Source organism: Dioscorea cayenensis, chromosome 7 (genome assembly GCF_009730915.1).
Source record: "Dioscorea cayenensis subsp. rotundata cultivar TDr96_F1 chromosome 7, TDr96_F1_v2_PseudoChromosome.rev07_lg8_w22 25.fasta, whole genome shotgun sequence".
Lineage (NCBI taxonomy): Eukaryota > Viridiplantae > Streptophyta > Magnoliopsida > Dioscoreales > Dioscoreaceae > Dioscorea > Dioscorea cayenensis.
The window spans coordinates 3,526,807-3,595,759 of record NC_052477.1 but is presented as its reverse complement, the minus strand read 5'-3'; the positions used below and the strand labels follow the sequence as shown (position 1 = coordinate 3,595,759).

General features: G+C 33.0%; 4 protein-coding genes across 5 annotated transcripts; 3 read left to right on the top strand and 1 right to left on the bottom strand.

The window, feature by feature from the left end:
- The first annotated feature begins 30,788 nt into the window (after positions 1 to 30,788).
- Positions 30,789 to 36,153, top strand: LOC120264429 (sugar transporter ERD6-like 16). Of its 2 annotated transcripts, XM_039272242.1 has the most exons (19): positions 30,789 to 30,844; positions 30,918 to 31,112; positions 32,466 to 32,528; positions 33,406 to 33,495; positions 33,580 to 33,639; positions 33,742 to 33,807; positions 33,918 to 33,983; positions 34,087 to 34,162; positions 34,241 to 34,305; positions 34,386 to 34,478; positions 34,571 to 34,651; positions 34,730 to 34,814; positions 34,901 to 34,947; positions 35,028 to 35,090; positions 35,170 to 35,229; positions 35,318 to 35,371; positions 35,454 to 35,513; positions 35,622 to 35,736; positions 35,844 to 36,153. In XM_039272242.1, exons 2-19 carry the CDS (start codon positions 30,936 to 30,938, stop codon positions 35,963 to 35,965), a joined length of 1,443 nt encoding a protein of 480 aa, XP_039128176.1. In that variant the 5' UTR covers positions 30,789 to 30,844; positions 30,918 to 30,935; the 3' UTR covers positions 35,966 to 36,153. The 2 variants fall into 2 exon arrangements, with proteins under 2 accessions (XP_039128176.1, XP_039128175.1); XM_039272241.1 differs by having other exon boundaries at positions 35,454 to 35,736.
- An 8,348-nt stretch (positions 36,154 to 44,501) lies between these two features.
- LOC120265844 lies at positions 44,502 to 45,099 on the bottom strand. The gene has a single exon (XM_039273818.1). The coding sequence runs from the start codon at positions 44,905 to 44,907 to the stop codon at positions 44,578 to 44,580; it is 330 nt and encodes a 109-aa protein (XP_039129752.1). The 5' UTR covers positions 44,908 to 45,099; the 3' UTR covers positions 44,502 to 44,577.
- A 3,405-nt stretch (positions 45,100 to 48,504) lies between these two features.
- Positions 48,505 to 59,521, top strand: LOC120265005 (cytochrome P450 734A1-like). Its single transcript, XM_039272941.1, has 5 exons — positions 48,505 to 48,773; positions 55,785 to 56,418; positions 56,766 to 57,010; positions 58,171 to 58,528; positions 58,954 to 59,521. The coding sequence occupies exons 1-5, from the start codon at positions 48,505 to 48,507 to the stop codon at positions 59,368 to 59,370; spliced, it is 1,923 nt and encodes a 640-aa protein (XP_039128875.1). The 3' UTR covers positions 59,371 to 59,521.
- A 474-nt stretch (positions 59,522 to 59,995) lies between these two features.
- On the top strand, positions 59,996 to 61,542 carry LOC120265626 (protein DMP2-like). Its single transcript, XM_039273575.1, has 2 exons — positions 59,996 to 60,289; positions 61,060 to 61,542. Exons 1-2 carry the CDS (start codon positions 60,070 to 60,072, stop codon positions 61,389 to 61,391), a joined length of 552 nt encoding a protein of 183 aa, XP_039129509.1. The 5' UTR covers positions 59,996 to 60,069; the 3' UTR covers positions 61,392 to 61,542.
- The last annotated feature ends 7,411 nt before the right edge of the window (positions 61,543 to 68,953 follow it).

The window sequence follows — 68,953 nt, the reverse complement described above, 5'->3', positions numbered from 1 at the left end:
GGAAGTTACAAAATATTGCTAATTTAATTATTTCGCTTGTTCAATAAAGTTATAATCACGGCCTCATTTCACTATATGGATCAAAGGAAGAAAGAAATACATACCTTAACAATCCAAAAAATCATCACACCTAGTCCAATAAATTACATTGGATTTAATACAAAACTTTAATGGCTGGATGATAATTAAATCCCAATAACATATAGTAAAATCTAACACGTTATGGATTTTACAATAGTAAAACCAAACCTCTCGGCCTTTGTTACTCGTAGCACAACTCTAACATGTAGGTGTGGAGCTAGAAATTATATAAAAGGGGACAAGTTTTAAAATAATTAATTAACAAAAATTTTAAATTATAAAATACATTTAATTTTTTTTATAACAATAAGTAAAATTTAAGAGAAATAATTAAAATTAATTAATATATCAAAAATATATTTTTTTATCAAAAATTTAGATATGATTCAGTGGCTGCTTAAGATAACTAGAGGTTTTGAGATGTTTGTTTATCTTTTCATATACTACTAAACTCATAATAAAATGATATATTTAAAATTTGTGAATAAAACTCAACAAAGTAAAAATCTAACAAGAAAATTATGACAATATAAAAACTATAAAAGTTTTTATTTATAATTAAAAGAAATAAATATTATATTAATTTTGGAGAAATAAATGCATGAAAAGCCATTACAAAGATCATAATTGGATTTTGAAAAGTTAGTTAGAGAAAATATGACTAATTAAGCATTAAAATAATATTTTTAATATTTTTAAAATATAAAAATTAACTCAGATTAAATTACATTGATTAAATATTAAATTAAAATATATTTTATTATAGTAATTATTGATAGTCTTTCAATTTTTTTTAATTATTATTAAAAATATCTAAAGATGTGGATTTTAAAAAATAAAGGGCCTAAAGTAATTCTTTCATTAGCCATACCTTTGAGTTGATATTGTTCTAATTTATAATTATAAAAATATAGATAATATTTAAAATTTTAAAAAACTCTCATTTGCAGGACGTTTATTTGAATTCATTTAAATAACTTTTAAAATTTTAATTTTTATAAATTATTTACATTTAAGATCTTAGAAATTACAAAATAAACTAATATTTAAATATTTTTGAAAAATAATAACTTTCATTTAAACTTCTATATAAATTAATCATAATTTAAAATAAAATAATTTATTTACTAAATCAAAGCTTTAATATTTCTCAAATCCCTAAATCAATGCACATTAATTAATCATACATATTTTTATAAATTTTCTCAAAATATTTGAAAATATCAAACTCAACAAAAACATCTAATAAATGAGAAATAAAAAAATAAAAAATCAAATCATTCAACTGAAAAAAATAAAAAATAATGAAAATATAAAAATATATAAATATAAAAAATTATAAATTATAAAAAAATATTTATATATATCTAAAAAATAAAAAATAAATAAAAACAAAAACTTTGATATGTGTGTGTATATATATATATAATGAAAAAATGGAATAAATTGAAGTAGGATCTAGGGAAGACTAGGTAATACAAGGGTGGCGGCTTGAGTGTCTGATTTAAGAGGCATGCATGAAGCTATTTAAAAAGTTCTTGTGTGCCGGACCATGAAAAAACACTATATCATGTCCATGCACTAAATATTTAAGTAGAAGATGACCATTCATCTTCCTCCTTTCTGTCCTCCATTCCACATTAATCCTTAATCCTTGTACAACTTTGGATTGCCTGTTCATTAATTTTTCAGCAATTTTTATTTGTAATATATATATATATATATATATATATATATATATATATATATATATATATTATTGCTTTTCTATGTTCTCTATACTTAATTTCAAATTTAAATGGCATTGCTTTTATTATTTATTTTTTGCCTTATATGTCTTTTCTAGCACAGATCATTGAGAAATTGTGTCAAATTCTCATTAAATTAACTAAAAAATCAGTATCAAATTGATATTATTGTTTATATAAACCGTGCTTTGTATAAGAGTTTATTAATATATAATGCTTGGAATTTTGAGTATCTAATAAAGCATATTTATTTTTTATAAAAAGATAGAAATAAAAAATTTGGAAAATTATAAGGCACTTTGAAAATTCCATTCATATATATATATCACTGTTAATGTTTCTAATCTCCTATCTTGTCCCCTAAATTCTCTTTAATTAACCATCTCCCTCTACCTACTCCCTTCAAATAATATTTCTAAACATTAAAACACTTATTCAACCAATCACCAAAAGACACAAATACATACAAAATAATAATAATAATAATAATCAAACCTTGCCATGAAAACTAAAAGAAATACACAATGCAAGTAGCTAACCAACTTTTAATTTGTTTGTTAACTTAATTGCAAGTAATTCCCAATTAAAAAAAAAATCTCTTAAATAAATTTTAAAAAACAAAAAAACAAAAGAGAAAAGTTCACATGCAAGTTTATGATGCACTTGCAAACTTAGTCATAGATGAACGCCAATATTTATTACATACTTACCGACACAATCTTTGCCTTTATTATGGTAGACAAGCACATCAACGCTTAACTCCTTCCTTTGATTCTCTCTCAAACACATCAACACTTAACGCCCTCCTTTGATGATCTCTCTCTTTCTCTCATACTATACAATTAGTATATATGTATGTATGTACGTGTACATATAGATGGTGTTGAGGAACACCACAACATTAATTCACTACAAAAAAAATTGTCATATACTGACACTTCTCAATAGTAACAGTTAAATTCTGTAGCTATAGACTGGTTTTTACTGATGATACTTTAAAACTGTCACTATATATAAGATATTTACTGACGAATTTTATTCTGTTGGTATAGGTAGACTTTTATCTATAGTAACAGTCAAATTTGTAGCTATAGTTATCTATACCAACGGAACATTCAATTTGTCAGAATAAATATGACATTTACTTACAGATATTGTTCCATTGGTATAACTACTACTCTATACTTATACTTATCTATAGCAAAGGTTAAATGTAGTAGCTATATATTATTTATACCAATGAATCTTTAAAAGTGTTAGAATAGATCAGACATTTAGTGACGGAAATCATTCTGTTGGTAGAGCTATATGTTTTCAATTTTATTTAATTTTTATATTTATGTTTAGTAGAGCATGGCTTAATAATAATATTATCAAAATTAACATTGAGATTTATATTGAGAATAATAATGAAATTAAAAAAATTAATCATTATAAAATAAATATAAAAATAATGTCATGATAATTTACTCTATAAAATATAAGCACATTCAGTAAAAATAACAATCTAATGAATATCGATTGGATATATAAATTAATCAATTAATTTACAAATTTATGAAAATTAATTAACTTATTATTTTATATAAATTAATTTTTTATATATTTTTTTATTTGATTAATATAAATAATTATTGAAATAAATATTTAAAAGATTAGCATTCATTACTGCAACTACTAAAAAAATATTTTATTTTTTGGTAAATAAATATTTGATTTTATTTATTTTTAAAATTACTTTTAACATTGGATTATGATATTATATATATATATATATATATATTGAAAAAACGCACGTTACTAAAAGATAACGTTTATTATATAAATTAATGGAATTATAATTATTTCATATAAAAATATAAAATTAATTATTATGTTAAATTAAATTGGTTTATTGGTAGTTGTTTAATATTTAAACTTAAATAATAAATATTTAATGAATAATTATTTTACTTGTTGTTGTATAATAACAAATAATGTTCATTATATAAATTAATGAAATTGTAAGTATTTCATACAAAAATAAAAAATTAATCTTTATGTTAAATTGAATTAGTTTATTGTTAATTTTATAATATTTAAATTTAAATAGTTAATACTTAATGAATACGAGAGCTTTATAAAAACTTAAAACTTTATAAAATATAAATAATAAATATTTTTTTCATAAATTTTAGGGAAAATTACTGTTCACCCCTCGTGATTTTCAAAACTTCCCAAAAACCCCCTCCAACTTTTGCACAGACCCTGACAATCTCCGTTATATTTTACATTCCTTTTAACCCCCACCAGTAAGTTGAAGTGGGTCCACGATATGAAATTCCTTTTGCCCTCAAAAAAGGTGGAAAAATAGGCGCCAATCATAACTTTTCTTTATGCATAGTTTTTTTCAATCGCCTCCCGCTTGCTTTTTCTCAAACAAAGTTTAGAAGACTCATATGTTGTTCTTCTTGTTCTTGTTCTTGTTCTTCTTCTTCTTCTTCTTCTTTTTCTTCTTCTCATTTGGTGTATTCAATTTTAGCTCTTCCGATTAAATTATGGAGAGTTTTTGTGCTATTGCTAGATACAACGGGGAGGGGACGAGATGCTAATGTTCACTGCAACGACTTCTTGGGAATCAGTGTTAGTGAAATATGTGAGCGATGGGGTCCTCGATATTTCCCGTGTCGATGCTAATGTTCACGCTTTAAGATTTATGTTTATCGCTTTAAATATTTTGTGTCTCCTGTTTAAATATTGATCGTGTTCGTTTAAACCAAAGTGTTGGCGAGAATCTGAATCCGGCGCTTACTGTCCACATCATGGCGAGCCTCGAGGGTGTGGCATGCCTTCCTTCCTCATCCGATCAGTCGAAGTGTTGTCGTTGGATATCGACAATGTTTTTGAAGGCGTTGAACATTTCGTAGACGCACTTAGAATTTTTGCAATCAAAAGGAATTTTGACTTCAAATTATCGAAGAACAGAAACACCGGAGTGATCGTGGAAGGAAGCTCGACTTCAAAAATGGCGTATAAGGAAGCTATATTCCCATCTACGACGATAACGACAGTCGATGGATGAAAATCGCGAATCGCGCTTACGACCGCCTGCGACGAAAAGGCAACCTCAGGGTGTCCTAGACGAAAGAGGATCGAGTCGTAGCGTCCCGAGGTCCGCAGAGTTGCGTTGTAGCCATCGCCATCGCTTTCGGTCACACATCGCGATCGTGGAATGAATCTGCTGCCGATTAGGCATTGTGTATATACTTCTTATTTTTGTTTAAATATTGAACTTTATATTTAAATATATCTCTTACGTTTTTAAAATATTTTATTCTCTGTTTAATCATATTTTTTTATCGTTTAAAAATAAATTTGTATCCGCTTAAAATGTACTAACGGGATGGTGCTAGCGGTTCCCCAGCTGTAATTAATACACGCTCGGTTCCCCAAGCGTTTCCACTCCCGTCGCACATAAAAAAATCGGAACATTACATTACACTCTATAAGAGATTATTAAGTAATAAGGATATTTTTAAAGCAGAAAATATTAAGTATATTTTTTTGTTGTAATTACATTGATATTATTAAATAATAAGGATATTTTAAGCAGTGAAAATATTAAATTTAAGCAGAGAAACCTAAACTTAAACGAGAAAAACGAAAGTTAAAGGGCAAAAAGTTATCATTATACTGATTAAAATGAATGTTGATATTAGCCGATAATGAAAAATGAAAAATGAAACATGAACCCTACCCGATAATGTACCTACTGGGACTACAATATCATCCAACAAGAACGAGAACCTCAAAAGCGAAGCAGAATGAATTTAATTGAATTTAGATACATGTACATTTACATTGACGAAAAATTTGTCATGTTTTTTTACGAAAAATGAATTGAATTTAAAAGCTGGTTTACATTTTGAAACTATTACACCTATACTGATGACTATGACCCCAGCTTGCGTACACTCCCCTCTAGTTCGTTTTACAGCAAGTAAAAGCGGAGTTTAAACTAATTACATTGATATTTACACAATGAACTATATACTTAAACACCGAAAGTGTATGTTAAACAATGAACTCGGATTATTAAAGAAAGAATCGTGTATACAAATATAGAAAGAATGACTAAGAACCCGCTTGCGAAGACTCCCCTCTGGGTGCTGATGCCGGTGCCCTCCCTCCCTAAGTATGCGGGAAACATACCTTAATCGCGAGATAAGGGACGTCAGTCTGCGGTACCCGTAGCTTCTCACCGGTGAGTAACTGCTCGATAAACCGCATGAGCATAGGCAGCTGCGATCGACACTTCCTTTTTTACGTCGTGGGGCTTCGATGTCGTGAACAAGCGGGTACTTTCTGGTCGCCGACTCGCCCAACTCCATGTCGATACAGATGTCGAATAGGTTCCGCTGTTGAGATATACAAGTTCATATTAGAATGCCGATTATTTACCGAACACTATTACACAAACACAAATTATTAAAACACTTACCATTTCTAGCGCGTTTTTATCGTATTCTTCGCTTTGGCATGAAGAATAATGCCTGTATTCTTGTTTTTCATTGTCAAGGACGACGACATGGAAGTGGCCACTCATAATTATCGGGAGGATGACGATGTCCACTTCATGCAAGTTGCGCGCAGCATCTCCAATCATAGCCATCGTGGATTCATGTGCGTCGTCGCCTCGCTTTGACACTGAACAAGGCCGCTGGTCGTGTGATGGAGCGCGCCTCTTATAACGATATGGCACTACGCTCATCGCTCTTTTGCAAGATACATCTGAACGCGTCCCATCACATCGCTCGTGACCATCTCCTTCCCTCGAGCGGTCGAATAGATTGGCCCGTGTAGTGCCGGCAGAGTCATTCTTCCACACGATGCTGTCGTGGTTGAACGGAACAAAGACATGTAAACAATGTTGTAAGTATAAAATTAAAGCGTTAAAGTATAAACTTTAAATTCTATATTGAATGGTTAAGCAGTAGCAGTAATATTTAAAGGTTATCACTTATAAGTTAAATGTTATCTGTAAATTTTAAACGTTAACGCTCCTACTTAAATGGTAACTAAAACAGTTTAAACAATATCATAAAAACTTCAAACTTACTTGTCCATAGGGGCGATTGAGGAAGATCCTTATCAACTCCCTCGCTCGTGCCCTATTGAGGCGGGATTGGCCAGCGTATTTTTTTTCTTCGAATGAAGACTTTCCGAGTTCTTCTACTTTTTATTGGCTTCCTTTAATGGGGGCACGACGGCGAGCATCAACGGGAGACACTTCTTTACTACTTCTTGTTCTTGTGGGATTGTATGCGCCTTGATGCGGCACGGTCGACCGTTGGTTCCACCGTGAATTCCACCGTTGAGGATAGACTCAGCGACCTTCTCAACCGTGAGTTCCACTGCGGCAGCATCAATGGGAGACACTGACGTTGTCCGGTTGTTCTTCTTCATGGATTGTGTCCATCTTTGATGCCGCGATCTGTCACGGCACGGTTCCAGCGTATGCATGATGTCGTCAACAACGAGTCGACGATCTTTTCCACCGCGGCAAACTCAGGCGCCATCTTCGATCTCCTCCAGCGTGATGGGCATGTCATCAGCGTTAACAACATCGACCGCCCGATGGTGCTGCTGCCGATGAGTCGTTTGCTATTATTTCATCGTCACCCGGTACGCGGGTGGAGACGGAGGCATTATTGTTTTCCTCTTTTTGCAAGCTTCTTGAATGAGGCCGTCTTTGAAGGGCCACCCCGATGATGTCCTCGTCGTCGAACTCCGACGGCGTATCCGTCCCGGGTGCTTCATTTGTTTGAAGGGAAGGCGCAGTCGATTGTGACTGTGACCGGCCTTCCAATGCCTCCACCCGAGCGACAAGTCGAGGAACTCGGTCATCAAAAATCGGCAAGCTGCGATGAGAGTTGCGATGACATCCTCGCCTAGTGCCGCAGTGAGGCGCCACGTTGAGGCCGACACGGTCGGGAAGCCGCGGTCGGGCGGGGTGGGGAGGGCTTCTCCGGCCTCGGCGAATGCGTTTTGACACGAGAGCGGAGAAGCAGGCGTCCAGTACGCGCAAGGAAGAGGTTGCCCTCTCATCTGCCTTTCGAGCAAGCGGTTCGGAGCAATAGCATCCGACTCGACGGTTGGCCGAACAAATACTTCTTCGAAGACGATTCGCGGAACCGATCTAGGAAACTAGCATGTGTAAAAGCAAACAATCTTAGCGAAATTATTTAGTTTAAACAATTAAAACTATATTTACATATGTAACTTCGTATATTTAAACGTTATAACCTATTGTGTTAAACGATGAAACAAACAAATTAAACATTAAACTAAAAAGTTTAAGCGGTAGTTGAACAAAGTTAAAGCGGTAAGTTATAATTTTAAAGCGATAGATGAATAAAAGTTAAAGCGGTAAATGATATGGTTAAACGTTAACGCTCTGATTAAACAAAATATTTTTGAATTATTACCTCTTTTTCCTTCAGAGATGACAAACTGCGTCTCTATCGTCAGCTTGCTTCCGTAAAAGTATTTTCACCGTAGCACAGCATCCTTGGGATCTTGCAAAAACGGACTTTCTTTCCGGTTCCGGTCAGCTCGTAAAACCAGATGTTAAGCGCTACCGTGCAACCCTTAACATACCCGGTGTTGGTCTTCTTCCCAGCAGCATCTAGATTGCACTCGGGTAGCGGCTTCTGGTATGTCCTCCATAAGCCACTAGTGCGTCGCTTGCGCCCATGCGTAGCGCCCCATTCCAGGTAGATCATCGACATAATCAACGATCCAGTTAGGAACCGAGCAGGAGGTATTTGGGAAGAGGATTGTACCCGGGGAGAGTACACCATCGATGGTTTGGCAAAATTCTCCTCTTCTCCCTCTCGTCCAGCGAGTTCTTTGAAGAGTGCTCCGATGGAGTCTACGTGTCTCTCGTCGTCTTCGATAAATATCTCTCTTGAAAGCTCGACCGTGTTTTCTTCTTCCCGAAACACGATCGCCTCCCCATCGCAACGCGAGCGAGAACGATTGCCACATCTTCGGTCCGAAAGTCGACATGCTTTCCCGATCCCTGAATTTATTAGTGCGGTTATCGTATCTCTGCAATGAGAGTCAAGAAGGGCCCGCTCTTGGTATACGACTTCCAACTCAATGAATCGTCTGTGAGCGGTGTCCCTCGGATGATCTCCCGATGTCGAGGGATCATGTGAACTTTCAGATTCGACCCACGTGTCTCCACTACGGTGTCAAGTAGCATCGCCCATTAACTAGATTGACCGCCGTAATCACAAAGCCTGCTGACGATAATAGCACATTGTTAGCGGAAATGTAATTTGTTAAGCGGTAAACACTCGGGTTCTTAAACAGCGATATCATTTTTAAGCGATGGCGTATACTATTAAGCAGAGATACAAATAATTAAGCGGAGGCGAACTAACTTAAAGCGGTAAAGCTCATTGTTTTAAGCGGAGACCTCATTTTTACAGCTGCAACCATATCAGGCTGAGCAGATGGCGTAGATTATAAACATTACACAAAAGCACAACAATCGGAAAAACCATTTCGATCGTATACATAGAGCGAAAATGTAAAAACAAAACAAAAACCCTAGCCGAGACATCTCCTGCGAGACTAACAAAACCCCAGCCGATTAATCCCCCACGAAAGCTTGATGTCTTCCAACAAAAAAACAAAATCACAAACCAAAACCGAAAAAAATGTCTCTTCATAGCAGAATAGTTAACAAAAAAACCATAATGAATACCTTAGGCTGCAAAGTGGCGAAATGCTCAGAATACTTGCTGGGACTTCTTCTTCGAGGCAGCGGTGGAAAGAGAAGAGTGCGGTGGGAAGAAGAAGAGCTCGAGGCGCGAGTTGAGTGAGTCGCGAGTTGAGAGAAGACAAGCATTTGTAATGCCTAAGAAAAAAACCCACCCACTTCCTCTCACACTCATGAAATGGAGTGCGAGCCCACGACTTCCGTACAAGGGCATTTTTCGATCCATAAAATTTTAAATACACTCCGTTTAATGCCGTTCACGTACTTTGGGGTTTCAAAATCATGGAGTTGAAAAGGAAGGGGTTTTTGGGTATTCCGAAACTATGGGGGTTTGTTTGGCAATTTGGCAAAGTTGTAGGGTTTTTTTGGCAATTTCCACTAAATTTTATTATATAACAAAAACAAAAGTTATTAAAACATCAACAAACCCATCTTCATCCCTTCTCCTTGTTGCCCATCTTCATCCCTTCTCATTGTTGCCGGAGGATCGAGGTTTTTTCCCCGCGGATGCTCCTCGAAACCCTAAACCTTCTTGCAGGTATTCATCCACTTCTTTTTCCTCTTTTTGAAGAATTGGTTTCAAATCCTCTTTGTTGTGCCCTAGATCTTGGTGGGGGAGAAGCACACTCGAATTAGATGGCAGGATCTCCATGAAACCTGTCAATTAATCCTCTCTATAAACATCCTAAATCCCTAATTTAATCCAGTTTCATTTGGTCTTTCTACCTAATTTTCATCGTTACTGTGTTTCTCCTGTTGTAGTTGCCATCTATTTCCTAATTTCCGTTAAATCGTTGAATTTCTTGGTATAATCTGTTTGAGAATGAGAAAATCTGTTAAATTTCACATTCCCATGATGTTTAGAGTCGTGGATCCGATCCCGAAAACCCTAGTTATGAATCCATCTCCAGTTCATCCAAATGCCTTTCCATTTCTAAAAGAATTAGTTGAAATGATTCTAAATGGCTCCTTTTTTTCCTTTTGGATTTCAGTGTTTTGTTTGGTACTATGTAACATCACATACTTGGGTATGAAATTACCGATATCCTATGAGAAAGAGTGAAAGTAATGAACCATATTGTCTCCTTGAAATATGAAATATATATATATATATATATATATATATATATATATATATATATATATATATATATATATATATATATATGAAAAGATGAAAGAAAGAAGAGGCATCAAGACACTACGACTATTACTTTCTCATTCCAGCTTCGATTGTAATGATTCAAGTGGCATTGAAAAATAGACCTTAAGATTTGTATGTTTTATGAGTGTTATTGTTTGAGATTTAGATCGAATGATTTATAAAATGACCAGTATTTCTATAGCATGTTCACTTCTTATGGCTACAACTAAGTTTGCTTGGGCAGCTACATAGAATCAGTCATAACTTTCTCGTTCCAGCTCCAATTGAAATGATTTAGCTAGCGTTGGAAAATAGACCTCAAGATCTATATGTTCTATGAGCATTATTGTTTAAGATTCAGAGTGAATTGTTTTGAAAATGACTGATATTTCTATAGTTTGTTTACTTCTTATGCCTGTAGCTAAGTTTATTGCCGTAATTGCACAGAATCAGCCATAACTTTCTCGTCCTAGCTCCAATTGCAATGATTCACACTGTGTTGAAAAATAAACCTCAAGATCAAATATGTTCTTTGAACATTATTGTTTGAGATTCAAATCAAATAGTTTATAAAATGACCAACTCAAAGAGCGAGTGAGTGTTAGCAACTTGATATGCTCATCAAGGTATGAATGTATGAATCCATCCTTAGATTTCATTATATTAGTGCAACTGCACTATAATTGGCATAATTTCACACATAGTCAAGGTGACGTGGCAACCTGTATGAAGTGGCAAAATTGCTGACATGAGTAAGCATGGTAACATGGCAACGAGTCTTGACTTGGAGGTAATAATCTTGAAGATCTTGGTGGAGCTATTCTTGGCAAGGTGTTACAATTTGAAGACAAGATCATATCAAGACCATATTTAGGTGATTTGATTGAAGACTAAATATGGATTGAGCTTAATTGAAAAAATACCTATCAATGGTATGATTGAAGAACTATTGATTGAATGATTTGAAGAGACCTTAATGAGGATGATTGAAGACTATTAAGGGCAAGATTTGAAGACATGCCTATTGTTGGCATGATTGAGATGATTGCTTGAAGATTTTTATAGAGAATCTTTGAAGACCAAATCTGCAAAGTTGAAGACTAAGTTTGGTAAGTTTCGTGGAAGACGCACAAGAACGTGTGCACCCCTTGCGAGGGGACTGCGTGATGAGGAACTGAGGAGGTAGGCTAGTTGCCGGCAGTCGGGATCAGGAGATTTGGCTGCACCGACTAGGACTAATCATGACAAGGAGGTTGATGGGTCTTGAGGTCGTCTGCAACGTAACCGGAACTCAGTCAAGTCAGCAGTCAGGGCCATGTTGCAACTCATGTTACAACAGAAGTTGCAATAGCTAATTTCGAAAGGTTTTTAAATTAGTAGCCGCGGATATTCTAAAAGAGGTATGCACTATATTTGGGACGTTGATGTGTCTATATAAGCTACCTTGCTCGTAGATTGTAAGTGTGACTCGGGAAGAAGAGTGTGTGAGCACTAGACAATCTAGAGAGGGTAGTGATCTTTATTGTTGAGAGAGTGAGTGACAAGTGTTTGTACTCATGTATTTTCATTTCTTTTAGTTGATTGGTTTATCTCCGGGCTTGGCCCCCAAACGTAGGTGAGTGGACGCCGAACTGGATTACCAATCTTGTGTGTCTCCTTCTTGCTTAGTTTGTGTGAGTGTTTTTTGAGTGTTTTGAGTGTTCTTTAAACCACAAACCACATCTGTGGAACTAACACATTACCTATACTTCACTCTTTGTCATACTTGCAGCAAAACTACTAATCACATTGACATAAGATTTTATCATACGCTGCTTACTAGACACCGTCAAGGACTTATACCAATCCTCACTAACAGCATTTTTGACACCAGTTTCCATTGACCTTTACACATGCACTATATAAACTTGCAATTTGTTATCAAAAGCCTTGATGTAAATACTAGGGAAGAGAAGGATGAAAGCAAGAAGAAAGAAGCTAGCCATGAATGTATTAGAGTTATAAAAACCTTCTCTTCAAAAACACAAAAAAGTTTGGTTTTGTCCAATATTTGTATTTTTCATGCTTGAAACGACTAGAAAATACGAATACTTATAAAATATTTGGTCATACTTACGTGTCCCCACCAACTTGCACAAAGCTATGGTTGTTGGAGCATTTTTGTAGTGCCTTTTAGGCAAGAACCCTCCACTATACTAGTGGAGGACCAACCATGCATTGACACCATGTGCCAATAAATCTCATCCAGTTTAAAATAATTGGTATTGTAGCTAATAAAAGATATCGGATCACTACTAGGAGATCTCGAACAAGGCTTATGCTATATATCAAGGATTGTTTCAAGCTAAAAAATCATAAAATAAATTTCAATATATATATATATATATATATATATATATATATTGCATGTTCTATAGTTAAACATATCTTATCGTTTGTAAACCTTAATTATCTGATTAGGAAACCAAAGAAGTAATATTTGGTAAGTAAAATGATGTTATGGTTATTTATCATTGCCATAAAATATTTATGTTGATTTGATATTTGTTTTTGTAAAATGTAACCATTGTCATTGTTATTGCCTTTTTCTTCTTCTTCTTTTAGTAGTAGAATAAAAAGGGGATTAAGCTCTAGGATTGCATGCAAAGGTCTCAGAACCCTAATCCGTGTCCTCGTTTGCTTCTCAAGCAACGTAAAATGCCCAATTACAACCACCAATTGATTTAAAATATATTTAAAAAATGAAACAATCTAAATTACTTGAAAAGGAGGAGATAAAAAATATTTAGAAAATACATCGTGCATTTTACTGATTAAATTATCTAACTGCACAAAGATATAATTTTTAAAATAAATAAAGTATATAAGAGCATATAAAAATGTCTAACTCTATAATTGTGCATATTTTCCATTAAATTAGGTATTCTCATGTTGTTCTAGAATCTATGAAACAACATACTTCAATAATATTATGACATACTCGCTTAATATTGTAGGGCTCTTTAATTAAGGATTCCATACCATGACATTTTCAAAGGATGACTCGTGGCTTTTCCCCTAATTATGCTAGTATTCTAATACAATGTATTATAAGTTTATAACCTTGCCCAGCTCATGTAAAGGATTTGTAGATTTTATATAACTTTTTCCCATTTTCCATTTCTTGTATATGATTGGCTTAAGAGATTTTTGTATCACGACAAAAGTATAATTGATTTTTTAACGTAAATAGGGAAGATTAAGTGTAAACTAAAGCCTACTCTAGTAAATCCATACAATAAGTCACGATAAACTAAAGAAAAACTAGCTAGAGATAAAAAGAATGTAAAAATTCTTTCTTATAAATTTATGCACTCTAAATCAATTTCCAATGTCTGCACTTCAAATAGGCTTCTTTAAAATAAAAAATGCACTCTTATTGAATTGGTTCCTAGAGATTCCAAAAAAGGTTGTACTTGACGCCGAAGCAACACTGCGCAAAGGACATGACAGTACCACTGGCAAGAAATCAGACACAACGGTATGTATGTGCAATCGAGATCAAACCATTGAATCCATTGCTTCCAACTCCGAGTTCTAGTGAAGCATTGATGTTGGTATGAGCGTTTGTATGATGATTTGACTGAAGACTAGGCACTGGTCTGCCAAGATACTTGCTAGCAAGTGCACAAACTCGATCCAGCTCATCTTTGAGCCAGGCATTCTCAATCCTTAAATGCTGCTCTTCGAGTGAGACTTCACCGAACATCGGCAGGCCACCACAGTTGTTGTAAATCAGATTCCACATAGCGTCTTTGATTGACATGTTTTTAGCTCGGAGCTTGTCATTCTCTTGTCTCAATATCGAGTTCTCATGCCTCTCAATCTGAGTCTGTCAAATTCCAAACAAATATAAAATATTGAAGTGCAAACATTGGATATTAATTTAGAGTGCATTTTTTATTTTAAATTTATAAAAATTAGTTTTTTTTATAAGAAAGAGTTTTACATTCTTTTATCGATAGCTAGTTTTTTTTTAGTTTTTAATGGCTTATTGTTTGGATATACTAGAGTAGGCTTTAGTTTACACTTAATCTTCCCTATTTATGTTAATAAATCAATTATACTTTTGTTGTGATATAAAGATCTCTTAAGCCAATCCTATATAAGAAATGGAAAATGGGAAGAAGTTATATAAAATCTACAGATCCTTTACATGAGCCGGGCAAGGTTATAAACTTCTAATACATGGTATTAGAATACTAGCATAATTAGGGGAAAAGCCACAAGTCATTCTTTGAAAATGTCATGGTATGGAATCCTTAATCAGAGAGCCCTATAATATCTTGCGAGTATGTCATTGTATGATTGAAGTATGTTGTTTCAGAGATTCTAGAACAACATGAGAATACCTAATTTAATGAAAATATGCACAATTATAGAGTTAGACATTTTTATAAGCTCTTATATACTTTTTTTTTTTTTGAAAAATTATATCTTTGTGTAGTTAGATAATTTAATCAATAAAATGCAGGATGTATGTTCTAAATATTTTTTACCTCCTCTTTTTCAAGTAATTTTCATTGTTGTATTTTCTAAATATATTTTAAATCAATTGGTGGTTTTAATTGGGCCTTTTACGTTGCTTGAGAAGCAAGCGAGGACAAGGATTAAGGTTTTGAGACCTTTGCATGCAATCCTAGAGCTTAATTTCCTTTTTATTCTACTGCTAAAAGAAGAAGAAGAAGAAGACAATAATAACGACAATGGTTACATTTCACAAAAACAAATATCAAATCAACATGAATATTTTATGGCAATGATAACAACCATAACATCATTTTACAATACCAAATATCACTTCTTTGGTTCCCTAATCAGATAATTAGGGTTTACAAATGATAAGATATGTTTAACTATAGAACATGCAATATATATATATATATATATATATATATATATATATATATATATATATATATATATATATATATATATATATATTTGACATTTATTTCATGATTTTTGAGCTTGAAACAATCCTTGATATATAGCATAAGCCTTGTTCGAGATTTCCTAGTAGTGATCCGATATCTTTTGTTAGCTACGATACCAATTATTAGAAAAATTGAGAAGAATAACTTTAAATGACAAATAATGTAAGGTCGGTTTTTTTCGAGTGATAACATGGATCAACATTTGAAATAGCTCCATTAAAGAAAAAGTCACACACACAAACACAAACCAATAAAGAAAAAGCACACAAACAAACACAAGGAGACACACAACGTTGGTAACCCAGTTCGGCGTCCACTCGCCTACGTCTGGGGGGCCAAGCCCGGAGATAAACAATCCACTAAAAGAGGTAAAAATACATGAGTACAAACACTTGTCACTCACTCACTCAACAATGAAGATCACTACCCTCTCTAAATTGTCTGGTGCTCACACACTCTTCTCCAAGAGTCACTCAAGAGTCACACTTACAATCTATGAGCAAGGTAGCTTATATAGATGCCTCAACGTCCCAAATATAGCACATACCTCTTTTAGAATCTCCGCGGCTACTAATTTAAAAACCTGCCGAAATTAGCTGTTGCAACTCCTGTTGTAACATGAATTGCAACATGGCCCTGACTGCTAACTTGACTGAGTTCTGGTTACGTTGCGGACGACCTCAAGACCCATCAACCTCCCGGTCATGCTTAGTCCGAGTCGATGCAGCCAAATCTCCCGATCCCGACTGCCGGCAACTAGCCTACCTCCTCAGTTTCTCATCACGCAGTCCCCTCGCAAGGGGCGCACGTCCTTGTGCGTCTTCACGAAACTTTCCAAACTTAGTCTTCAATCTTCCAAATTTGGTCTTCAAAGATTCTCCAAACTTGATCTTCAATTCACCCAAGTTTGGTCTTCAAATCTTGCCTTCAATAGATCTTCAATCAATCAATTCAATCATCAAGGATTCTTCAAATCATATCTTCATTCACACCATGAATAGATCTTTCTTTAATTAAGCTCCACCATATTTAGTCTTCAATCATATCTCTCTAAATATGGTCTTGATATGATCTTGTCTTCAAGTTGTAATGCATTGCCAAAAATAACTCCACCAAGATCTTTAAGATAGCTTCACCATGATCTTCAAGATATTTGGCTTGCACTCCAAGTCTCCATGCCATGTCACCATGCTTGCCACGTCATCAATTATGCCTTGTCACCATGGTTGCCACGTCATCTGCCTTGGTGTCAAATCATGCCAATTTAAATAGTGCGGTTGCACTAACAACATCAATAACCATTAATGGCTACATGAGATTATACTGATAAAATATTATGTGATACAAAATAAAATGCATACGACTAATAAAAAATTATTTTTTTAATTTATAATAAAAATTATTCGGCAGTTCTATTAGCTTAATATCCATAAGGTTTTTTGCTTAAAATTCACCTAGATTCTCAAAAGGGCAATATTTACTACTAACTATATGTCAAATTTAACTCAACTACCCACTAGTCGTGCTTTGTATATTTTCAAATGTTTAATTAAATTTTTATAATGTGCAATGGATGATTTTGTTCAGTTAGTTCAAATAGATATATTTTAATTTGTTTTATCATCTTAATGTTTGACAAATTTTGATCCAGAATTCATATTTCAACAAATCTTCTATGCAATAGCTTTTTATTGGTGAACCTTAGCAAATACATTATAGTGGGTCAACTATGTATGTTCCGGAGGGGTATGAGTGTGATAGATATTCACTCAAAGTCTCAATTAATGGAATATCACACACAATTAAACATGCAAAATAAAGAAGGCACACAATATAGTTACTCAGTTCGGTATAATCTTGCCTATATTTGGGGGGCCAAGTCCGGAGAAAAAAATCCACTAAAAGAAGTAAAAGAATGAAGAGTACAACACACTCTCTCACTCACACAATGACAAAAAAGACCCTCTTAAGATTATCTAATATCCACTCTCCTTAACCCCACTTTGGGGTCTCTCACGTGTGGCTCATGCTAAATCTCCAAGCAAAATATCTTATATAGACGCACCTACGTCCCAATAGATCTTCCTCTTTTAGACTTCTCGGCGGCTTCCTAACTTGGACACCTTCCAAAGTTAGATGTTGCAACACCAGTTGCAACCGGACTTACAACACTGTCCACCTTACTGAAACTGACTAAGTTCTAGTAGAGTTGCAACCTAACTTGCGACATCTTCAACCCTCTAGGTTCCTTCAGTTTGCTTCATAGCTCTTGACTCGTCCCAAGCTCCTTCTGCCTACAACTGCTTCCTTCCTTACGTCATCTCAGCAAACCCCTCTCCCGAGGGTTACACCCACTAAGGTGCGAAAACTATCTCACCAAAGATGGTCATAAAAGATCTCCCGATCTTCTTTCCAAACTTGGTCCAAATTTTGTCTTCAATTATGATCTTCGTTTGATTCATTAATCATTTGTTACTAAACTTAATCTCTTCTCATCCAAGTTTAGCTTTCAATATTTTCCAAGTATGATCTTCAATCATCCATGCTTGGGTCTTCAAATCTTCAATTAAATCTCACCATATATGACTTGTATCCTTGAATAGCTCCGCCCATAATTAGCTTTCATACCAACTTATGCTCCATGCAATCTTTATGATGATCTTCTAATCTTCCCAATTAATAATTTAATCCTCTCTTTTAAAAATAGTCCTCTCATGAAAAGAGTTTACCAAAGATATAATTCATTATCCTTGATCTTACCAAAGATAGATAAAATTATACTTAAAATAGACTTGCTCTTCAAGAGAGATCCGCTTACCTTGATGCTCTTTCCAAAAATCATTATTCTTCATATGAACTAATGAGAGGAATAAACATAATCTCCCATTATGATCTTCTAGCTCTCATGCCTTCATGTGCCATGTCACCATGCATTAGCCACATCATCAACCTTGTCACCTCTTCTTTTGCCAAGTCACTATTGCTACGTCATCTCCTTTTGCCATGACATCTCTTGGCTTGTCACATAATGTCAATCTTAGGCTTCTATACCTAACAAAATCAAAACCAACTTAATTCATCAAGATTAATAGGACAAAAAATTTTTGTTGATGGTGATTAGTACTTTAGTAAAAACCTGATTATAAGACTTTTAATGTCACACATTTTACCCCAAATTTATCTTCTCATTAAATGGTCCTTTTGGACTCATCCCATAATGAGGCTTTTTTTTTTTATAAGATGGACAAGTCACTGCCAAAGACATCCATGTGAGGGAGCTTTCCTGGGGAGTTACATTCTACCAATGAAGAGCACACTCAATCACCACACAATCTCACTTTTTACGTTATAGAGGAGTTAAACTCATGTCTCACCTTGAGTGAAAGGAAGCGTGTACCATTGGGATAAAAAAAAACTTTTGGTATAATTAGAAAATTAAAAATGAGTGATTAAAAAAATGCAATATATATATATATATATATATATACATTGAATACATTTGAAATAAATGTGGGAAGGGGCAGAGGAAGGTCTTATAAATATTTGGGCCGGGCCTATTTAAAGTGGCTTAAAACATTATGGACCTGGTTTTAAAATATAATTAAGGCATTCATACGTAAAAAAATTATTGAAATTTAAATAGCTAAGTAGAGACAAATGAGTAAAAATTACCTAAATGGTAAATAGGTAAATGAGTTCAATTTATTCTTATGGCACAGGGATGAGGGAGCTGTAAATTCCCATCAAGCATGCGGCATGTCCCACTCTTTTTATTTAATTTTTTAAGAAAAAATTATCAAACTTAATAAAATAAATAGTATAATTAATTCTTTTCCGGTGACAAAAAAATCATTTTACACTAATATTAATAAAAAAAAATCTGTATCCTATTTCTTCATTTATGTCAATCGAACACTAAAAAAATAAAATAAAATAAAATATATCTTTAACCAAACACATCCTATAACATATATAATACGTCATGTGCGGACATTCATTCATAGAGATAAAAAGTAACTGAGAGAATTAGTGGGGGTAAATTTTTCCAATGAGTATTTAAGTTTGACTTTATATCAATTTGAGCACTAACTTTCAATTTGTATCAAAATGAACATCAATTTTTAATTTTATTTCTTCGGCAGGATAATTGAGAATTTTTGATGGATTTTTGGTGACATGGACGTCGGAAAGCTTTCATGGATGCCCTGGGTCCACGTCACTAGAGCCACAATATTCTGGAGAGAGAGGAAAAGAAAAGAATGATGGTAGAAAAGATGACGTGTACGTCTTACGTGGACCAAAAAAAGCCACATTGGTTAAGTGGCTGAGTTGGTGAGTTGGTGGCGTGGACCTAGGACATCAACGCAAGCTTTTCGGCGTCTACATCACCAAAAATCCACCGGAAATCCCCAATTACCCAGCTGGAGAAATAAAATTAAAACTTGATGCTCATTTTGATACAAATTGAAAGTTAGTGCTTAAACTGATATAAGGTCAAACTTAGGTACTCACTAGAAAAATTTACCCGAATTAGTGGAGTTGGGGTTTAGAGAGAGGGAGCGTTAAATACTAATACAATAATCTTTATGTGTTAGTAAATTTTGAATCCGTGAATATCCCAAAAAACATGGATTCTATATTATATGTATATATAATATTTATATTTTAAATGATAAATTGTTATATTTTTAATGATAAATTGGGCCGATGTCGTTCATTGCCACATCATTTAAAACAAATAATATATTATTTAAATTTTTTATAATGGCATGACAATCGGACATCCCATGTCACAAATTTTAAACATAGTTTAAAAAATATATATAAAGTCTGATCGTTATGTTGATATTTACTTTTTATTCATGTCATAATTGGACTCAAAATATTTTTTTTATTAGATGTTTAATACAATTTTTTTTACTTTTTCTTGCCAAATTTAGAATCTAGCTTAAATCACTTATTATAATACCCCAATAAAAAACTTCACTTCAAACTAAACTAAAAAATTATTATTTTATTATTAAATTTATTGTCAAGCACATATGCAATATATATATATATATATATATATATATATATATATATATATATTCACATGATTTTATTTAATCCTTATATTTAAAATAAATAAATAATCCAATGAGAATCTTCAAAAACAAGGACAAATACATTGGTTTGAGATGGCAACTGGGCCGTGCAACTTGCGGGCCCGCATTGCCCATAAGGCCATAACCTCTCTCTCTCTCTCTCTCTCTCTCTCTCTCTCTCTCTCTCTCATATATATATATATATGAAGAAATAATGTTATTAATGGATGCCCTCTTTGTCTTTATTTTAGTCATTTCTATCTACATCCAAAGCTTTGTGACAGGTATATAATAGGGAAAAATACCCACTCCTATGGTTTCGGAGTTTTACTAAAATAAGAAATGATGTTTTTTTCGATTCTATAACGTGTTATTTTTTTCGAGTTTGCAAAAAGAAAAACGTTAACGAGGCGTTAACGATGTTAACTCGTATAGAGCAAAATCGTAATTTCGATTTTAAAAACTTAACTTACATGAAATAAATATATATATATATATATATTCTAAGTTTTATTAATCTCTTCCAAAATTATACTAAGCAAAAAAACTTAAATTCATAAATCAAACAAAATTATGTTTGAAAAATCGTTTTTATGCCTATATGGTATTTTTTTACATGAATGGATGATAAATGATGTTTTTTTTTTCAATTCTATGACATGTTATTTTTCAGATTTGCAAAAAGAGTAAAAACGTTAACAAGGCATTAACGATGTTAACTCATATAGACAAATTCATAATTTCATTTAAAACTTAACTTACATGAAATAAATATATATATATATATATATATATATATATATATATATATATATTCTAAGTTTATTAATCTCTTCCAAAATTATACTAAACAAAAAAAACTTAAATTCCATAAATCAAACAAAATTATGTTTGAAAATCATTTTTTTATGCCATGTGGCAATTTTTACATGAATGGATGATTTTGCCCTGCCAAAAATGAAAAAGTGAATACCATTAACAGTTTTTTTTTTTATATTTGCAAATCTGTAAAATCACATGTCATAGCATTGAAAAAAAACCTCATTATTCATTTTGCAAATCTAGAAAACCACATGTTTTTTTTTACTTTTCCCTATATAATATTACATCTTAAAATTGAATAATTTTATAAATATAAATAAAGTATAAATATGTTTTAAGCTAATTTTATAAAATAAATTTTAAATATAAAATCTAAAAAAATTGATAATACATATATTTTAAATTTTAAATTATATTTTATATAAAAATGAACATAAATGGTTTAAATTGTTTTTTTATTTTTTTTAAATATTGACAAATCATGTTAGGAATTGTGTATGTGTGGTAGGGGTGGACATGGGCTAGGGCGGCCGATGGTGGCCCGAGCCAGTCTAAAAAAATCTGAGCTGGGTTTTAGAAAGTTAGTGCGCAGGTTGGGGCTCAAATGTTTTAGCTGATTAATTTGAGTGGGTTTGGGTCGGATGAATTTTGACCCGAGCAGGCTCGATCCAACGAATAAATAAATAATATATATATCATATATTATTTATAATATATATAATTATATATATATATATATATATAATAGTAATAGGCTGAAAATAGTAAAGCGTTTATAATACTTGTGTTGTATAAATGTTTGAAAAATTTTTAGGGGTTGTAGTAGTAGTTTTATTTAGTTATTTCGATTATTTCAGTAAAAAAATTATTTATTTTTAGATTCGGGATTAAAGTGGGCGCAGGCGTAATGACAATCAGATGGGACGAGGTTTGGATCAACAATTTGGCGACATTGGCTGACAGTAACCCGAATATATGGATTGTATATTTGAGTCTGGCCCAGGGTCGAGACCAAACTGGCCCATGCCACTTTGCCTAATGTGTGGAATTACTTATTTTAACATATTTTTGTCGTTTATCGTTGTCGTGAGCAAAGCTAGATTTGAACTTAATAAAGACATAAACACTTTACACATAAGATTTCGGTGGTGATATATCAAGAGTTTTTTAGTTGAATGGCATAAATAAATTTTGTTAAATAATTTTTTTAATAAAATAAAAAAATCTCTCCCGCACATCATTAAATAAAATTATCTCCCCCAAGAATAGTCATGCTAGTTTTGCTAGTTTAGCATAATAAGGAGACATGCTCTACTAATTTAAGAATATATGGGATTCGATCTCGGACCTTTAGTTGTGGGCCCAATGGAAAGTCAAAAAGAATGTTTTGATAAATATACACACACACATTAATTGGTTTTGTCTCACTGGAACATGAGAGAATCCAATCATGTTTCGGACGTGGCAATGACAAGGCGCATATGTTTTCCTGTACATCATTATTTTAATAAATTATAATTATTATTATTTAACAAATACAACAAACGAAACATTGCTTAACGGTATTTTAATTCGAGACTACTCAAATGCAATGTATGTGATTTTCTATGGGAGGTCTGAACATTTTCCCTCTCATTCTAAATTATATGAAAAAAAAATCACAAACGAGATGTGAATTCGATGCTTTAGATATCTACAATAACGTTTTTCACCGTGAAGTCGATGTTGTTTGGCTATATATCGTTTAGACAAACTTTCTTCTACATATATGACCCCACAAAAATCCTCTAAATTATGCATTTGGCCTCAAAAAAATTATTATATGCAATCATAACCTAATTAAAGCAAAGAAAACTTTGTCTTTCTATCAAAAAGTTTATCATATTATAAAATATAATATTATTTTATATATAAAAAATACACAACAACATTTTATATAATTTTGCCAATAATTTAAATGCCTATTTCATCTAATTCAACACTTAGTTTGCCTTAATTGTTTATTTTATAGTTGATAGAGGCCAGACATTAAAAAAATAAGGAAAATATTTTTAAAACATTTTTTAAAAATAAAATCTAAATATATTTAAATAAACACTTAATCACAAAATCAAATCTTCAAACCTCCAACTCTTTCTCACTTTTTTCTTGGATTGTTGATGCCATCATGAAAATCAACAACAAAACAACATTCATTATTATTTTTATTATTATTAGCATTATTAAATAATCCACTTGAGTCATGTGATAGAACTTTTGTATTTGACCTTAATTATGAGAACTAAAAAGGCAGCTGGATCAAACTCTATTATTGAACCAAGAAAAATTAAAAATTGGACTACTTGCAAACTTGAAACACAAAAATATTCCAAACAAGACAGACACGCAATATTTGAATAATTTTTCCATGTGTTTTTATCAAATTAGGGTTGATAATGAGTTGGCTTTTGATCTTATTTGACTTGGTCCAAAAACTTAGTCTGAACTATATGTTTCGAAACTGTTGGCTAAGCTTCAAAATTAATTGTATAATTAAAGATTTTAATCCTATAAATTTTTTAATAATCAAAGGTTTTTTTAATACTAATAGAGAACAAGTACTCCTCGTCTAAAAGATTATTAAAAAGACAAATAGGTACAAAAGGTGTAATCAAAGAGTTTTTGGTTTAGTAGTACTAGGCCCATTTATAAAAAATGTTTTATGAACATTTTTTTCTTATTCACAGTTTGAAGTTTGAAACACACTGGATGCAGTAGTGTTAAAAAGTTTTTACTTTTAGTTGTGGGGAGTGGGTTCGCAATCTAACATTTATATTCACAGAATAAGCCCATATGAGTCGGACAATCAATTTCATATGGTGCACAAACCCTGACACATGACTTGTCTATCTTTTAATAATAATAATAATAATAATAATAATAATAATAATAATAATAATCTTCAATTTTTTTTTTTCTCATGAATATGATCAAATTAGGGTTGTTAACGGATTGAATTCAGGCTTATCAAGTCCGATCCAAATCATCCATTTTCAGACTGTCAATTGGGTTTCAGAATTAGTTGTATAATTATATTAATCATATAAAAATTATCGTAAAACTTCGAGTCTGAGTTATACTAACAAAGAGACTCAACCCTGACTTGACTTATTTATAATTTAAAATTTTAGAAAAATTAATCTAACTAAACAAAATCATGATCGCTTGTACAATAATTAAATAATAATAAATTTATTTTTTATACAGAAAAATTGAAAGTTTAACTCATTTTAAAAGCATAGTTGAATATTTACTGAGTGCGTGAGCGATGATAGTTTTGTCCATGTTGTCAAAATATAAATAAATAAATAAATAAATAAAAATATTTAGTCATTTTCAAGTAAGAAATATGATTAAAATTTATTATGACAATATTAAATTTCTCTCTTGTTTCCAACGAGCGTTTGTTAGTGGAGCAATGATTAAATGTCCTTGTATTATTCAAAGATGCTTTTCGTATTGTACTTGGCCAACCCTAAATTATTCAAAAAGATATGTTGATACAATGACATTTACACATGATTTTTGTAATCAAGCATCATATTTAACAAAAATTCATAGAAAAATACCACTATAAATTTCATTTCTAGAAATAATATCCGCTTTTCTTCGTCGGTTTTAAAATTTTTAGATTAAATTTAACTATTTAATATTAGAGCAAGTATAATGTGATGACACAATTAGTAAGGTTTTTATCATAATAATTTTTAATATTTAGTTTAGATTTTTGGTTTTGCGGAATCATAAATATCACAATTATTTTTGGGTTTCAAGATAACATATTCATGCATAGCCAAAGGGTTTGGTTCATACTCTAGTGATATTGGCTCACTTTTATATTGATAGAGATTTAAGAGTACCGAGTTCGAATTCTATTAGGCAGCAGTTATAATAATGAGTCTCTAGTTGTAAGTGCCAAACTCATGTCACCCGGGTAATGACGATATGGGCGGATTACAGTGATCAATTCACACATGTACACACATACACACTCACGATTATATTGAGCATTTGTAAAACATGATAGATGCATACATGCAGCTACAAAAGCTATCTAATAAATAAAAATTTAAATATATTTATGTTTATAACATACAAAACAAAAAATTTATCTATTTTTTAACGGATAATGCAAATATATATATATATATATGATGCTATTATATACACATACATATAGACTAAATTATTTCAGGTCCAGCAAACTCATACTTCATCCATCTAAAGTTCAATTTCTTTATTAAATGGTTAAGTCACGCTCAACAACTCACACAAAAATCATTAACAATATAAGAATCTTGATATTTCATACACCAACACAAGTTGTTAGTCACTTTGAAAATAAATTAAAATTAAACATGCTTGAATATTCTGTTTTATTTTGATATATATATATATATATATATATATATATATATATATATATATATATATATATATATATATATATATATATATATATATATAATCACGATAACACATTAATAGTTTTTCCAATGAAAAATTAATTTATAACACCACTAGTAAATTACTAGGTAAAAATGAGGACTGATTATTCAAATTTTTCTTTTTAAGAAAAACTATTCAATAATATCTAAATACCAAAAAAATTGGTTTGAATTAGTAATGAATATCCGATCAAATAAGGATAAACTCTTTCTTGGGTTATTTTAAAGGTGATGTTTTCTTGAAGTTTTCTTTGATGTTGATGAGCTTTCCTTGTTGTATAAAATGATACTCCTCTTTATTTTGTTTTCTTTTATTTAATAAAATGATTCATTTTCACAAAAGAATAGAATACGTCAAAAGAATAAAATAAAACAAAACAAAATATTCTTTGAATCTGGGTAAGTGATAATTTTAATTTTTTTTTTTAAATATACCTCTAAAAACTATTGACTTAGATGCACATATGAGCAAAATATCATAAATGTTGATGTATGATTCAATAGTAAAATAAATTTGTAAAGTTAATTATATAAAGCCATTTAATAGGAATAATAATATTTCATCTTTACAACCTAAACTGGATGTGAATCATGTGATCATAAAAACAAAAATTTAATATATATGTATATATATTTAATTTATTTATTTTCCATTCTCTGGGTTGTTTTATGAAAAAAAAAATAATATCAAAAGGGTAATCTTTAAAGGGAAAATACTTAAATTATTTATTTTATTTAGAAATTTTAAAAAAAAGTTGCCAAGTTGCTACCGGCTGATGTGACACAAAATTTCATTTGTCTCATGACTCTCATCAATGATACTAGGAAATCCACTTGAAAATATCAATAAATATATTAAATAAAGAAAATAATTAAATTATTTTTCATAATTACAAATAAAAGTTATATATATATATATATAGAGAGAGAGAGAGAGAGAGAGAGGCCAGAGTTTCAAATGTTCTATTATGATAAATAATGGACTCAGTTAAATATGACCAGAAAATGATTAATTAACATAAAAAAGTCTATAAATATTTTCAAATCTTTTATACAAAATATTACATATTAGTAAATATAAATAAAATGATATTTTCGTCCAATCAAATCATAACTAGAGATTTCGGTGGATCCCTGCTATAAGAGAGGGAGAAATAATCAATGCTAAGGTATTTGCATTCACTCCCGAATAAAAATATTATTATTAATTATTACAAAATTATTATAAAGCGTATTTTAGCTCATAAAATTATAAAACCCTTCCCAACTGCTCAATTTGAGGGTTGAGAAATGAGATATTTTCAACATCCCATTTACCTCCAAAACCCTTACCTCCTCTCCCCAACCTTTCTCCTCAAAGCAAGGTTGAGAGAACCCTTTACTTTCAAAAACCCTTCAAAACACCCCTCAGGCCTTCTCCCCAAATAAAGCCTTAGATTTAAATTCAACGATTGATATGAGGAGCTCAGAAAATTATGATCTAGAGAGTACATTGAAAAATTAGCCCTCATATTAGATATATATATATATATATATATATATATATATATATATATATATTAGCACTTATTTTTATCAATATTTTATCAATGAATCCCTACATTATTAATTCCTATTACAATTAGCTCTCCGTTTCTTTAGAATTAAATAATTTTTTTAAAATTATTACAATAGCAAACTATTCGCTGCAATCACTGTTACGAGAGATTCTTTAACCTCTCACTCAGGTAAGGGAAAGAGGTACCTCAGGTGGTTAAATAACTAAAAATTTTTAAAATATAGCAATTTAAAAATTCAAGTTTTAAAAATTCAACAATGACCTATATGTTAGGGAAAATATATGGTTTTATAAACAATAAAAATAAATATTATATTAAAAAAACAGGTCTTAAAATCCCCTGGGATTTTTAAAAAAATAAGTCTTAAAACAATTTATAGATATATGTAGACGTTGATATAAAAATAAAAAAGAACGTGAAATAAGTTTCGAGAAAGCGACGAAAGTCGATTTAAATTTCGTAAAAGTAAGATAGAATCGAGATTCGATCAGATTTTAAGGAACAAGATATTAGATATTGATCTAATCCAGCCCGCATGAATTATATAGTAGATGCGTTTGTAAGTTTTAAATCTATGTACGTACAAAAAAACACGTGCTCATATTTATAAATAAATATAAAAAAATAATTTTATTTATTAGACGCCAAGTTGCTACCAGCTGATGTGACACAAAAATTTCATTTTGTCCTCATCAATGATACTAGAAATCCACTTTGAAAAATATCAATAAATATATTAAATAAAGAAAACAATTAAATTATTTTTCATAATTACAAATAAAAGATATATATATATATATAGGCAAGAGTTTCAAATGTTCTATTATGATAAATAATGGATTAATAAATAAATTTTATTTATTAATCTCAGTTAAATATGGGCAAAAAATGATTAATTAACATAAAAAAGTTTATAAATATTTTCAAATCTTTTATACAAAATCTTACATATTAGTAAATATAAATAAAATGCTATTTTCGTCCAATAAAATCATAACTAGAGATTCCGGTGGATCTCGGCAATAAGGGGAGAAAAAGCTCAATGCTAAGGTTTTTTTTTACTATTATTATTTGCATTCACTCCTAAACTAAAAAAAGAATATTATTAGTTATTACGAAATTATTAAAAAAGATATTTTGGTCTAGAAAATTATAAACCCTTTCCAACCGTCTAATTTGGAGGGTTGAGAAATGAGATATTTTTAACATCCCATTTACCTCCAAAACCCTTACCTCCTCTCCCAACCCTTCTCCCCAAGCAAGGGTTGAGAGAACCCTTACTTCCAAAACCCTTCAAAACACCCCTCAGCCCTTCTCCTCAAATAAAGCCTTATATTTAAATTCAACGGTTGATATGAGGAGCTCTGTAAAATTATGATCTAGAAAGGTATATTGAAAATAGGGATGTAAGTGGGGCGGGAAATCCCCATTCCCACGGGCCACCGCCTGACGGGGCGGGATTCCCCGAAAACTTCCCTACGGCTGCCACTCGGCGGGACCGGGAGGGGGAAAAATTCCTCCCGCCTAGGCGCTGGGCGAGGGCGTGGAATGGTCTCCCGCCCCCATGCCCATGGGGATTCCCCGAAAAAATATATTATATATTTTTTATTATATTTATTAAAGATTATTTCAACATTAATATAATATTATATATATATATATAATCAATAAATATTTATTTGTTAATATTTTTAGTTATTAATAAGTTTTAGTATATATAACTTTCATATTTAATAGAAACTTAATTTAAAATAACTAAGTCTAAATATAATTGTAACAATAAATTTGAAATAACGTTATATATTATTTATTTAGTGGTGGAATTGGATTCTCAATATAAAATGATTTGGAGAAAAGAAGAAACAAATCGATGGAAGCCTCGAAATTATTGTGCTAGTTTTGCATTATGAATTTTATTTAATGGATTTGTAATTTTAATTTAATTTTAAAATTTATGCTATTTGTATTACTTAATTTGTACCTTTAATGTTGTTGTTTTCATCAAACATTATATTATGACTGATAGGAGAAATATTTTTGTGTGAATTTTTTTATTTTATATATGATGCTGTATGTTAGAAAAAAAATTTTGGTTGAGAATTTTTATTTTATTTCATCATACATTATATTTTTTATTTTCAATCAGATATAAGAGTCTTTAAGCGTATGTAGTAACATAAACGCATTAGAAATATTATAGCTTATTTACTTTGAAAAATTTTATATCGATGATTTTGGGTGAGGAAGGGGGTTCCCAAGGAATTTTAAGCAGAGAATCCCATTCCCCGCCCCACTTTCATTCCTAGTTGAAAACTGTCCCTCATATTATTTTTTTTCCTTTCTTTAGAATTAAATAATTTTTTTTAAATTATTACAATAAGCAAACCATTCGCTTCAATCTCTGTTACGAGTGATTCTATAACCTCTCACTAAGTAAGGGAAAGAATTACCCAAGTGGTTAAAATAAATAATTTTTTTTTAAATATAGCAATTTAAAAAAATTCAAGTTTTTGAAAAAAATTCAACAATGATCTATATAGTTAGGGAAAAATATTTGATTTTTATTCATAATAAAAATAAAAATATTATATTAAAAACAAGTCTTAAAATCCTCTGGGAATTTTTTTTAAAAAAACAAATCTTAAAATAATTTATAGATATATGTAGATGTTGATAAAAAAATAATAATAATAAAAACGTGAGATAAGCTGGAAATGAGGACGAGTCAGATTTGAATTTAGTAAAAGTGAGATAGAATCGGAGATTCAGACTAGATTTTAAAGAGCAATATATTGGATGTTGATCTAATAGTCTCACGGACTTACGTAGAATTATGTTTGTAAATTTTAAATCTATGTACGTATAAAAAAAAACGAGTGCTGATATTTATAAATAAATATAAAACTAATTTTATTTATTAGACGCCTAGCTTGGAACAAACGAGATTATTTTCGACGAGGCGCTGACGTGGATGGGACCCACAACTGAATGAATCCATGAGTAGGCTGAGCTGGCCATGACACGTGGGACCCAACAGCTAACCAAAAGGCCACTACGAGACCTGCTATATAAACACTAATTCCATGCTCTCCTCTCTCTGCCGAGTGCCAACACAGCGAGGAAGACGAAGGCGAGGAGAGAAGTTGTAGATCATTCAAAGTGGATCGAGGTTTCAATCTCCTTCCCTTCTTCTCCTTGTTGTTGTTCTTGTTCTTATTTCTCTGGGGATTGAGATTTGTTAGGGTTTTTGAGGGGGAGAAATGGCTGTTGGGGGAGATCTGGAAAGGGGGATCAATGGGGAGGGAATTGAGGAGGCTTTGGTGAAGAAGGAGGTAGGTTTTTGTGAAGAGAATGATGGGAAGAGCTGTGGATCTATTGGTATGGTCTTGTTAAGCACTGCTGTCTCCGTTTGTGGATCCTTTGAATTTGGGACTTGTGTAAGCTTTCTCTCTCTCTCTCTCTCTGTGATCTCTCTCTTTGTCTTTGCCTTTGTGTTTTGATTTTGAAATGTTGATTTGAGTTTTGTCAAAACAAAAAGAAAAAAAATGTTGATTTGAGTGATTGATGGTTGAAAAATATGAGTGAAATTTTGAGATGACGTTTGAAATTTTTTTTAGCTGACTTTGGATCTCTGTTTCTTTTTTTCTTTTATATGTTGTTGATTTATGGTAAATTTTTTGTTTGGTTTCATATTGTTCATTCAGTGATTATTTTTTTAAAAAAAATGGAATTTTGAGATGATTTTTTCAAAATTTTGCTATTCATGATCACTAGAGTTTAAATCTCTGTCTGTGTTTTCTTTGAAATATTTTTTTTTTATTTGAGAAAACTGAGGTTGATCTCTCTCTGTTCTACTTTGTACTGTAATTTTAGGGCGGTTTTCTTGATAATTCCACTTGTTTTATTTTTGTTTCTATAAATATTTCATTAATCTCCAAATATATATATTTGAAGGAATATATTCACAAAAATATTTATATTAATTAAAAAATAATAATATATTCACATATTATAAAGTTCTTTCATTTTTCCTTGTTAAGTATGTTTTTTTTTTAGAAATTTATTTTACTGAATTTAAAAAATTATTTTCAAAAATTACATATTTTCATGGAAAGTGTAGTTTTGTCTCTTAAGGAATTTGAATGATTTAATCAGAGTTTCCTTCTTCGGATGAAACTTGTGATTTTATAGTGATGCGATTTGGCACTAAGAAAGCAATCTGATTTTGATATAAATTTTGGATTTCACATGATTACTTACACCTTATGATCTCTCTTGGTATTTTGTCTTTATAATCATAATTAATGGAATTTAATATTTGGAAAAAATAATAATCAATATAATTGTACATTGTTTGCGTGCCATTTTGGTTTGATTTGACATTTAAACGTTAACTGAATGATGAGGTTTGATGTTAAAAAAAAACCAAGCAAACAAAGAAAAGGAAAGTTTTGATAGAAATTTTTAAATTTTTGTTAATTCCCATTTGTGCTATATTTTAATTTAATAATAATTGAGTAATTGGACCTTGATATTTCCAAAAGGGAGAAGAAAAGAAATCCTACTGGCCATTCAAGATAACTGCACAACTCTTGGGCTGAACCTTTATAATTTTAATCTAGCAATGGGAATACATATTTGAAGAAAATGATCTGATTTTGATGAAACTTCAGAAATATTCAAGACCTGAACTGCACTGCAGCTCTCTTTGTCTTTGTACTGTTGAGTGAAAAATCAAGGGTATAAGAAGACAATATTTGTTTTCAAGATTAACAACAAATGTTTTGCAGGTTGGCTATTCTGCACCAACTCAATCTGGAATTAGGAATGATGTTGGCCTCTCATTATCTGAGGTAATAATGGCACCTATTTCTTCTCCATAGACTCCATTTTATCAGGAAATATAACTTCCTTTTTTATTTTCCTTCTAGATATTTTCCATTTGCAGTGTGCTAATAGAGTCATTAAGTCAAAATTTGTATGATTTCCCTGTTCGTTAATCAGACAAAGAAGGCAAGTTGTGCTAGGTGGCCAAATGACTTTTTGTACCTCATTGATCGGACAACTGTAAAAAGCATTAAGCACAACAGACAAATATGGAATCTCTTGGTAAAATTAGAAATATTGATGCATCTCTTGGTAAAATTACAGGATTTTTTGTTAGATTACAGATGCAATTTCATCTTAGTTGCCATTCAATCGCAAGTTCTTTTTTCCCTTTTATGATAAAGGTTGCTGCAACATGATAGAAATCTAATCTATAAAAACACTTCCAACCCTCAAGAAACTTGGTTATATGCTGCAAACACATGAGGAAAAAAAAATACATCAATGTCAAGTTGCCTTTTCTTCTTAGGTGAAAGGTCACATGAGTGGGGGCAGCTTTTGTCTTCTGTTGTGTCAGAACTCAGAACAGACAACATGATTAACTAAAAATTGACCATAGAAAGACAGAAATGATAAAAATAATCTGGAAATTTTTGAGCTGTTTACCATTTTTAGATTAGGGGAATCTAGGTAAAAGTAATTGGTGACAGTTAAGTGAAAAATATATGTTTCAATGTTTCATATCTCAATTTTTTTTTTCCTTTTTTGCTCGAGGAAAAAAAAAAAAGAAGGAAATCATCACTGATGTCCAAATAAAAATTAAGCTTAAGGCTATACTGTTGGACTTGGAAATTATTCTACTCACAAACTTCTAAGTATGAGTTTTCCTTGGCAATCTTGCAGTTTGCGGTTTTTGGTTCTATAGTTACAATTGGAGCAATGTTAGGTGCTGTCACAAGTGGGCGAATTGCGGATTTCTTTGGTCGTAAAGGAGTAAGAATCAGACCACAAAAAATTCCTATTAAAAAAAACAACCTTTACGCATGACTTCTAACCTGCCTTGTTCCATGGAAGCAGGCAATGAGAATATCATCTTTCATTTGCTTGATAGGATGGCTAGCAATCTACTTTGCGGAGGTTCATCATCTGAACTTACTATTTTTTTGCTCAAGTTATTCATTTATTTATTAAAGCTAGTAAATTTTCTTAAACCGTTTGATTTTTCTTTCTGTCTAAAAGGGTGCCCTGCTGCTAGACATTGGAAGAATTTCCACAGGATATGGAATTGGAATTCTCTCATATGTGGTATGCTTTCTAATGCAGAGGCTTATAAAAAAATTTGATCCCCCATAACTAAATTGAAAATTCACCTCATATGGGAAGTTCAAGAATAATGAAATGGTTTTGTTCTATAGGTACCAATCTTCATAGCTGAAATTGCACCAAAGAATTTACGTGGTGGACTTACAACCCTGAACCAGGTGAATAAGTCTAGTATCTTAAGCAAAGGAACTTTCTGAGAAGATTATAATACATGTCTGTTTTTGATCATCTGCAAGTTCACCTTTTGTACTTGTGCTGCAGTTATTTATCTGTGCTGGAAGTTCAACAGCATTCATAGTTGGTACATTTGTAACATGGAGAACATTAACACTAGTTGGTAATATCTATTTCCTTCCAATGTTATTACAAAATATATAACATCAACTTCTGCTTAGTGGGATTGTTTGTAATGCAGGAATCATTCCTTGTGCTATTTTACTTGTTGGTCTTTTCTTCATCCCAGAGTCACCGAGATGGCTTGTAAGATGAATTGTTTACAAAGTTTGATGTATTTAGATTCTAAAATGTTTGATTGCTGAAAAATTGATAAAATATCTCAGGCAAAAGTGGGGAAACGAAAGGACTCTTATGCCGCATTGCAAATCCTTCGTGGAAAAGACACAGATATCTCTGCTGAAGCTGCAGAAATTCAAGTGATTATTTATTTCTCTAAGCCACTGTTATATTCAATAATTGACAGATAGAATGTCAAAGGTTGATCGGAGGGACTGACTTTGTTATACAGGAATACATTGAAACTCTCCAAACTCTTCCCAAGACTAGTATATGGGACTTATTTGGAAGGCGATACATCCATCCAGTCATTGTAAGCAAACTTACATTACAAACTTACTAATGCCTGTCATATTTAGAATTCTTTAGAGTAATTGTGAATAATTATCAGATTGGAGTTGGCCTTATGGTGTTTCAACAATTTGGAGGGATCAACGGGATCGGATTCTATGCAAGTGAAACCTTTGTTTCTGCAGGTACAATAAACTGAAACTTGTTTCTCTAAACAAGCCCTTAACTTTTCTACCTTTACGCAAACTTCTTGTTCATGCTTCATGAACAGGATTTTCTTCTGGAAGCCTTGGTACTATTTTGATGGGTTCTATTCAGGTCTTAGTTCTTTCAGTGTGACTGTGTTCCATAACTTTTTCTATGGCAACATTTTACGAATGTATGTTGTTCCCTTGTAGGTTCCGATCACAATAATCGGCGCAATCTTAATGGATAAGAGTGGCAGAAGACCACTTCTAATGGTAGGAGAAATCAAGGACATTGCTTTTGTTCTAAAATGTAAGCAAAAACAACTGAAAGCGGGTTTAATTACATTTTCAGGTTTCTGCAACTGGAACATTCATAGGCTGCTTTATGGCTGCGACATCATTCTATTTGAAGGTAGGACTTATCTTTTCAGATTTCATGCATCTCTGTTTGCAGCCTCAATTAAATAACATAACATTAAGTTACAACATATTTCTAACAGGGAAATGGACTATATGCCGAGTGGGTACCAATGTTTGCTCTTTGCGGCATTCTGGTGAGAATCAAAACAAAACAAATACCAAAAAAAAAAGCTTGTTTGAAACAAAAATATAATTTCGTGACATTCTAAATAACAGGTATATATGGGCTCATTCTCGATCGGAATGGGAGCTGTCCCTTGGGTTATAATGTCAGAGGTCAGCTTCAATACTTCAATTATATCTGAAATACCGAACAAAAATTTTAAATGTAAAACAATGGAACAATCAAAGTTTAATTTAATGTCAAAATTGAATTGCTTGCAGATATTCCCAATCAATGTGAAAGGAATTGGTGGCAGTCTAGTGACTCTTGTCAACTGGTTTGGTTCATGGGCAATTTCCTACACTTTCAATTTCCTCATGGATTGGAGCTCAGCAGGTAAATAACCCAGATCCTAATAGCCTATATTTAGTTTTTCTGTTTGATTGAACTTTAGATAACATGTGTTTGGTTTGCATCTAACATACGATATATATTCGATATAGGTACATTTTTTATCTTTTCTGGAGTCTGTGCAGTAACAGTTTTGTTCGTCGCAAGAGTAGTGCCAGAAACTAAAGGCCGAACATTGGAAGAGATTCAAGCATCAATGAGTTCTCAAATATGAAAACTAACAAGGAATATCATTGTAAGTGTGTATCATCATCATCATCATCATCATCATCATCATCTATCGTAGCTGCATTTTCAGTAGTACCACGTCAAATTTGTTCAAGAAAGTAATGTTTCATTGTAGCTCAGAGCATTGGTTTCAAGTAAATAAATTTGCAATTTAGGCAGGTGCTTTTTCATTTATTATTATTATTATCTTTTGTTTTTTGGTGTATGTACGAACCACAATTATAATTCAAACCCGTCGACCTTTGAGTATGGTGTAAAATGAAATGCCAATTACCCTTTTCCAAGGTGGTTGGTTAGAAAATCTTTGATAAACATTAATCAGAGGTATTTTTTAAAAAAAATAATATTATTGAATTAAATAATTATTAAAATAACACTCTTTCTTAAAATATTTATTAAAATAATTTCATGCAGATTATCGGACATTATAGTAGTTATTTAATTTAATAATATCATTCTTAAAAAAATGGCCATATTAATGATTTATTCATAACATCAAGTTATGTTCCCAAACAATAAATTTTATTGAAACAGTCAATATTATTCTAATTATAATTATAACTATAACTATAATTCATAAGGACAAGTTATGTTCCAAAACAATTATTATAACAATAATTTTAAAAAAAATGGCCCTTACACATCTACAGTAAATTCTCTCCAATTCTCTCAAAGAGTTTGATGGCCATAAATACATGAGTAGATGATAATTCTGATCTAAGGTAAAAAAAAACTATATATGTTTAGATTCCTCTCACACCTAAAAGATTAGTGAGTAAACGAATTAGGTTCAAGTCCATCATTTTTTTTTTCATATTATTTAAATTGAGTTGTTACATGTTCTTATTAATTATTGGAAAATTGTGTTAAATTTTCTTAATTTTTTTTAAAAATATTTTTTTTAGAAGACAAAATTCTTTTTTTTAACCAGTGAGATAACAAAGTTTAGAGTGTTTGTTGGGTAGAATATAAAATTCTTTGTATTGGAATTACAAAATTCTTTAAAGTAGTTGTTTGATTAGGTGAATTTGAAAATACCCTTTAATAATATTAGACTTAATAACAGAAGAATTATATAATAATATAATATCATCAAGATATACATTAATCCATCTAGGTTTAATAATGCTAGGAGTAATAGGCTTATACAGTAAAGGGAGACCGTTGGGATGCCTTTCAACTTACTTGGGTGTGGCTCATCCAAGTGAAATAAAGGTTATGAGGGCAGAAGCTCTAAGATTAGAGCGTAGAGAGAGAGAGAGAGAGAGAGAGAGATGATGGAACTTGATGGATTTCACAATGGGAATAACCCCTATGAAAAGCCAGGATCTTCTTCTTGATTGGAAATTATTCGGGAACAACATAAATTTAGCGAAAGCGTACCCGCACTTGAATCCATTGATGATGATAATTGGGTCTTATGGTTCTTCTAACTAATCACACGCAGAGGATAGATGGGAACCTTAGATTAGAAAAAAAACCTAATTTTCAATCTCAGATCGTTGCTTGCTCAGTTAGGAACATACCCTATTTATAAAAAATCTTTATGGGGCTAATTACAAGTCTGCCCATCATAGACTTGACGATTTTGCCCCAGGAATTCTCCACACCATATTATTATTATTATGTAAATCCACACATCTAGTTAGACAATTAGGACCATATCCAAACTTTAATTAGATCACCACAATTAGGCTATGTCTACACAACTTGTGCACATATATCCTTTTATCCCTATATTATGTGTGGTCAACATCCCAACAAGGGATGCATAAACAAGAACAAGAGAGAGATATATTTAGAAAAGAAGGGATTTCTTTATTTCATAAGCTTTAGGGGAGAGGCATGTGGCATGAGATAGGAATGCCCTCTCCTTAAAAACTAAGGGGCCTTATATAGGCGTCACAAACTTAACCCTTAAGTAACTAAACCCAAGGTTAACTAACTTAACCATGGTTACAATAGTTGACAAGACACTTACCAACCCACTCATAAAACCACGGGCAAGCCCAAGGTTTTACAACAGTAAATTACTGTTGCTACAGTCACAAAAAATATACCACTTCTAAGACCTTTGAAAACAAAACACATTTTTTGGTTTTTCTTGAATAATCTCCAAAACGATATTCTCTTGCCCATGCGTAGATCTTCTTCATGTGAAGCTCGGTAGTTGGCATTTGGGAAATAAGATTCCATGAGATATCAAAAGACAAATGAAGCTTTGGCGAGCATGTGCAATCTCCACTGACTGGAAAAGAACTTGCCCCACAATTGCTGACAACCAGAGATGCCAAATGGTGCTGGAAACAAAAGTCTTGAAGGTATATGTTGATCAATACAAGTTCCCCATGTACTGCCCTTTCCCAAATCTTATTTCCCAAATGCCAGGTACTGAGCTTCACTTGAAAAAGATCTATGCATGGATAAGAGAATATCATTTTGGAGATTAAAACTAGAAACGATCTTATCCAACCTAGATTATGTAAAAAATAGTATAAAAGAAAAAGAAAATCATAAAAATGAAATAGATAAATTATGTAATCAAGTAAAAAATATCCAACTAAAACAAATCAAAAAATTTGGAAACCGGTAACACCTTTTTAAAATACGGACTAAAGAAAAAAATTATTAAAAACCACACGAATATAGATTAAAAATTTCTAAGAAATGAAAACACTTACTTGAAACAACATAATATTATAAAATTGAACTAATAAAATTAAGATATTTTTCTTTAGAACAATTAAACCAACATAACCTAAAAGATAAAAATAATATATCAAAAATATCTATGGCTTAATGAAGTAGAAGAATATTTAATAGAAAAATTAAGAATCATAAAAATGGATTAAAAGAAGAAAAAGAATTATTAAAAAATTGGAAATTAAAATTATCACAAGAATTTGAGAAAATAGAAACAAAATATGTCTAAAGAAAATCTAGAAAATTCATAACATAAAACTATAGTAAAAAACATAGATAATATCAAAGGATTTTCTTTCTTAAACCATCTAAGATATACTAATCAAATCAATAAACATCATAAAAGACAAGAAGTAACTAATACAATTGAAGAACAACAAGATAAAGCAAGAAATATGAATATTAAATTAATCCCTGGAGAAGAATTATATAAATTTGGAATATTTGAATTAAAAACAAAAATATATGAACATTATGATGAAATAGAAATGTGTTGCACAAGTGATGACAAACAAATAATATTAGATTTAATAACATAAGAATTACATAATTAAATAATATCATCAGGTATACATTAATCCATCTAGGTTTAATAATGCTAGGAGTAATAGGCCTCAACATATACCTTCAAGACTTTTGTTTCCAAAACCAATGAGGTAGGAATGCCCTCTCCTTACAAAATAAGGGGCCTTATATAGGCTCCACAAATTTAATCCTTAAGTAAATAAACCCAAGGTTAACTAACTTAACCATGATTACAATAGTTGACAAGGCACTTGCCAACCCACTCATAAAACCATGGGGAAGCCCAAGATTTTACAACAATAAAATTATTGTTGCTATAGTCACAAACCTATTAATCATATACCTTCAAGACTTTTGTTTTCATCACCATTTGGCATCTCTGGTTGTCAGCAATTGTGGGCAAGTTCTTTTCCAGTTAGTGGAGATTGCACATACTCGTCAAAGCTTCATTTGTTTTTTGATATCTCCAGGAATGATTATGTCTTTCCAGTCTGATAGGAGTTATCCTTTTCTTATTCAGGCTTGTGATGGCGAAGAAGAGTTATCTTGATATGAAGCCTATCCCTCCTTGTTATAATGAAGGTTACCCCGATGAAGTAAGGCCTCCTTGTTATAATGAAGGCTACCCCGATGAAGTAAGGCTTCATATCAAGATAACTCTTCTTCGCCATCATAAGCCTGAACAAGAAAGGATAACTCCTATTAGACTAAAAGACATAATCATTCTAAGAGATATCAAAAGACAAATGAAGCTTTTGCAAGCATGTGCAATCTTCATTGGCTGGAAGAGAACTTGCCCCACAATTGCTAACAACCAGAGATGCCAAATGGTGTTGGAAACAAAAGTCTTGAATGTATATGTTGATCAGTACATGTTTCCTATGTACTGTCCTTTTCTCAAATCTTATTTCCCAAATGTCAGCTATTGAGCTTCACATGAAGAAGAGACTGTAGCAACAATAATTTTACTGTTGTAAAACCTTCGATTTTCCCATGGCTTTATGAGTAGGTTGGTAAGTGTCTTGTCAACTATTTTAACCATGGTTAAATTAGTTAACCTTGGGTTTAGTTACTTAAGGGTTAAGTTTGTGGAGCCTATATAAGGCCCCTTAGTTTGTAAGATGTGAGTATCCCTAGATCATTCACCACACCTATCTCCATCCTCATCACTTGTATCCTTATCCCTTGTTCCAATGAAATAAAGTAATCCATTCCTTTGTGAATATATTTCTCTCCCTTGTTTATGCATATATCTCTCTACTCTCTAATCTTAGAGCTTCCGCCCTCATAACCTTTACTTTTCTTGGACGAGCCACACCCAAGTAAGTTGAAAGACATCCACAATGGTCTCCTCCCCCGTGAGACTCTAGTAGTATCAGAGCTACGGTTTTTTTCTTCTCAACAACGACTACAAGGTAATATTTATCATGCAAGGGTAAACCCTTAACGGGGTCCCCAACATGTAGATAGTAAGTTTTATCTTGGTATTATAACTTTTATTGATCTATGAATTTTTATAAAAAACCAAAAAATGTGTTTTGTTTTCAAAGATCTTAGAAGTGGGCTAAAAAGCACACCTAATGGTCTTCGTTTAATTAGAGGTGGCTTGCAATATAACAGTAATCTTGCCTCAGTTTTGACTTCCTTATTTAAACCACATATTGAAAGAACATTTTCTAATTGAGTAATCACCCAAATGAAATGCCCAAGATTTGAAAAGTGGAGACTCTACAAGGATCGCCTCAGTACAAATGTGGAAAGGGTAAATAGATCCTAAGACGGTAAGCTGAAAGAATCTGCCAAGGTATGTTCATGATGAAAAGTTTAGAAGATTTCTTTGAATAAATTTTAAAGAAGGAAAATTAAAATTTTTATTTTTGAAAAAGAAAAGTTGAACTTAAATTAAATCTTTTATATGAAAAGAGTTAATGTAACTGGTATAAGGAGTAAGACAAACTAAACATCACCAAACAGTACCCGCCAAAGGACAGGAGGTCCGTTAAGAGAAAAACAAGTGTGGAGGTAAGTCTTAACTCTGAAAATTGGAAAGAGTATACTCTCACATATTAAGGAATACTCATGATGCTTGGTCACTAAGACATCTTGACTGTTCTTATATCAAGATAAGTGAAACTTTAGAACTTAAAAAATCCATAAAAATTAAAAAAACCAACAAAACCAAACAAAAATAGAATTTTTTACTTTCAATAAATATGGATCAAGTAAAGTTATTTGCTAAGGTTAATCTTCTATCATATTACATGTTGTGGACCTTGTTGTGTCATAAGTATTTCCTTACTTTTTCTTATTTGTTTAAATTTTATTTTATTGCAAAAGTAGTAGTTACATTTAATTTCTGCAAAGTAGAAGTACTAAGTAAATTTTATTTCAACGGCCAAAAATATAAAACAAAGAAAACAAAATAATCAACAAAACTAAGTAATAAAAAAATTAAGCAAGTATTAAAATAAATTAAATCAAATGATCAATGTTTCAAATTATTAAGAACGTAATAGAAAAAATAATCGTAATGCAAGTAATAATCATCTTATTAATTATAGCTATTATAATAAACAATATAATAACATTAAGAAATATAATGAACAATATTAAAGAAGAGAAAAATAATACTTTTTATTAAAATTAATAATCTAAAAAGAAATAATATCAAAATAAGAAACAATAATGGATACAAAAATAGAAGAAAAAACTGAAAAAATATATCCAAAATATGACTGGACAATAGATTTTGAAGAATTACCAGAAAATATAGACGATATAAATTTTTTAATAGAATGTAGATATGATAAATATAGCTATTTAAAAAAATTAAAAATAGGAGAAAATTATATAATAGAAGAAATTAATACTTTTGAAGATAAAGAATAAACATATATAATGGAATAAATAAATAATAATGAAGAAGATGAAGAATATTAAGCAATGATTAGACAATTAGAAGAAATTAATATAGAAGAAATAATGATGAATGTATAATCAAGAGCAAAGAGTAAATTTTTCCAGTGAGTACCTAAGTTTGACCTTATATCAGTTTGAGCACTAACTTTCAATTTGTATCAAAATGAGCACCAAATTTTAATTTCATTTCTCTAGCTGGGTAATTGGGGATTTCTAGTGGATTTTTGGTGATGTGGACGCCGGAAAGCTTGCGTGGATGTCTTGGGTCCACGCCACCAGGCGTATAGTATTCTGAGAGAGAGGAAAAGAAAAGGATGATGGGAGAGAATCTGATGTGTACGTTCTACGTGGACAAAAAAAGGCACATTGGCTAAGTAGCTGAGTTGGTGAGTCAGTGATATAGACCTAGGGCATCCACGCAACTTTCCGGCATCCACATCGCCAAAATCTACCAGAAATCCCTAATTACCCAGTTGGAGAAATGAAATTAAAATTTGATACTCATTTTGATACAAATTGAAAGTTAATGCTCAAACCGATATAAGATCAAACTTAGGTATTCACTAGAAAAATTTACCCCGAGAGCAAGTGATAATCAAGATAATTAAAGAGTAGAAAGTTCAAACACTAGAACAATAGTAACTCAAACAACAATTAAAAGAACTAGTAGAACAACACAACCTTTACAATTTCCATCCCAATATAATTTCACTTCAACCAATTATTATGAACAAAGATTATAAAACATACAAAGGAAAACCATATCCCTTAGAAGTTATAAAAACAATGCCTAAACAAAATTATTAAGGAAGTATGTTAGTATTAAGCACAGTTCATCCTAAAAAATGGTCAGAATTAATAGACAAATGGGAATCAGATGCCATAAATGCATTAGAAAGAATACCCCATACATTAGACTCAATAGGAACAATAAACTTCATTGAAAATCTTTTAGAAAACATTACAAAAGATTTATTAAATAGTTGAAAAATCAATTATTCAGAAGACCTACACTCAAATTGGAGGGAGGTATAAATCCAAGATTTGAAATTCCAACAAAATTGATACATTTTTTTTAATTAGCCATGCATTTTATTTATCTAAGTTTTATTTTTAAAAAAAATATTTCAAAAATAAGTTTACCTATCATGCAAATATTAAATATAAATAGTAGACAAAGCAAATTTTAATAAAACAAAAAAAAACATAATCATATATTAAGTTAATTTTATAGCAAACTAATTAAATATATATCTAATTATTTTTTTTATAATCAATAAAATCTAATGAAGTATTTTATATTTAACATAACTTAATGGTCATTGGTCACCCACGGTAGGATAACCTCATTATAAGTAATCCAGATTTATAAATTCTTTCAATAAAATACAAAAATTTATAATTTTATTATACCAAATATATTCAATTAAATATTAAATTTGACTTTCATGTGTTTTTAAATATACTGTAATTAAAAATTCACTGCATTTAACCATAAATTTGTTGGTTAAATACTTTTGTTGACATTTACCATGTCCCATTGATTTTTGGTAAGCCAAACTTGCAATTGCTGAGTTTGAGATGGGCCAAGCAGGGGTCAATATTTCTGTGTACGGGGTCCAGTGGGTTGGGTTGACCAAACCTAGTTAACCTATTGGTGGCCCTATAAAATAGACCTCTGTAATTTCTAATTTTTTTACAAGCATTTTAATTCAAAAGTATTTGTTTAAACGAGGCAAGTCTTCACCACTTAGAAAAGTTAGAGCCACCTCCATTAATTATTTATTCATAATTTTTAAAAATATGGAACAATGCACGAGTATTATTTTGGGAAATAATAATTATCCGATTGAAACTATAGCAAACAAAGTTTTTTCACATAAAATAAGTTTCCTTCATGAAAAATTATCTCAAATAAATTTTTTTTTTGTCATAATTCTTTTTTAAACATCAAATCCAATTTACATCCAAATTCATTTTTTTTTCTTTCGGTTTTATAAAAAATTCACAGGAATTCAAACAATGCCTTTTTTCCTTCTAATTTAATCCATTAATTATTTATTCATAATTTTTATAAATATGGAACAACCCATGAATTATTAATTTGGAAAATAATAATAATAATAATAATCCAATAACTCTCCTTTTATTAAAAATATCATCTCAAATAATTTTCTTTGTCATAATTTTTTTAACATCAAAATCCAATTTACATCCACGTCCACTTATTATTATTATTATTATTATTATTATTATTATTATTATTATTATTATTATTATTGTTTTGTTTTTGTTTTTTTGTTTTTAATTACAAACCGAATTCCCGTTTTATAAAAAATTCACAGAAATTCAAATAATGTCCTTTTTCCCCCTTTTAATTTAATCCATAATTTTTTTAATCATTATTCCTCATTGATAATCCCAAATAAATATTTTCAATCAATCAACGAATCAATCGAGTCGAAGAAGACGTCTCAAACCTCGAGTCGCGGAGAGATCCACGAACGCATCTTTCCGGCAAAACCTCGGCAGCGGCAGCGATCTCGGCGACGGCGACATCGCAAAGGCCGATCCGGCGTACTCATCGGTGGCCTTGGCTTTCTCATCGAGGGATCCGCCGCCGCCACCGCCACCGCCGCGCTTGAGGATGGTGACGTTTCCAATAAAAAGGGGGCGAGAGGATCCACTAGCGCCGGCACAGCATCTTCGCTTCTCCGGGTCCGATCTTGGCCTGGGATTTGGAGAGAGGTAGTGGTGGGGGTGGAGGAGCTCGGTTCCCATGAATCCGATCTCTTCTTCTTCGTCGTCGTCGTCGAAGTGAGATCGGATTTTTGGAACCTTTTCTCGCTTCGATCTCTCGATGATATCTCGATGGAGAGAGAGAGAGAGAGGTTTGAGGGTTTGAATGGGATATGAATGGAAGGGAAGGGTGAGGATGATGGCTTTGAGATTCGGGATTTGGACGGGATTGGATGGTTGGGATTGTTAGAAAAGGTGTTTGGTGTTTGGGAGTGGAAAGCGGATTGGATGTGTTGATGGGGTTTGAGGATTTGAACACGTGGATGAATTGGAATGGAGTGAACGGTTGGGGAATGATTGGCGGGAAAATTGACGTTGTGAGCGGTTGGGGTGGTGTTTTTTTGGAAAGACTAAAATGGTGGTGTTTAGGGAAGGCAAAACCCGATCCACCCTAAAGTTCCAGTTCCGATCCGCTCTGATCCCTCCCGATTTTGAGCAGAGTGGGATGAGTTTGATATTTGCTTGCCCCACCCCGTCCCGTCCCGATAATAATTTAATTTATTATAAATATTATATAATGTATAGGGTAAATGAATTTTTTTAAAATTTTCAATAAATTTCTTATTAGTTGTCTTTAAAAATATATGTTTTATAAAATAAATCTATTTTATAAATATTTTTAAGAATTTTAAATACTTATTTATAACTATAGTTAGCGCGAGATTAACGAAAACAAAAAAACGGGACAGGGAATAGTGCTCGCTTATTACTCATGCGGGCGGGGATGGTAGAGGCATGCCCCGCCCCCGCCCTCCCCGCCCCATTGCCATCCCTAGTGGTGTACGAGAAGGTCTACGTTCATAATATTTTGTTTTTTTATTTCCCTTTAAAGTTTACTAAAAATTTTTTTATTTTAAAAAAATTATATATATATATATATATATATATATATTTTTAAAAAATTGTTTTTACAATAGAGCTATTTGATATTTATTTTTGTAAAAAAAAAATCTTAAATAGAAGTTCAGTTAATAATAATAATAATAATAATAATAATAATAATAATAACATTTATAAAAAAAATATTTCTTAGATTGAGAGATATTGACATTCTATAATAAATGTAAATAATAAACAAATTGATTATAAGTGAAATCGCCAAAAACCCTCTAAGTTTCAGTAATATTACCAAAAACACCCTGCTAGTTTTTACTAATCCCCAAAAACCCCTTTCTTTTAAACTCTATGCTTTTTCAAACCCCAAAGCATGTAAATCTGATGTCAACGAAGTGATTTTCAAATTTTATGGACGTAAAAATGCCCTTGCATGAGGGAGTCGTCAGCAACCCATTTCTAGCAGATGAGAGGAAGCTGGGGTTTTCCGTAGGGGTAACCTCAAGAAATGAATTTCATCGGAGCTCGCTTATTTGTTTTTTTCTCAACTCGCCTTCGCCTTTTCCATTTCCGGCTCGCCTCCGAGTTGTCTCTCACCGCACATGCCTCCAGAATCGCAGCTTTTTCCCTTTCCACCCAGATCTCGAAGGAGAAGTCCCGCAGCAAGTAGTTGGCATTTCATCAATTTGCAATCTAAGGTATCGAGTATGGTTTTTACGTTAACTATTCTGCTACAAAAGAAAGATTTTTTTCGGTTTTTGCTTTTTAGGCCCCTGCTTTTGTTGGAAGATATCAAGTCTCGCAGGGGATTTCTACCGGGGTTTTGTTAGTCTCACAGGCAATTTTTTTCGGGATGTTACAGCTTTAAATTTTGTTGTCTCTGCTTAAGTATCATTGCTCTCGCTTAATAAACTAGGTCTCCGCTTTAACAATCGATATCTCCGCTTAAGAACCGAAGGTTACCGCTTAAAACCTTATATTTCCACTTAAACATTTGTGAATACCGCATATCGAATGCGTTGTTATTGTCACGCAGCTTTGTGTCTCACGACGGTCAACCTAGTTAACGGGTGATGCTATTTGACACCTGAGTAGAGACCTTAGTCGAATCGAAAGATAACGCGACCCCTCGACATCGGAAGATCATCCGAGGACACCGCTTTGCAGATTCATCGAGTCGAAGCTATATACCAAGAGATGACCCTTCTTGATTCTCTATTGCAGAGGCACGATGGTCGCACCAATAAATTCGTGGATCGGGGTTAAGCTCGCCGAAGCTTTCGAGCCCTCAAGACGCTGGCCCTCGTTTCGGTCTCGTTGCGATGGCGACGCAATCGTGTTTCGAAGAAGAAAAACCCGCCGCTCGAAGGGAGTTATTTATTAAAAACCCACGAGAGACACGTGAGACTCCATCTAGAGCACTCTTTCAAGCAACTTGTTCGACGTGAGTGGAGAAGAATATAATTTTGTCAAACTCCCCGATGGGCGTACCTCATGGGTACGCTCCCTCTTCCCAAATACATCACGCTCGGTTCGAATCGGATCGCTGATTATGCCGATGATCTACCCGCCATGGGGAGATACGCATGGGCGCAGACGACGCACAAGTGGCTTATGGAGGACATTCCACAAGCAGACGCTCGAGTGCAAGATAGATACGCCGGGAAGAAGACCAACACAGGGTATATTAAGGGTCGCTTTCGGCGCGCTTAACGTCCCCGGGTTTTTACGAGCCGATCGAACGGGAAAGAAAGTCCATTTCAGCAAGATCCCAACGATGCTGTGCTACGGTGAAAGTATTTTCACGGAAGCAAGCGATGGTAGAAACCAAATTTTGTCATCGTCAAGGAAAAGAGGTAATAAATCATGTACAATGTTTAATGTAAGCCTTAATGTTTAAAACATATTATTTAGCGTTTAACTTTATTATTTACGCTTTTAAAAATTTATTCATAAAGGTTTAAATATTTCGCTCTCCGCTTAAATATATTCGATATCAGTTTAAATATAAAAAAACTCTATTTAAATATAGTTTTTTTATAGTTTAAAATGAATGATTTCACTGAAATTGTTTAGTTTACATACGTTAGTTTCCCGAAATGGTTTCGACGAACGTCGTAGAAGAAATATTTATCGGGCCAACCGACTGGATGGATGCTATCGCTCCCGAACCACTGGCTCGAAGGCGTGGACGAGAGGCGACCTCATCGCTGCGCGCCGACGCTGCTCTCCTACTTCTAGTCCACCACGCCGCACGCATTCCTCGACGCCGAGAACCCTCCCCACTGCGCCAGATCAGAATAACCCCTACCACGACAACGACAGTCCCCCGATCAGGGCGTACCGACCATGGCGCATCTCCGACCGTAGAAATGTACCCATCGACGTACATTAGGCAAAGATGTCGAGCAACTCTTACGCAAGCGCGCCGGATATTGATGACCGAGTTTCTCGGCTTGTCTCTCGTGTTGAAGCACTGGAAGGACGTTCACAATCGACTGCGCCGTCCCTCTAAAGTAATGAAGCACCCGGGATGAATGAGGCGTCGGAATTTAAAGACGACGACATCATCGGGGTGGCCATTCCAAGACGGCCACATTCAAGAGACTTGCGAAAAAGAGGAGAATACATCGCTCTGCCTCCACCGCGGCCGACGATGAAACAATAGCAACACCATCGGGGCTAATGTCAGTCATCGAGTCTGCCGCTGACGACATACGGCTACGACGCTGGAGGACATCGTAGATGATGCGGTCGTTGTCGTGGTTGAGAAGATCGCTTTACTCTCTTGTTAACGAAATCCCCGGCTCGCTGGAACCGACCGACGAGAGTGCAGATCAAAGACGGACACAATCCCTCAAGAACAAGAACAAGCTAAGGGTGTGTCTCCCGCTGATGCCGCTGCTGCTACGGGCTGAGAAGATCGCTGAATCTGCTGCGCGACCGTGGTCGCTGGCCGACAATACCGTATCGGGCGGTGACACAATCCCACAACAAGAAGAAGCATGTAAGGGGTACTGATGCGGGCTCGATGTCGTTGCCGTCTCGCATCGGCCGTACACAATCCCACAACAACAACAACCATGTAAGGATGTGTCTGCGGTTTATGTTGTCGCTGTCGTCTCGCGATCGGGGCGTGACACAATCCCACAACAACAACAACCATGTAAGGATGTGTTCATGGTCTGATGCCGTCGCCGTCCCCCGCATCGAAGCGAAGATGTGCCGGTGCTCGAAATCAGTATAGGGCTCAACGACAATGCCTCGCATGAAGACCCCGACCGAGAAACGAGAGAGATGATCAAGGCCAATCAACAATGGGACAAGACGGCTCGGAAAGTCTTTGTTGCGAAGAAGAAAAAATGGGTTGACCAATCGCTGCCTTAACAAACACGAAAGGTGAGTCGATGAGGATCTTCCTCAACCGCCGTACGGATGTGTAAGTTTAAAAGTTTTTTTATGATAGTGTTTTAAATGTTTATATATTATCATTTAATTTATCTATTTAACGTTTAATTATTTATAATATCATTTGAAAATTGATAATATCATTTAAATATTTACAATATGGTCTAATTATATCCGTTATCGCTTTAACTCGAAAGACTCGTCAGTGGAAGAACGACGCCACAAGACCACACGGGACAAATTATACACTCTACTTGAGGGGAAGGAGATGGTCACGTGATGACGTGATGGACGCTCTAGATGCATAATATAAAAATCGTCGAGCAAAGTGCCATATCCTTACAAGAAGCGCCTCCATCACACGCATCACCGGGCGTCTGCTTTATGTCAAAGCAGACTGACGCACATGAAACCACTATGGCTATGATCGGAGATGCCGCTGCAGAACTTGCATGAAGTTCAAATTGTCATCCTCCCGATAATCATGAATGGCCACTTCCATGTCCTCGTCCTTGACAATGATAAACAAGAATACAGGCATTATTCTTCATGCGCAGGGTACGAAAAAAGACGCGTTGGACATGGTAAGTTCTTTAATAAATTATGTCCGATTAATAGTGTCTGGTATTTAATCGGTATTCTAATCTCAACTTGCATATCTCGACAGCGGAATCTATTCGACATTTGTGTCGATATGGATTTCGGCGAGTCGACGACCTCAAAGTACCCACTAGTGCACGACAAGGAAACCCCACGCCAAAAACAAGGAAGCGTCGATCATACTGGCCTATGTCATGCGCGGTTTATCGAGCAATTACATTTCGATGAGAAGCTACGGCCACTGAGACGTAGACGTCTCACTACGAGATTAAAGTATGTTACCCGCGATACTTAAGGAGGGAGGGTACCTGGCGTCCATTAGAAAGTGGGAGAGGTCACTAAGCTGGGTTAAATTTTTGTTTTCAAGAACATGAATTGTATATGTCAATGTAAATCGAATGTAAACCGAGACAAATGCAATTCATTGTTTTTTTGTTTTCAAGAACATGACTTGTATATCTCAATGTAAATTTTGTTTATTTTCAAATGTAAATCAGGTTAAATTCCATTCAGCTTCACTTCATTGTTTAATTTCAGTTTCATTCTTTAAATTTACCACTATCGCTTTTAATATCGATCAGTGAAATATTTAAAAAAATTACGCTCCTGCTTACAATAACACCTGTCTCGCTTAAATAAACGTCGCTCACTCGTAAAGAATAAGAGTTTATCCGTTTAAATATGAAAAAGTTGCCACCAATCTCGGATTGTTTCTCTTTTAGAAGTCGACTTTATTTACAATGCCTAGTCGGGCGACAATTTCATTTCAAGATCTCACTGATCGTGACCGGATCCATGGCAATGGTCGCAATGTAACTCACGAGACATCAAACGCTCATGACTCGATCCTCTTTCGCCTCAGGGACGCCCTGTGCCGCTTTCTCACACAGCGTCGCAAACGAAGCTCACTATTTCCGTCTGAAGGCTTGTCATCGTCGGCTATGAGGAATATAGCTTCTTTATACGCCAGTTTGTAATTGTCGACGGTGAAGTAGCCGCTAATAAATCGATGAACGTTGGTGTTTGTCTACAGTGTTGCTGCATTGGTCGATCACTTCGTAACGATCATTGACACAACGACCAACATGAAGATTTCGGCTAACCTCGACAATTATTTCTACCTTCGAATGTTTGTCTGGGCATAAGTAGGTCTCTCATTTGTTCGCTTGCTCACGCCGGTTACATAACATGCGCATCAACTTGAACCTGGCAAATAAGGTTAAACAAAGACAGTGATGGTTAAATAATTGGTAAACTTGTTTAAACAGTAGGGTAAATATTTAAACGATTAAATTAATATTTAAAGTCGGATAATTTTAATTAAACAAATATGGAAATTTTTAAAGGGTAATACTAAATGTTAAGTGTAAACCAACAATCGCAGACCTTATGGAGTCGACCATTTTCGCCACCCAGAAACGACGAGCTTCTTTGATCCAAGCATCGAACGACTCGCGACATTTGAATACATCTCACCCCAACGATCACCTCCGACATGATAATTCGACTAATGTGCCATATCCGATTTATTAATCAATCGATGATGGGCTTCGGGTGATGCGGCATGCGCTCATTCACGATATCATCTACTCTTTAGCCTGACGCCCACGCAATGCGAAAAGCATATAGATCAAAGACTCCTCCCTCAATGCCTTCCCAAGTCCGACATCGCTTTTCATAAAATTAGCCTCCAAATGTCGAAAACATGTAATGCGTGGCGAAGAAGGTAAGACTCTCGCAATCGTATCACAAGGCCCTTTGGACTCGTCTCGACACGGAGGTAATTATCTCATGATAATCTCCTTCCTCGTATAAAGCATCACCTAAGTTGGATATGAACCAAGTCCAATTGGCATCGGTCTCGTTGTTGACAATACCGAATGCGACGTGGATAAAACCATTGTTTCCATCTTTCCATGTGGCACCCAGTAGAGTACCCTGATACATTCCAAGGAGGTGGGTACCATCGAGAAACGCAGTGACCCGCAAGCCCTCTTGAATCCCACAATACACGCCTCGAAAGAAAAGAATGCACGCTTTAAAACGATCACCGCCTCTTTCCACGATCGCAATGTCAGCGGGTTTGTCTCGACCCACCTTATCCACATACCAAAGCAACAAATCGTAGTCGGAGATGTCACCGCCGTCGAGGACCACCCGGGCATGCTCTTTTTCCCAACCAAGCTCGCTTGTATGGTATGTGGACACTATGTTCCCCTGCAACATGTCCTTCTGAATGTCGATGGCCTTGTACTAAGGGTCGGTCCTCGAGCTTCGAATCACTCGCGCGCTTACCCATTTTTGGACGCTTTCGGATGTGACGCCGAACCTATTCCACCACCGCAAGTGTATGACGGGTTGATTGTCTTGATTTTGAAAGTATTTTTATTATACTCCTTTAATGCATGAAGGCGCCAATGACAACCATCGGCAGCATCACAGATCCTCACAACCCGATGTTTTTTTCGTTCTTTATGAATTTGAAGTCAAAATTCCGCTTTGATTGCAAATATTTTGAAAGTACGTCCCCCGAAAATGTTCAACACGGGCCAAAAACGTTGTCCGATATCCAACGACGACGACTTCGTAATGATCCGATGAGGAAGGAAGGCATCCCACACCGCCGTGAGTCACCATGGGGTTGAACAGGGAGCGCTCGCGTGAATCCGAATTCTCGCCAACACTTCAGTTAAATGAAAAGATCAATATTTTAAGCAGAGAATAGACTGTTTAAGTGATAAAGTAAACTTTTAAACGTTAAATTAAATAGTTAAACAGTGAACAATTAACTTAAACAAATAGTACAAGATTTTAACCAGTGACTGACATACTTAAACAATAATGAACCTATACAACTAGATCAAATAAAAGAGAAGGAACTTACAACGAGAAAAACTCATTTTCATTAGGATTCTACAATGGCACATTGTCTGTCTCGACAACAAGATCAACTACAGTGCATTTGAAGATGGAGTGCACGTGACACATCCGCTGGAAGTCAAGGGAAACATCACCCTGACAAGGGAAACATCGAGACGTCATCGCTCACATATCTCAGCTAACACCAACTCCCAAGAAGTCTGAGCCGTGAACATTAGCACTCTTCCCTCCCCGTTGTATCTAGTAATACCACAAAAACTCTCCATAATATATTGGTCGAAAACCAAATCGTACAAACCAAATGAAAAGAAGAACAAAAAGAAGAAGAAGAAGAAGATGTAAAGAACAAACAACAATCAGAAAGGCAAACAAAAAAGTGCACAGTTGTATGCATAAAGATTAGACTAGACGTGATGTGATTGGGCAGTATTTTTTCCTCCATCCCAAGGGCAAAAAAGGAAATATATGTCACTGTCCCGAGGAAGCCATATTGTCATCGCTTGAAGGAAAAGTTCTCACCTTATCATGAGTCTCTGTTTAAACGTCAAGCTTTTTATGTTTAAATCGATACATATAGTGTTTAAACTAACGGTTAACTGTATAAATAAATTCTATATCATTTAAATAATATGTAAACCGTTTAAATATAGTGGTTTAACTGTTATAAAATATATGTTATTGTTTAAATTGAATGCTTTCACTGACATCGCGTTGAAGATAGGTACCTCCTGGGTTACTGTTTAAACATCTTTATGTATTTGCTTAAACACCGTTGTCACTGTTTAAAGAGTAAATCGATTATTGTTTAAAATTTTGTTTTGTTTACAATGCCGTTTTTTGTTTCTCAAATTGTTTTTACTATGTCTCTGTTTAAATTTCACAAGTTATCACAAGTTCACACTCAAATAAGTTTGTTTGTTTAAAATATTTAAATGTTTACAATGGAGAATCTGATTAAATATCAGAAGTTCACACTCAAATAAGCTTGTTTCATTTAAAATAAAACATTTACAACATTTACAACGTCTTCTTGGACCTCGGACACGCGCGAGTCGACCCTCGTTCGTCTATTAAGATTTCAGTTTGGCTCACCAAGTATCTGTACATTCGAATGCTCACGGCGGTTGCATAACATTCGCATCAACTTGAACATGCACAACGTAGAACGCAAAACGTTAAAAAAGGTTAAGCAAATACATTCATAAAAACGTCTATTAATCAATGTGTCATGGTCTGACTTAAGTAAAGATCCTGAGAGTTAAACATAGAAAGTAATATTTGTACACTGACGAAACTTTCTTAAATGGTAAGAACAATTCTCAAGTGATAAATATCAACTCCGTCTTAAAGGATGTTTCATGATCTTCCTCCTCTAGAGAATCCTCCGCAATTAAGCAATAAGTGAAAAACTTTCTTTTCTTGCCCAAGTTGAAATGCCTGCTTAATTGTTTGCCCGTCATCCACAGCTGGGGAATCCTCTGCATTTAGGCAATTATGCGGGAATTTCGACTTGGGGAAGAAAAAATAGTTTAACTTGTTGCGTGATTACGGCTGATTGATTCTCAAGATAAGGAGGATCATGAGACATCCTTTAATATAGAGATGATCTTCAAATTTTCGTCTGACTCCAGCGAATATCATACACAAGAAGCAGATGATGATGAGGAGGAGGAGGAAGATGAGGACGATGAGGAGTGGTTGTCCATGGGAAGGGTTCTTCCTTGTCATTTATGGTGTGAAGTCCACAAGCAGGTTGACGCTTCATATCCCGAGAAAAAAAGGGAAACGCACGATGGGACCGAGATTGATCGATCACAGCGAGCGGGTGTTCGGATATTTATGTTACTGCGTCATGAAAAAATTAATGCCGTCATTAATTCTTATCGACGGGATACCATAACTCTTTGCTTGCCACCCTGCCAACACTTGAGTTCAAACGAAAAAGATCAATATTTTTAGGCAGAGACTTTGAGAATTTACACGTTAATATGAATAGTTAAACAGGTAAAGATAAATTTAAACGGAGACGACAATTATTAAACAAATTTGTAATATATTTAAAGCAGGATAATAGCAAAGAGTTAAAAGCAATGATTTAAAAATATACAACTAGATAACCATAAACGAGAAGAACTTTACAACGAAATGAACTCGTTTTTCGGGTAGGGATTCGACAATGGCACATCGTCTGCATCTCGACAACAAGATCGACTACATCTCGTTTGAAGATGGAGTCGACTTGACCAATCAGGTGAAATCAAACTTCATTTTCCGTTGGAGAAACCGATTTATATATTTCGGGTATGATAAACTTCACCCTGGACTCGTTTCACGAAAGCAGATTTACATCTATCATTACCACAAAAAAACCCTCCATAATAAACACCCTGAGAATGGTCGAAAATGATAGCGTAAGAGATTCTCACCGTATTACGAAAGCCGGCGAGTCGAAGTCGAACAAACCAAATGAGGAGAAATGAGGAGAAGAACAAGATGTAATGCAACTTCTAGGCATTGTCTATCAGAAACCAAGCAGAAAACCCTTGAAAAGGTTGGACATGATGTGATTTGACACTTTTTTCCCACCATTTTCAAGGGCAAAAATGAGATTTCACAACATGGACCCATTTGAAGTGAACGGTAGGGGGTAAAAGGGAAGTTAAACACTAACGGAAGGGCTGTCTGGGTTGTGTAAAAGTAGGAGGGGGGTTTTTGGGAAGTTTTGAAAATTACGATTGGTGAACAGTAATTTTCCTTTGATTATATCTAAAGCAGTAATTATCAACTTATCAATTTTGATCTCTTTTATTATAAATCCCAAATATAGTTTTTTTAAAATAAAATATTAATAAATTATGTGAAAATGTATTAAAATAATATCTCAAACAAGTGTGTTCTCACTATAATAAAATAAAATTTAAATTTACTTCTGAAATAATAACATAAATACTCAAGATAAGGAATTCAATGGAAATAGATCAAAAGGTCGTTGACATAAATTTTTTTTTTTTTAAATCACAATTCAACATATTAAATTAGAAAACATTTTTCAAAATTAATAGGCAATTTTCAAAATAATTTAATAGTTTTGACAAAATGACTCTAGTACCATTTTGATCAATAAAACCGCATTTAAGTAATTGTGATAAAAAAAAAACAAATAAAAAACTTCCCATTTGCAAAGAAGCACCCCGAAAATGGAGAAATCTTTCTTACCACTGGTCAACCCAAGCTCGTCATCCTTCAGCTCCGAAGCTCAGTTCACTCGGAGCATCCATGGCTGCTGCTCTCGCCCTCGCAGCGCTCCTCCCCTTCCTCCTCTACCTCCTTCTCAAACCCATCCACTCCTTCCTATGGCGCCCTTATCGTCTCCACCTCCACTTCCAAGCCCAACGTGTCCGCGGCCCTCCTCGCCGTCCTCCTTCCGGCAACGCAAGTGACATCCGTGCGCTGATCGCCAGTGCACAATCCTCCCCGATCCCATCCTTTCACCATGACATCGTCTCCCGGGTTGCGCCACACTACCACGCCTGGTCGGCGGCGTACGGAAGGATCTTCGTCTTCTGGTTCGGGTCCAGGCCGAGGCTGGCCATCGGCGATCCAGCGTTGGCTCGGGCGGTGTTGATGGATTCCAGTGGAGATTTTGAGAAGACGGGGTTCAATCCGGTGTCTAGGCAGTTGTTCGGTGAGGGTTTGGTGGGCCTGAAGGGACCCAAATGGGTTCAGCACCGCAGGATCGTCTCCCCTGCCTTTCATATGGAGCGAGTCAAGGTTTGTGAGATTCTTGGATTTCTTCTTCTTTTCTATCTTTTTCATTGCTGTGATTGTTGGGTTCTGTGAAGTTCTATTCATGTATTTATATAGATTCATCGTGTTTCATAATCTTTTCTTTGTTTTCATTGCATTGAATTGTAAAAATCTAAACATTTAGGAAGACCATGTATTGCAAGAATTAGAATTAGAATTTATCAAGCTTGTCTTGCTTAAATTGCATATGAGTCAGAGATTGAATGGCAACTTCAATTTGCTGATAAATACTTAAAAAAGAAATGTATTTATGTTTATTTTCATTGTCGAAGAGATTTTCGTGTCACTGATCTGGTTATGATTTCATTTAGTGTTGGGTGCCCACAATTGCAGCTTGCACTTTGAAGATGCTAGAGAAGTGGGTGAAGAATGGTGAAAATAGCTATGAGTTTGAAGTCGATGTGCACAAAGACTTTCACAATTTCACGGCAGATGTCATTTCTCAAGTGGCTTTTGGCAGTAGTTATGATGATGGAAAGCAAATATTCCAATGGCAAGAGGAGCTAATGTTACTTGTTTCTGTTTCGATAAGAAGCCTGTACATTCCAGCTCTTAGGTAAAACAATCTTTGCTGTGATCATGTTGTCATTTTTCTTTTAAATTTCTTGAAGAAATCTCAGCCTTTGATATGTTTGCTCCTTTCTGTTTGATGCCTTCTAGTTTTACATGCTTTTCTTTTTTTCTTAATTTTTTGAACCATGAACTAGACTTCTAACAAAGCCTACATGAACTTTTTGTGTCTTTCTGTATTTGTCCACCTTATCTGTGCTTTAAGGATTGCTTACATCATGTACATCTGAAATCAGCAATCAATGGTAAATGTGAAATTATTTTCAAATCATGAAATTTGGTTCTGCTCACTGTACGTATTGGAAATATTAAACCTAATTAAATTGCCGGACAAGTTACAAGTTATGCCTGATTGGGCTGTGCAATCTAGAATTTGATGACTTGTCTATTTTAAAAAAGTCCGATTGAATATGGATACTGCAGATTCAAGGATATTATAAGTTTTCAATTCCAAAAAGAAACTAAGTTCTAAGATTTAAACATCCGATGAAAAGGTGGGAAATGGATCTTGCACCTTCCACCATATGTTGGCCGACCTTAATGCTGAACTCCCTTTTCTTTTACATCAAGATCATTAAAAAAAAAAAAAGAAAGCTAATTTTACAAGTTCAGCATTCAAATTTTTTTCTTTATTAACCTTTATCTTTGTAAACATTTCCTTTCTCCCTTTTGATTTTTTAGAAGCCTTGTCTCTTCTTAACTTACTCTTTTATCTGTTTTCTCATCTGCTATTTTTCTTAAGGAATGCTTTTTTACTACCTTCATACTGATTGCCAGCTATTCTTTCATTGTCACTACATGTCGTTATTATTCATAGTATGTCTTTATTATTCATAGTACACTAGATGGGTTCAATAAAGTTATCGGCAATAAAGGGTAACAGTAATACTTCAGTTAATTTGGTATCCATGGTTCATTGTTAATATAAATGGATCCCACGTCGCTATGGAGAACTTAAAAGTTAAAAACTAGTGGTTTAACTTAAAAAGATATGGAATTGTTGAACTTCTGATTTGTCTCAATATTGTTACTTGTAGTAATTTGGTGGCTTCATATTCACGATCTGACAGCCATGCTAGGCCCAAGTTATTTTTCGACAAAATGTCATAGAATCACCTCTGAGAGTAGGATGTCTTACTGTGACAGGTTTGTGCCAACCAAAAAGAACCGCCGACGTTGGAGCTTAAGTAGGAAAATCAATGAGTCTTTAGAGAACCTGATTCAAGTGAGAGGTAGGGAATGTGAGAATTCTCAGAACTTACTTGGCCTAATGCTTTCAGCCAATAAGAATGAAGGAGAAGAACAGATTGGGATCAAAGAAATCATAGATGAGTGCAAGACATTTTATTTTGCTGGAAAAGAGACCACAGCCAACCTCTTAACTTGGGTCATACTGCTTCTTGCCTTGCACCAAGATTGGCAATCAAAGACAAGAGAGGAAGTCATTTGTGTATGCGGTAGCGAAAACCTTCCAAATGCAGAGGATTTGAGTAAACTAAAATTGGTAAGCCTAGTTTCTTCAAGATTGTAAATTTTCCCATAATGATAACCTGGTGAATTAGATATAACCAAAACTCATGGTGTCAATAAATTTCAGTACTTGATAGAAAACTTGACTATCTTCAACAAAAGGTGCTATATTTCTATAGGGTTTGTTTTCAATTAATGAGAAACCAAATTTGCAAGCTTTTATATTTCTATAGTTTGTGAATCATTACAAAATCTAGAAAATCATGAGTTAGTTTAGGACAGTTTTACAGTAAAAATAACAACAACATGAAGTGAGGTATCCGGTGATTGTTTCCAGTATTTTAATTAACTCTTGATAAATAATTGACTGGTATGAGAAATCTCGTCTACATTGTAGAACATTTGTTCTTACCAGTCTATTACTCTGTTATAGTTGATCACATTTTGATTGCCAAACAGTTGGGCATAGTGCTGAAGGAAACACTCCGGTTATACCCTCCAGCTGTGGCACTAAACAAATTAACTTCAAGAAATGTCAAGCTAGGAAAACTTAATGTCCCTGCAGGAACGCAAATATACATTCCTACAATCTCCATTCATCGTGATGCAGACACATGGGGCGCCGATGCAAATGACTTCAATCCATCAAGATTCTCCAAAGCCAATGCTCATTATACGGGGCTATTCTTCCCCTTCGGACAAGGGCCTACCATATGCGTTGGCCAAACCTTAGCGCTTGTCGAGGCCAAAGTTGCAGTAGCAATGATTCTGCAGAAATTCAAGTTCAGTGTGTCGCCTTCTTATGTTCATGCTCCAATGTTACTTCTAACTCTGCAACCTCAGTTTGGTGCCCAGGTCCTTTTTAAAAGGATCTAAAATGTCTTGTAATTTGAATGTAGTGTATATTATTTACTGACCAAGTTCTTGGATGGTTTATTCACCATTTCTCTCTTGTTTGTTTGAATCAGAATTTTTTTTTTTTGTACTCATGAATTGAACTTTGATAGGAATGAAATTTCAGGATTTGTTATCGATGAATGTCGAATAGGTGATTATTTTTAATAAGATGTTTTTTAAGTTGATTAACATCTGTTTGTTTATATGATGTGAGTCTTATTCAACATTAGAAATTTTGAAATCGATTTAGTCATTGCTTGCTTTGCTTTTAATATATAAACGAACAAGTTTTATCGGTTCGGGTGGTTAATTAAATTTTAATCCAATCACTTATAACATCTCAAATAATTTAGCTCAAAAGTAAACATCATAAACTTCAATACACTAACGCTTCCTCTTTTGATCTAATCTAAAAGATGGCAACTAAAATACTAAAAAAAAAGGGGCACGAGAGTTTTGCTTGGAGGCAAACTCATACATTTAAGAGTGTAAGCAAAACCATATTGCTTCACTTCTCCCAATCAAACGTGCAAGCAAAACCATTGAAACCATTGCATCATTCTATATATATATATATATATATATATGTTACATACACAATAACACTCTTGAGAACTCAAAACAAATATACTGAAATAAAAATTGAAGAAGAAGAAGAAGGTGATCACACAGATAAGAATGTCGAAAACTCAAGCGAGTATCGGTGACCTGACATTCAAAGGCTTCGGCGATCTTATTAAGCTTCTTCCGACGGGCACCGTCTTCTTGTTCCAGTTCTTGAACCCATTGTTGACCAACACCGGCCATTGCCACACATTTAACAAGTACCTCAGTGGTCTGCTTCTCTTTGTTTGCAGCTTCTCTTGTTGTTTCTCCTCCTTCACTGACAGTTATACAGGTTTGTCATAATACTTGTTATTATATTCAATGGAATTAATAAGTTTAATTTGTAGACGATAACAACATAAGGCCACCATCTAGATGGTTAAGCTGTAAAACATTTGAATCTCATACAGGAGATCGATAATTCATTTTCTTCTTAGTTCATAGTTGAAGCGTAAACAGAGACTATATATATATATATATGGTGGTTTGTCCATATTGCTAAAAAATAAATAAATAATAGCACGACTAATACAACATAGTATTAGTGGTTTAGTTGCACCACAAAATTTTAATTCTGTTTTATATATTAAGATTAGATATATTAAAAGTAATTTGTTGATTTTTATTTTTATTAAAAATAATTTTGTTTATTCAATTATACTGTAATTTGGTAAAAATTCTGTACTAGAGTATAAAAAATTTATAAAATTATGTTATATTTAATTATTTTTTTTATGTTGTACTCCAACCTTACTTACAAAACAAACATGCGATAAACTATATGCTTCAAATTTTCATGTCTCAAATGGATTTTAATATAAAAAAAAACAACTTTTATACTACCTGTCTAGTGTATTAAAAATTTATAAAGTAATGTTATACTTTAATTACCCTTTTTTTATGCTGCACATCTATTTTATTTGTAAAACAAACTAGATAATGACATAGAAAACTGTGTATTTCAAAATTTCAGGTATCAAACAGACTTTAATATCACATTAGCAGCGAATGATATTTTTTAATTCTACTAATTTTGTTTCCCCCTTCAAAATCTATGTATAGGAAGTGATGGAAAAGTATATTATGGCATTGTGACAAAGAAAGGGCTGTGGAGTTTTTCTGATCCAAATGCAAGATCAATTGATCTCTCAAAGTACAAACTTAGGTTTGGGGACTTTGTTCACTCATCTTTGGCATTGGTGGTGTTTGCAGTGATAGCTCTTTTGGATAATAATACAGTGTCATGTTTCTACCCATCTTTGGAGACAGAGGAGAAGACATTAATGACCATTTTGCCTACCATTGTTGGTGGCTTGTCTAGCTTTGTTTTCATGCTCTTCCCTAATAATCGCCATGGAATTGGCTACCCTGCAACACAGCCTGCCCAAGACTAATATTTGGATTTATATTTATATTTATATTTATTGAAAGTCATTTGCTTGATCAACTTGATTTAATAATGTTTTCATGTATGCCAAGGGTGTATTTCATGTTGTTTGTATATGGGTCATATATTGGAATTAAGATTTGATAAATATTTGTTTTTGGGTGGTTTGGAGTTCGAATTTTTATGAGTAAAAAAAAAATAATGAAACTAAATGCTGAGAGAGATTTATTTTATTAAAAAAACTTTTACTACTTGTCCAGGACTAATTTAGTGACAGTGACTCCTAAAAAATTGATTGATAAAAAATTAAAAAATATATTTTATTTGATACTATTAGCGGTAAAGATGTTTGATACAAATTATGTATATTATATGGGTTTGATTTAACACAAAAATTTAAATTTATTAAATAAAAATTATAAGCTTATACATTCAAATTGACTAATGGGAGACCATTAGTTACTCCAAATTACATGAACATGTTTGATTTGATTAATTTGTCCAACACTATAGTTGATTTAGATGTATATAGTACATTTGTTTAAGTGAATAAAACATTTGTTTAAGTTGTATTATGAAGAGTTCAAGATAAACAAAAATGAATTTAATATTAAATGATACATAATGTATAGTAAATACTACTCGATTATTATTAATTTGGGCCCATTGTTCACAATAATATCTAAATAGGTTAAGGGTGAGTTCTCTATAAAAGGATTAAATTAACGGAGTAAGCTGTAGTGATTGAAAAATGAGGAATTGCCTAAGAAATTCAAATGTTTGAAAGTTTGTCTGGGAAGCTTTGAAACTTTCAGGGACTTATAATTAATCTTTCATTATTATTATTATTATTATTATTATTATTATTATTATTATTATTAGTTGATTTTATTTATTTGATTTCCCCAAAACCTTAAAATAATATCTATTGCTAAAATTAATTTTTCTAAATACAAAGATTTGAAAATAAAAATAAGAACAAATTAATTTTGTTTTTTTTTTGTTTTTGACCCATTAATGGCTCGGGGTTGGATATTGAGAGCTCTATAAGAGTATCTCAGATCATAAACTTTTATATTTGAGAGCGAGTATAAAAATTTAGCACTTGCTCACTCTGAGCATCTCTAGTTTGTGACTCTACAAATAAAATATTCTAAAGATATTCTTTCTACACTTCACATTTATATATTCCTATCATTAACAAATTTAATCAACTTTAATTCTTTTTCATTTTAACCATTAAATTTAAATATTATATTATTTTAAATATGGATTTTATTTTTATATTTATTAAATATAAAATAAAAATAAAAATCCAATTGAAAAAAAGACAAAACACAAATATTACATTAATTATTTTATAAAAACATAGCATACAAACAAGCACCATATTAAAAACAAGCATACAAGGGTTTTTTATTACTATCGATGATAATCTATGCTAGGATTATTTTCTATGTTTTTATTTTATTGTTCATATAATTTTTCTTAATTTTAATGAATTTATATTTTTTGTATTATTTTCTTCAATGCTTTATTTCTTATAAATTAAAAAAACATAAACTTAAATTATTAATTTCCAGATCCGCCTACGCGTAAGAGAGCATAAGCACTAAAGCAAGATTAAAGGATAATAAATAGTACTATATATAAAGTGGATGAAGTTCTTGTAACTAAGCAATGTGGTTCTAAACTTTTAGTGTAAATGTTTTGAAACAAATATGGGCCTAAAGTATATGGGCCCTCTAACAAGTGGTTTATCCATCTTATCAATACATATATGTTAAAAAAATAATAAAATAATAAAATAAATTTGAAATAAGAAACTCAAAACAAGTGAGAGAATAAGAAAACATATTTAGAAATAAAGACCAAAAAGACAAAATTTAATGAAGAATGTGTGTTTTTAAGAAAAGATAAAGAAAGAAAAATAGATTTGAGACATTCTAGGATTTCATTGCTCTATGGACCAAAGTTTTTCTAACTAGTATTTTTGTAAGTATTTATTGATTAATTTTTTATCTTAATTTATTATGATCCATTCTTTTTTTTTGTTTTTAAATATATGAGTAGCTAACAAAATCATTACTCTCAACAATTATATTATGATTTTATAAAAGTATTCACGTCTCTACTTGTCATATTTTTAAGCTTTTTGTTATTCTTTTATTTTGTACAATTTTAGAAATTTATGCAATATGTAAATATTGTAAATTTACCATTTATATTTAATGTTTTTCTACAACTTATAATAAATTATATTCAACTATATTTTTCAAAGTATATTTTTAAATAAGGATAATATTATAAAAGTTAATATAAATTTAATAAATTTTACTTATAATTAATGTAAGATGTAGATAAAATTGTGAATACGGAAATATTAAATAAATGATATTAATCATACAAGCATGTCATAGAAAAAAAATCGAAATGCTTCTTCATTTTCAGTGAAACATATGATGGTGAAAGGACATAAATGATAATAGAAATCAAATTAAATTAGTATTAATTTAGTGATGTTGACTTATATAAATTTACATTGAGATCATGTTCAAGAAATATATACTATTAAAGCTCACAAAACTTAAATTGGAATAGAAAAATGAAGATTTTTGTTTGGGTGTTTTTGGTCCACATGTATGGGAGGCATGGACTTTAAAAGTAATTCAGGGCATATATTGAGGGTTCCATAAAATAGTAAAATAAACAAATGTTACAAAGAGAAACAAACATCCACAAAAATCCTTTGGAAATTTCTTTATCCGTAAAACTTTATTCATGCATATTATACATAAGTAATACTTTCTTGTGGATGTTAATAGCCTGTTTGTAGAGAAAGCAAAAGTAAGAAAAAAAAAGCAAAAGAGAAAGACATAAACAACGGTGAAAACAGATAGTGGACAACAATAAAATGGAATAATGACTGAGAATTATACTTTTCATCCCTTTTTTATTGTTTATGTTATTGTTTATCGTATACTTTTGATGTTATTGTGCACACCAATGGATGATCTACAATTGTTAGATTCAAATCCAACAGTTGATATAAGGGTGTCCGTTGTTTATTACATTGTTCATTATATCGTTTGACGTAATGTTTATGATATTGTTTATGGTACCGTACACAACAATAAATGATTTACAGTTGTTGGATTCAAATCCAACTGTTGATATAAGGATGCATGTAGAATTGTTATCTACAAATGTCTCAAATAGATTGATTCTCACATGTATATATATATACAATTCTTCAAATGATGATCATGTTCTCCTCAATCATGATAAAAATTTCTTTCTTTTTAGAATATAATTTCTTTTCAACAGAATTGACTTGAAGCATCAAGCATATCAGTTTCAATAAATCAGAACATACCATGTATGTTATATATATATTACAATATTATATATATATATATATATATATATATATATATATATATATATATAAGGAAAGAGTGAAGAAGGAGAATATATATATATTATTAAGAGTAGAAGGATAACGATGGCCGCCATCTGAAAATAATATCTCAAAACTAACTGCCCAACAAAACAAGCAAAAATCAATGCATCATCAATGTTTCTCACTTTGTTTCTTGTTTCTTGTTTCCACCTTCCTCCTTCCTCCTTCCTCCTTCCTCCTTCCTCCATCTTCCTTCCTTGATTTAGTATGGCATTTAGTATTTACTTATTTTTACATATATAACCTATGCAAATTAAAACCAAGAATTACCAATGTACTCACACACACACACATTTGTGTGCATGACTATTTGGGATTTATATGTAGCATATTAGATTCCTTTATGGAAACAAATTTTTATTTTTTTTAAATATTACAGATTTATAAAATATGATAGTTATATAAATAAATATTTTTAGAAAAGAAACTTTATTATATAAATTGTCATAATTCAAAATGTCATCTTTCTAAAAAAACATGTTGGTATAATACTTCTCTTGGTGAGTAGAGAGGTCAAGGATTACAGTGAACCTTACAGTAATGTGAATTTTTTTATATTTATAAAAAAATAATGTTATATATAAAATTTAAAATGATTAAAAATATAAATAAATAAATAAATAAGTTTTTATCTACTGATAACTTTTATTAAATTATAATAAATTATAATAAATAGTTAATTGGACTAGATGTCAGATAAGTGAAAAAAAAAACCTCACCTTCTAATATATATATATATATATATATATATGATGACGATGCATGATAAAATAAATGGAGTTCCTTGTTGACTTAAATTCATTTATATTCGATTCACATTATGCAAATTCATATAAAATGAATTTCATATTCATAGGTCAAAATATAATGGCCAGCCACTAACTATGCTAGAAGTGTCAAATGTTGACATAATGCTACTGTATCTGACTTGAATATTATTAATTTCATAAATAAAGTTGACTAATATGACTTAGTTAATTAATTTAATTTATTATTTATATCATAAATATAATTAAATTTTTTGACCAAGTATTTCATGTGAATTATAAATTTGTGAAGAGTGTTCGTATTTTATTGAAAGGGGTGGGGTCAAATTTTAACTCACATAGAGTAAGAATATATGTGACTTAATGTATCAATTTCTCACTTATATACCTCGTTAACATGATTTGTCCACATTCATTAATATATATATATATATATATATATATATATATATATATATATATATATATATATATATATAACCTCTAGAGAAATTAGATAGAATCTATTTCATGTATCAATAAGGTTATGTTTTAGAAATAATTATAATTTTTAAATTTGATAAATTACAAACACCAAGAATGGCGATACTTATATGAATAGCTATAGATCCCTCCCTCCTTTTTTTTGTTTAATTTTTGGATGAAATATGAGAATAACCACCAAACTATATTTTTTTCCTTTATTTGAATTGACCATATTCAATGTTTTAACTAAAGGTTTGTTTGTATTCGTGGTATAGCCCTGAAAATTATTTTCTCAACATATTTACAAAATAATAAAAGTTAAAAAATAATGTTTATTTATAAATTTTTGTAAATCATTATTGCTTAGTTATTTATTTCTTGGAGGCCAAAAATCAATTAATATTTTTAATTATTATTATTTATTTACTTTTTTATTTTATAAAGCAATAATAATAATGATAATACCTATTTATAAAATTTATAAATTAATTTTAAACTATAAAAGTATATAAATAAATTAATAAATATTTTGTGGGGGTATATAATAAATATGTTTTTTATGATAGTATATTAGAAATCATTAATTTATTTTATTTTATTTTTTATAAATATGTTGATAAGCCAAGAATTTTCAACTTTTGAGGTGGAAGTTATTTGAATTTTTTGGTCTATTAGTATTAAATCTTTTATTTAGGATAACTGTGTCCTATTAAGAAGACATGTTTAAATCTCACCTCACACAATTTATGCAATTCACTGAGACGTGGTTTGTCCACGTTTGATTGACAAAAAAAAAAATAAAAAAAATTATTCTCCTCTCCTCTCTGTCTGTAACTAGTAGCCAGCATATTATTATGTATATGTGTGGTGTCACTATGTGTGTGTGTGGGGTGCATGCTCATGCCATAATATTAATAATAATATGTGTGTGTGTGTGGACGGAGGAGGAGAATCCACGTGCAGTCAGTCAGGCGATGAGGACAGACTCAGTCGGACCACTGGTGGTGGATCGGCTTATCAGCTGTGGGACTGGGTCAGGCATCAGGGTTTAATGCTGGACCAAGGTCCAGGTGTGACTTATCAGGCATGAGATAAAGATGGGGTTGATGGGTTTTCTGTGCTGACAAAGAACTGTGTTTTGGTATCAGTTTGGGTGGTTATGGGTACATCAGTGAGGTGTTATCGTGTTGGGCTCAGGGTGGAATGGGCGTGGGGTGGTCCACGGCCTCAGGCAGTGATTTAAGGTTATCAAATCTTACGCAGTATTTTATCAAATGTGGCGGGCGTGCTGGGACTACAGACCTGGGCTCACTGGATGCATATCAGTCCATTCAGGCATCAAGGGAAAAGGTTTGGGCGGTGTCATGTTCGTCAAGGAGATGGGCAGAGGTCTGTAAACCAGACAGCCGTTGTGGTGGTTCTCAGTTTGTCAGGTTGGAATTATGATTATTTCTGAGAACATGACATGGGCCGTGAGAATGGGTTCTGTCTATTTCTGGAGGGTTAGCTGTGTATGTGTGTGTGTGTGTGTGTGTGTGTGTGTGTATGTGTTGGCAGGGCAATCGGACGTCGTTGGCGAGGTATATGAGGTGATTGACCAGTCATGCTGCTCTGTGTGGGGATTGAGGTTGGGCCTGAGCAGGCTCTGGTTATGATTCACGTGAATGCTGTCAAAAATTCAATTATGTTATGACCAAATAATGGGTCAGGTGTTGAGCAGTCATTGATCCGGCATTGTGATTGATCAGGTCAGACATCTGTTGACAACGTTGTTGCTCAGGTTGGTGGCTGGTGTGTTGGGCCTGTGAGGTTCGTTTTATGTCGGTTGCGTGATCCGGTGGTTGAAATCGACAGCCCGTTGTCGTGCGTCGTGTGTGTGTGTGCCGGTTTTCGCCCGTTATCTGATCAGTGTGTTGTTATGATTTGTTATGATTTTGATAAGGGATTATCGATGAATAAAACATTTGTTGTTGTTTATTTGATCATTTTAATTTTATATGTTTGATTATTTTTTATGGGTAACAAAGGTCGCGATTACTGGGTTGTCGGAAAGTGCAGGCTGGTGTGGGCTGGTTGTAATCAAAATTTCTAAAATGTTGTTTATGACATCATGTTGCTGATCATGAGCGGTACAGGCTCCATGGGGACATGCTTGCATGTCCCAGGTGGTCGTGCTGGTGCGGTGCCGGACATTGCATGGGTTGCTGTGAAATGGTGGTGCCAAATGCCATGCTGGAGGAAGGGTGTCATGGGTGTGAGAGGGGTATACGTGTGAGGTCAGTGTTGGGACGTTTGTGAATGGCTGATTCTGCAGCCATCGCCTGTCGGCTGGGTTGGTTGATCCAGTGACCTGTGGAAGTCGTTGTTGTGCAGTACCATAGGCTGGCTGTCGTAAACGGCCGATCAGGCGATATATTGATGTGATAACCGCTATCGCTGTTGGTTGAATCATCCGATTGACCAATGCACAACATCAAAGTAACCATTAAAAGCAATGTATAAAAAGGATAATCTGTTCTCGATGTGACGTCGCGTTTTCGCCGTTGCTTTGCTGCTATCTGACGGAGCAGCCATCCGCGAAGTGGTATATCTTTCTGTCTCGTGAACCGGTTGCAGATGAAATGAGGGATGCCGGATGTTCGTTTCTTCGGCGTTGTTTGAAATTTTCACGGACTCTGCCGATGCCCATGCCTGTTGATCAGTGGGCTGCCGTCTTCGTTTTCTGTTCAATTCAGGCTATGACGGTATGTTCTGAGACGTAGATGTGTAAGTCAACGTACGGTAATGCAATTGGCAATTTTCATTATCATTATGTCTTCGCCATCATGCTCGCCAATGATGACTCGTTTTCTATGTTGCTCTTCTATGATATTC

Excerpts from the sequence above, each read along its gene's own strand:
- LOC120265626 (XM_039273575.1), top strand. The coding sequence starts at position 60,070 with ATGTCGAAAACTCAAGCGAGTATCGGTGACCTGACATTCAAAGGCTTC. Across the intron at positions 60,290-61,059 it reads CTTCACTGACAGTTATACAG|GAAGTGATGGAAAAGTATAT; the intron begins GTTTGTCATAAT and ends ATCTATGTATAG.
- LOC120265844 (XM_039273818.1), bottom strand. The coding sequence starts at position 44,907 with ATGGGAACCGAGCTCCTCCACCCCCACCACTACCTCTCTCCAAATCCC.
- LOC120265005 (XM_039272941.1), top strand. The coding sequence starts at position 48,505 with ATGATGCGGTCGTTGTCGTGGTTGAGAAGATCGCTTTACTCTCTTGTT. Across the intron at positions 56,419-56,765 it reads TTCATATGGAGCGAGTCAAG|TGTTGGGTGCCCACAATTGC; the intron begins GTTTGTGAGATT and ends GATTTCATTTAG. Across the intron at positions 58,529-58,953 it reads ATTTGAGTAAACTAAAATTG|TTGGGCATAGTGCTGAAGGA; the intron begins GTAAGCCTAGTT and ends ATTGCCAAACAG.
- LOC120264429 (XM_039272241.1), top strand. The coding sequence starts at position 30,936 with ATGGCTGTTGGGGGAGATCTGGAAAGGGGGATCAATGGGGAGGGAATT. Across the intron at positions 34,652-34,729 it reads GATACATCCATCCAGTCATT|ATTGGAGTTGGCCTTATGGT; the intron begins GTAAGCAAACTT and ends AATAATTATCAG. Across the intron at positions 34,948-35,027 it reads TTTTGATGGGTTCTATTCAG|GTTCCGATCACAATAATCGG; the intron begins GTCTTAGTTCTT and ends GTTCCCTTGTAG.